The sequence below is a fragment of the Rhineura floridana genome, chromosome 10, assembly GCF_030035675.1.
Source record: "Rhineura floridana isolate rRhiFlo1 chromosome 10, rRhiFlo1.hap2, whole genome shotgun sequence".
NCBI classification, from domain to species: Eukaryota; Metazoa; Chordata; class Lepidosauria; order Squamata; family Rhineuridae; genus Rhineura; species Rhineura floridana.
The window spans coordinates 20,441,024-20,513,112 of NC_084489.1; positions in this window are offsets into that span (position 1 = coordinate 20,441,024).

Below are 72,089 nucleotides of genomic sequence, written 5' to 3' on the forward strand. Positions count from 1 at the left end.
TCTTGCTCTACTCACTAGAACAACTGCAGAATAAACTAATTCTTACTTCTTACTGCAGACAATCAAATTTGTTTATTTATTGCTGGCTGGGTAGAGGATGCAACTGAAACTGAAAAGCAGAGCAAAGGAAAGTCCAAGGGGTGGAATCTTAACTCTAGCCCATAAAACAAAGTTATAATATGTAACTCTTTAAGGATTGTGGTCAGGCCCGGTTCTAAAGGGCAGCCAGGTGGGGCACTGGCCCGAGGGCCCCAGAGCTACAGGAGCCCCTGAGGGGCCCAAGGGGCCCTCTGCTCCCCTTCCACGATCTGCAGCACCATCTGCAGATTGCAGGGCAGGAGCTTCTGCCTACCCACCATTCCCTTGCCCCACCTACCTGTCTCCTGCCTTTTAGCATTGCCCTATATGAAGATGGCGGCCGCGGCTTCCCTAAGGTACTGAAGCTGCTGCCACCATCTTAGTTGATGGCAGAAATGTGCGTGTGTAGCACACACGTGTGCCATCAACAAAGATGGCGGTGGAGGCTTCATCCCCTTAGGGAAACCGTGGCCGCCATCTTCATTAAGGGCAATGGTAAAAGACAGGAGACAGGTAGGTGAGGGGGCGTGGGGGGCCATGCGTGTGCACACGCCAGGGCCCAGGGCAAGCTGATGCTCAAGGGCTCCGGCATGCCTGGAGCCGGCCCTGATTGTGGTACTATACTGGTTTTCTCAGGATCACTTAAGTAATTATAGGGTGATTGTGATAACGAAAAATCCACAGTCAGGGAAAGTCTTGAGTGAGCAGACTTTTGGGGGCTCTTCCATATGAGGCTTTTGTTGTGCGCTTGCCCTGCCTTATTCACTGAATTTTCAGACAGTCCTATTCTTAAGTTGCTCCTGTTCTTAAAATAAGCTATCATTCTTTATATGGAGGTTGTCATTGTCTGTCATGTCACAAATTAAAAAGAAGACGATTTTCCTCAAAACTTGGGGTGGAAAGCACAGCTGTAGGAGGAGCACTGTCCCCATCCCCCCCAGCTACAGAGCTGATCTAGATGGTGTGTGGACTATGTAGAAAAAAACAAGTACTTAATCACAATTGATTCTAGACTAAAATGTGTGTATGCAGCCTTAGTCTAACCTCTACATAGGCTTTGTGAAAGCAAATCGGGGTGAATGCTTAATAAAGAAGTCCTCTGGAAGGGCCCTACATTTCAAATACATTAGGCAGGTGTGGTAGTGCAAGGGCCTGCCCAAAGACATCAAATTCTGAGCTGCCTTAGATTGTCATGTATTTACTTCTAGATTTCCACAACACATAAAGCAACTCATATATATACAAATAGTATCTATATTATACTAAAAATAAAAGATCAACATGTGAACATTTGACAAATGCATACAAAATCCTACATATCAATGAATACTGTGAGCCACCAACTATAAATCACCAGTAAATGAGCCTTTCTCAAGTTTATGCAAAATGATTAATGGTCTCTCATTCCTTGGGGAAAGTGCTTTATCAGATTCCCAGCTTTACTTCACGATAACCGCTAATCCTCCAAAGATGGTTGTAGCATAGGTACAATTATTCAGACTTGTTGTGTCATCCTTTATAATTAAACAAACAAACCAACCCAAGTACTTGCCCAAAGCATAGGAGGGTGAAAATCTACATTGTACTGTAATTCGAACTGTATGTGTCAGTAAAGGAGTGAAGGCATGGGGAAGCAGAACTTGCCCCACAGCAGACAAACCCACGAGCTCCTATAGTATTGTATTATGCATCTTTTAAATAGCAGACTATATTTGATCCAGATGCTGATTTCTGCCAACAATTTCTGGATTCACTAGCTGTGAATCTTTCCTCGATTGTGTGGATCCTTCTTTCTCCCTTTCCATTGCCTCAACAATTCCCCAGCTGGGCAGGGCATGAGAGATGTCACTATAAGTCTAAGAGAAGATGCAGCATTTGAGAGATGAAAGAGAGTTGGCCGCAATAGTGCAGTGGAGTAGGGATGAGCAGGGATGAAGTGCCATCACTTATTTCACAGCAGGGGCAATGATGTCATCTGCTGGGGTGGCTAATTGCCAGCACTCAGCATGCCAAATTCATTGGTTTTTCTTAGAAGGAAACCCACCAAATAAGTTAGGCTGATGAAGATGTAGATTACATTATTATGATCAGCCAAAAATGGCACAAAATAGTAAGCCATCTTTTGAGTCTACCAGATCTCCGCAACATGTTGGATGTTAAGCAAAGTGGAAGAGGGCAAAGAGAAAAATGCTGGTTTGGTGTTGAAGCCAGAGTGTCTGCATTGGTCAAAAATTTGACTATGGGTCATGAGGGTTGTCATAAAGAGTCCCTGAACTTCAGAATTTGCTTACAACAGTACTGGCTGCCCCAGAGTACGCTCACCAGGCATGAACTCAGTGGGAAGGTAAAGAAAATAGTTACCATCTGAAACCCTTGAGGTTAGTCACTCATTACTTAAAACCCTTTGTAGTCACGCTGTAGTTAAAAGATTTTCTAATCCAGAAAGGTATGGGTATTCCAAATGAAGGTATTAACCTGTGCCCATGGTGTTGTTTACTCTTGATTCCTTTTCAGGTCCATTGTGGTGTCTTTTGTTAGTGGATTAGCAGAAAGCAATTGGTACGTGAGTCCTCACCCATGTCCGGTTGAAGAAAACCACCAGCACTTGGGAGAAACAAACTCTGATCATTCTGTCATCTCTTGTGTCAGTTCAGGATATGTAAGGTCTCCTGTATTTTTAAATCCAGGAAGTGAGACTATGGGACTCCTATTGAAGCCCACAGTAATTCTGGCAGGGACTTTAATGACATTGTAATAGAGCCTCCTATTAGTAGGTTGTTTTGTCATTGTGATTTTAATGACCCTAATTTAGTATACTTAGCATCACATATTCACACATAACAATCTGCATATAGTCTAGGCCTACTGGATGAATCTAATTTCTAAGGAGAAGCTCACTGGTGTCAGCAGGAGTTACATCAGGGGTGAACATAGCTCTTATATACTTTTATTTTAAAGAAAGAGTGTTGAAAAGGAGATAATCAGTTATTCCCATCTATGCTCTCAAAAGTATGCACTTTGATCAATAAGCTGCAATAATGGATTCCATCAGGAAGGAAGAGTTGCATACCAGCTTAGGCTCTATTAATAGGTCAGCATTTTCAGATTCTCTTCTTTTCTCTCTAGTATTTTTCCATTGGAATTGTTCTGTGGCTTAAACACCTTGGACACTGTGCAGCTTCATCCCAATTGCATGTATTTTGGGGCTGCAATGCTATGCCCACTCACCTGGGCATAAGTCATAGGAGGCAGTGATGGCCACCATCTTGGATGGCTTTAAAATGGGATTAGACTATCAGTGGCTTCTAGCCTTGATTATTATACTCTTCCTCCACAGTCGGAGGCAGCATGCTTCTGAATTCCAGTTGCTGGAAATTGCAGGAGGGGCAGATCCTGCTTGTGGGCTTCCCATAGGCATCTGGTTGGCTACTGTGAGAACACGATGCTGCACCAGATGGGCCTTTGGCCTGATCCAGCTGGTTTTTCTTCTATCCCACTGAATTCAGTGAGACCTACTTTTGAGCAGACAGATATAGAACTGCAATGTCAGTCTCAGTGCTAATAGATGTGTCTTGAATAGCAAAGCCCCATAATGGAGGAGGTTTACTTTAAAAGATTTAGTATAAGTGTCCCTTATTTTTTAAACTAGCAAAATATTTATTTGTGGCAGATGAGGTATGTTTGGTGTCAGGACATATACATGACAAAAGCTGCATATTCTGCACACAGAGAAACATCTGTCCTCTTGTAGCATCTCGGTCATAAAGAGCTGGGTCACAGTGACCATGTGTCCCCAAGTGGAGTATTTTACTCCCCTCTAGAGCTAAGAAACCAGAGGAGACCTCTGGGAAGAAACTATTTTTTCTCTCTGCCACTACTAACCCCAGAGCTCCACTCTGGGTTCTGTTTCATCACCTTAGACAAGGAAGTGGCGGAGCACATGTTTTGCACACAAAATGAATCCCTGATAGGACTGGGAAATGCTCCTGCCTAAAATCCTGGGGAGCTACAACCAGTCAGTGTAGACAGTATTGAGCTAGATGGACTAGTAGTCTAACTTGGCAAAAGGTCACTTCCCTGTGTTCCTATTAGCATGGTGTATTACACAAATATAGATATATTCTTTTAAAATACTACATAATTATTAAAAAACATTCAAATATATAAAATACAAGTGGAACCTGAAACAAACTGTTGCAATGTAGAGTGCTCTTCTGAACCCAAGCTTGCCAGTCATAAACTCTTCCAGGACACTCCATTCCATTCCCCACCTTACTTTAGTCAGCATTCTGTGGCCCCAAAGCATCCTTAATCCTCATTGGGATGTTTATGCTTCCCTCTTAGAGTCTCCCCCCTCTAAATACTTTTTACTTCTGCAGACTTTGGGGTTCTCCCAAGCTTGCTGAGATCTCCCTCTTGTGAATGGATGGTGCCATTTTGGCTACATAAGGATGCACACTTGGTGAACAAGTTTGTTATTCGTATATACTATGTAAGGTAGGGAGAAATTTACCCTCTCCTCACAAAACTTAGTAATATTGGACACAAGCCGCATTCAAATTAATGAAAGCTACATAACAGAACACATTCTTTTCAATCAAACTTCAACAGTATTGTCAAATGGATTACGTCCATTACAACTAATGCACCTATTCACAGACACTAACACACCATGCTTTTTATTCTTAAGGGGGTGAGTGGGTGCACGACTGCATGTGCATTTGTGTATCTGTTCTAGTCAAGGCTACAGAACAAATTAAAACCCAAATATGTTTGAGGATATTGTATTTCCGAGCTGCAACTTGTAAATTTCTCCAGCTCCTGAAAATGATTTTTTGCAAAATATGTGATAAAATTCAGTTTCTCATAGTAGTTGCCGTCATATATGCAAATCTATCTTGAGACAGGAGAAATAAATCATGGCTCACCAGCAAATGCATTAATCATTCAGACCCATATTATTCAATGAAAGGGACACCATTCATTGACCAGGAAGTTGTCAGGTACTTGGATTTTGAAATTATGCCTTGTTCCTGCATTTCTGAGAAGACCTTGCAACAGAAGCATCTCATTATGAAATCAGAGGGCAAGAAGGATTGTTTCAGTTTGACTAATTGTTGCAAGCAGTGGCTGTTGAGAAGATTGAGGATCAAAAGCCAAAGAAACAATATTGTTAAGCCAAATTTACAGACCCAATTGTTCTGGGACAGATCCCCAAACCACACTGAGATCAGAGCACAATTGAAAAGTCTGCCTAAGGAGGAATAGGGTTTTCAATTCTGTTAGAATATACAAAAAGCTGAGAACATGGGCCTGGGTGCAGAGCTCAAAATCTTGAGACCCTTTCAGGGACAGGGGCAGCCAAAGACATTTTGCTACCTGAGGTGGAGCAGCAAATGGTGACCCCTCTCCAAGTCAAGAAACATAGTACCCAAAGCTGGTCAGATTTTGAGGAGCTGAGGTAGAAAATCCCTCAAGTACTTCCAAACGGACCATGATCAGAAATATTTGCTGTTCTTTCATGACACCTCAAACCAACTGCCTGAAATGGCTGCCTCAGGCTGCAATTCTCTTGTACCCACTTCCTGGGAGCAAGTCTCCTTGACCACAGTAGGACTTACTGCTACGAAAGCAAGTACAGGAGTGCACTGTTACTTTCCCTAATAGTGGGGCTGGCCCTGGGTCAGGTTCCTAGCTACAGCTCCCAAACCAATGCCCTTTTCTTCTACAATAATATGTGTGTGAGAGAGACCGAGACCCAGTGGACTGACTGTCTGGGGCCCAGCTTTTGTGCTGCCATGCTGAGCACTGACGCTGAGCCTACTGTTTTGGGTTTTTTTAAAAAAAGCAGTGTGCACACAGCCTTGGATATAAAATACCAGATTAAAACCCATATTTTTTGCAGGACAAAGGGAGTAGTATGTTTTCAGATGCTACAGGTTGGTCTAAATAAGCAATACCCTGCCTAGTATTATCTTAAAGGAGATGGTGGCTCTGTGCTGAACCTCAAGAATTCTACAGCAGGCTTCAGGTCCTCTCTTGATCCTCACAGGTCAGGGAACACAGTCAGGACCCCAGAAATGATTTCAGCAGAAAGAGGTGTTCAAAGTGGTCCAATATTAAATTTAAAATTAAGTTTTAAAAAGCACCCCAATTGTACTAAAAAAAGACATACTTCATGAATGTTATGGTAGAAGAACTTTATTAGAAGTCGACTCTTCAACCTTTCCCTCTGAGCCTTCACTTCTGCTCTTCTGCTCTTCACACTTTTAGTTCTCAACTCAGTTTGGACTGTTTGGCTAGCCTGAAACATTTTGCTGCCTGAGGCTAGGGTTGCCATATTGCCCGGTTAGCCAGGTTTTACCCAGATTCTATGCATGCCACCCGGCGCCCGGATTCTCAGCTTTAATTAAAAAAAAATTAAGTTTCTAGGTGGTCCGGTTTTCAAGATATACATAAAAACGTCAGCCGCCCCCCCGACTGTTAAATCTTTCTTTAAACAGTAGTACTATAGCACTTCGTAGCCTTAACCCCGCCCATTCAGCATTGCAGCCAATCAGGGGTTGTGTTTCAGTTTCATTCACCTGAGGCAGTGTCTAGAAAACAAAATGGTGGTTTCCCTCCCTGTTTATCTGAAATCTCATAAATTGGGTAAGTATATACATTTCAGTTTCTTTTCCTCTTGTGTGCAGGAGTCAGATCCTGGGCAGTGTTTTCAAAACCTTCCCAATACTTGCTTTTGTGGGGGTAAAAGCATGCTAATCCCATATGCCCAGAGTAAATCCCATTGAATTCAATAGGACTTACTTTTGAGTAGACATGATTATGAATGTGCTCAAAATCAATGGGACTTTGGAGTGAATGTAAAAAAGAATTGTGTTTGTGTTCTAACTCTTTCTGCCCCCCTTCTCCAGTCCTATTTTAAAGCAAGTAGGCAGGGCTTACTTAGGTATTACAGTTTTTATTCTGTAGGAAAGTAATACTGATTTTTTAAAAAACTAATACTGATCTTTCTGCAATGACCAACTGGTTTGACAATAAACTATTATATGGGCTGTATGTATTTATACATCTGCAGTGTGTGCGTGTGCGTGTATGGAGTCTTTCCAACACCCCTGTGAGATAGGGTTGGAAACCAAGGCAGCTCACAACAAGAAATAAAGCCATTTAAAATCCAATAACCATAAAAACAAGTATAAACAGTTGCAAAACAGCGTAAAGTGGCATGATTCGGAATTTTGGGTTGCGTGAATGAAGTTGCTTATCACTTGAGGTTGCATTTCTGTCCCTGTTTGAGTAAGCCCCACTGAATATGCTGGGACTTGCTTCTGAATAAATAAACCTAGGATTGCACTATAAATATCTTTACAGTTTGTGTAAATAATAAATATATTTGATAGTCATGCTTATATAAATATTTCTTCATTTATCATATTTTTGGTTTTTGGTTAGGAATCCTGACTGGTTGTGAGATGCTTAGTTTTTTGCCTTACTCATAGGAATCTTCTTGTGGTTGGTATGGTATTACATTTAGGAAAGTGTTACTGCCTTCTGTGTTTTTTTTTCCTATTTGCATTTCACTTATCTTTAACCTCACTCTGTTACAGCCATAGAAGCAACAGCAGCATATGCAAGATAATTAACTCCCATTAGTGATAAGAACAAGAATTTATAATTATTATTTCAATTAAAACAAGAGGTTTATCAATACTTTGAAGAGGACCAGATATTTATTTTCTCTCTGAGCCCAGGACTGGGTCTTTCATGATGCCCGGGGGGGGAGCAGGAGAGTAGTCGATAAGACAGACATCCTGGCATTGGTAATCTAATTAGCAAGGTATGTGTGGAGTTGTTGCACACTTCCAGGCCCAGTTTCATTTTGACTATGGAGGTGGAACCTGTGTAGATGTGGTTGATCAAAGGGAGAAGAAATTTTGAGTTAAGCAAAGCTCTGCTTTTATAAAACCTAAGAAACATACAAATACTTTGAATGTCTGAGTGCCTGCACCAGTGGAATACTAGAGGAACTTGTAAAACTTGCTGCAACAGTATTTAGAACTGAGCATGTGGTGTGAAAGACTCCTTTTCCTAACATTTTGGCTTCTTGTTTTTCTCCACCCACCACATCTTTGAAATATATCGTATATGGTTAACTGTACTGCTGCCCTGACTTACTTACTTTGTTGCTATTTTGTGTTTTTATTGTTTTTATATTGATTGTGTATTTTTATTGTTTTTATTATATTTGTAAGCTGTGCTGAGCTCTGTTTTTAACAGCAAAAGGGCAGGATATAAATTCTCTTAATCAATCAATAAATACTCCCTAGTGTTGGAAACTAGAGTCTAGGCATTTAAGGCTGAAAATGTTGCTTTAAAAAAAAGATTTCTCACATCTTTCCCCAGTTTTGGTGGTAATTCCTAGGCACAAAAACAAAACAACTGGACAATCCAAATTTTAATATGCAAATAATATGCATAATATGCAAATACTTTACATAATATGCAAAATAACCTGCCCAGATTTGTGGAACTGGAATATGGCAACCCTACCTGAGGCAAATATCAAGATGCTGCCCCACAGTCTACATATACAGAGACCAACCAGACTAACAGCTGAACACTACTTCAGTAGTGGCTGCAGAATCCTCCTTCACCACACCTGAGGGCAACAGGCTAGCTTAGGCAACACAGGCTAGGCCTCATAGCACACACAGCTCTGCCCACCGATAAAGGGGGATGGTGGGAGGTCTTAGGAAGAGCAGCTGGGAGCTGTGACCACTTACCCCTCTCCTCCTCCACCCACAAACCAGCATCTGTCACTTGAGGCTCTTCCTAATGGAAGGCTGGCCCTGACTCCTCCATCCACAACAAGGTTCTGATCTCAAGGCACAGGAAACAAGACTGTACAGTCTTGAAAAATGGGCTGTGCTTTTCACTTTTTTAGAAGCTTGATTACAGCAACAGTGTTCACTGATCTTCCCTGGAGTGCTCAGCCCCCTGGCCAATCTTAGCAGGAACTCTAGCCCCCTCTTCTCCCCCTCTTCGAGGGTCCCTGCTTAGGGTGAAGCACTATTCATCTTCTTTTTCTTTTCTTGTTTTTTAAATGCCACCAATCTAAGCATTTCTACAATTTTAAAAGTTGTCTTGGTGACTTTTGTATAAGCTACCATGGCTTTTGAGAATGAATAATCTTTGGAGTCAATTCAAGCTGCAGAGGCATCTGCAGGGTGAGTCAGCTCAGCCTTGGATCATTAACAATAACACAAAAGAGGAGGGGAAAAAACAAATTACAGCTCAATGTTAATGACCAACCTGGCTCTCCCCTTTCTAAAACCTTTCAGAGGTGTTTAATTCAAGTATGAAACTGCTCTTTGGTGCCTCTGACAGCTTTCATAATACTTGAACAGCAATGAAACTCCTTGCTTTTATTAACCATTGAACATGCCCATTTCCAAGGTGTGCAACAATATGAAAAACAAAAATCCAATAAAACCAGAAACTATGATACCCAGTACAATACTATATAGATTTAGTACTCTGTCAGTTGAAAGGCAATCTAAAACCTGAGGTTGTTGTAACAACTTCCAAGAAAGTAGTGCTGTAGCCCTCCAGGCCTCTCTGTCTGGCCCTTGGACTCTCCCCAGGCCATTATGTCCTTCACAGCCACATCCCCCTTCTCCAGGCCAGATCACGCACTGGCCCTGCTTTGCACCCTCCTTTTGCCTGGTTGGAATATGTCTTTGAACGCTGATGATGCTTCTTGCTTGCCTGGATGGGGGATAGAGAGGTGTGTGGGTGTAGAAACTAGCTTTCTATGCAAAGGTAAAATTCACATTTGTTGCTTTGCTCACTTTTGCCTCTGGTCCTGTCTACCTCAGTCTAGCATGTGGTCCCCCGAAGGGAATGTGACCCTCGAGTTGAAAAAGATTCCCAGGCCCTCCTCTAGTCCAGCCTTTCCCAACCTCTGGGTCCATGTGGCTGGTCTACAATTCCCATCATTCCTGACTATTGGCCATGCTGGCTAGGGCTGATGGGAGTTGTAGTCCAATAGCATCTGGGGACCCAAAGATTAGGAAAAGCTGCTCTAGTCATTGACAGTTTTGCCAGAATAGATCTAAAATCCACATTAGGGCAATCCTTCATTAGGCCAATCAAAATGTCACAAAACAATGTGCAAGCTTTCAGAGTTCTCCAGAACTCTCCATCAGTAGCCAGGGGAGGGGAAGAGGAAGGAAAAATTGTTGGCTGATAGTAAAGCTATGGGGTGTACATATGGTCACGGACTTAGGATGGAATGTGAGAGGAGGTGGCAGACATTCAAATGAGGCTTTAAGTCCTATGCAGGTTTCAAGTTGCACCCAGGGCTCCTGGGAAGAAGGAGTTCACAGTGGTATATATCCCCATATAAACCTGTTAATCTTTAAGGAGTTGCAAGCCTCTTTGATTTTGAAGCTTTCACAGCACTTTTGGAAAATATCCAAAATATCCAAACAGAGATTTTGGTGAACGTCCATTACAGATGAGAAGCAACTCAGTGGCCACTTAGAGCAGCCATATAAGTGAATTAATGGATTGTAAAGAAGGTGCTCTTAAATATTACAAAACAACACAAAGGAAAGAAGGGAACTTTAAGGCTGTTAGGAAATATTTTATTTCTAGGCCCCAAGAGTTGTTCAGAGATGCTAAATTGTAGCCAGAACTAGTGCCGCAATGAATGATGGAACTAAGAGAGGGTGGGGAACATAACACTCTAAGTTTAGTTTCTTCTCTCATGAGAGATAACACCCAGAGGCGCCTCTCAGGCTGTAGCATCTTGGAAAAGAGATAAAGTGTATCCCTTCTGGATTGTTGTTAGTTCTCTTGCCTTGTTTCAGTTTTACACATCCTGTGCATTGTAGCAAACTCATCACAAAGGAAGAAGTGTTCCCAAAATACTTTGCTAGAATTGTATCCATAGATTTACGTCATACTGCTGAGTGGATAACTTTCACAGGCATACTAGCCCTATCTTTATCTTTTACTGGTGTCAATCTAACTCTCTTCCTCGCTTTCCTCAGTTCTTATCTCAAAATGAGTTTTCTTAGATTGACAAGTGTATAAATTCTTTATCAATTTCTTGCTTTTTAAGAATTATAAGAAATGTAACAAGGATAAGAAAATGTGCTTGCTTTATCTCTGTAATACTGTATTCCCTGTCTGTTATGATTTTTGTAATATTATATCTTGTTTTGCTTATGAAACCTATATAATGATGCTTCAATTAATAAACCATGCTCTCTTCCCTGTCAGACTGCTGTCTGTACAGTTTAGAGACCCCTCTTGATCAAGCAGTATTGTGTGTCTACTTTCTGTTTATGTTTGGTATCTGGCTGAACCACTGAGACAGGTAAATTACATTGCCAAGCTTGCACTCCCGTCCAGGGCGGAGGGGTGCGTTAGCTCACCCCTTCAGGAGAAAGGGGGGCGCTTAGATTTGGACCCAACAAGGCATATAAGCCTAGGCAAAGTTGGAGCTCTGTCAGTCAAAAACTGCATTTGAAAAACAAACAAATGCTTCTTGCATCTTACCAGTTTGGGGGGGGCATGGTTAGTTGACCAACCAGCTTATATTTATGAAAATTTATATTTGTTCACCACTTCCCACCACCACCACTCAACATTTGGGCTTCTGGACCCAAGGTTACTTGCCTGCTCTTTGAACACTTTAAAAATCATCAGTAATTTATAAACTTCTCATACTATTCAGGTAGATTTCCCACATGTGTTTCACTGCTTTGCAAAGGGCTCCAAAGTGACTTCTCCAGAACTGAGTGAATGGATGGTAAAGTGAAACATGCAATTCAGTGTAAACAAATGTAAAGTGACTCATGTCAGGGCAAAAACCTTAATTTCACATATACACTCATGGGATCTGAACTGGCAGGGATGAGATTTTGGGGTTGTCAAGGATAGCTCGATGAGGATGTCAACCCAATGTGTGGCAGCTCTGAAAAAGGAAAATTTCATGCTAGGGATCATTAGGAAAAGTATTGAAAATGAAGCTGCCACTATCATAATGCCATTATACAAATCTATGGTGCAGCTGCATTTGGTATACAGTTACTATGCACAGTTCTGGTCACCTCACCTCAAAATAAATACTGTAGAGTTGGAAAAGGTTCAGAAAAGGGCAACAAAAATGATCAAGGGGATGAAGCTCTTCAAAAAGGGCAAAAAGGAGGAACCTGGGAACTACAGACCAGTCAGCCTTACATCAATCCCTGGGGAAATTCTGGAGCAGATTATAAAGTGGTCAGTCTATAAGCACTTTGAAAACAATGCAGTGTGAATACTAGAAGGCAACTTGGAAGAACAAATCCTGCCAGACTAATCTTATCTTATTTTCCCCTCGCTGGATAGTCACCTTGTAGCGGTGAGTGGGCTTGTGTGTTCCAATGAACCCTGTGAGCGATACCATCGGGAGTCTTGTACTCCCAGCAGGGTCACCCATGACGTTAAGGTCAAGGGAGAGGAACCAGACAAAGAACGATCCAATAGAAGACTTCCAATCATCGTGGTATCCCATGCCATTGGATCAAAGCCTTTTTCTGTCAAGATTGTGTGCTGATCGTCATGCGCCGATCTCCCCACATAAAACAAATTCAAGCACAGGAGTCTTTCAAGCAAACCAAACCAAACCAGAAGTCCCATGGCGATTGGCGAATGGCGACAGGGGCAGGACTGTGAAATCCGGAAGCCACTAGTCATGGACTGGCACATGGGCGGTGGATACAGACTCATTTGTCCTGGGTCAAGAACTGAGGCAGTTGAGTAGTTCGGCAGCTATATCCATGACTAAGCAGTCCTATTCAGGATCCACTCTGCTCACCCTGTATGGGGAGGGGGCTAGAAAGGTGCCCTAAACATAGTCTGCCTCATCTCTCTCCCTGACTGCATTACCGCCTCCAGTGGGGTCACCACTTAGCGGTTGCAAAAGACAATTGAACTTTGGAACGTGGAATATATAGACATTGCTGGACAATACAGATAGTGAATGTCCTGAACGCAGGACTGCCATCATTGCAAGAGAGTTGATATGTTTTAATATTGACATAGCAGCACTCAAAGAAACTCAAAAAGCAGGAGGACAACTGAAGGAAGAAAAGGAGGTTATACCTTCTTCTGGAAAGGACTGTCTGAACAAGAACAATGAATACATGGAGTAGGCTTTGCTATTAAAAATTATCTTGTGAAGCTCTTGTCAGAAGTTCCTATTGGCATTAATAAACGACTCTCAACTCTCCGGTTAAAACTTGCCAAAAACCAGCAGGCAACTATTGTAAGTGCTTATGCACCAACATTAGATGCTGATGAAGACACCAAGGAAAGTTTTTATAACCAGCTGGACTCCATCTTATCAGAGATACTAAGGAGGATAAAATTATCCTCTTGGGTGATTTCAATGAAAGAGTTGGGTGTGATTTCAATTTATGGCCAGAAACCATTGGGAAAGAAGGAGTTGGCAATAGCAACCTGAATGGCATTCTACTTCTGACTAAATGTGCAGAGCATAATCTTGTTATTACAAACACACTCTTTCGCCAGAAAGATAAATTTAAAACATCATGGAAGCACCCTCGGTCGAAGCACTGGCATCTCCTGGATTACGTAATTGTCCATGCCAGAGATCGTCGTGATGTACTTCTCACCAGGGCCATGACGAGTGCTGATGACTTCTGGACAGATCACTGACTAATTCGATCCACTATGGCCATTAATATTGTTCCTCAACGTAGACTCCAAGGAAGAAAACCAAGATGTAAAGTGAACATCCACGCCCTTCAAGATCCTATTAAGTGAGCTTGCTTTCAAACAACTCTCAAGAAACATCTACCGATGGAACTCCCTGAAAATGTTGAGGAACACTGGATTAAACTGAAGACTTCCATTATTGCAGCATGTGAACAAACTATTGGATACCAAACTAAGAAACATCAGGATTGGTTTGATGAGAATGATAGTGAGATTGAACATATCATCAACAAGAAAAGGAAAGCCTTCCAGATATGGCAGAAAGACATTAACTGTGCTGCTAAGAAAAAAATCTATGCCAGTGCAAAGGCTGAGGTTCAAAGAAGAACTAGAGAACAAAATAATGCCTGGTGCATAAAGAAAGCTCAAGAAATCCAGCACTTTGCAGATGCTCACAATGCACAGGGCTTTTTTAATGCCACAAAGGCCATCTATGGACCAACAAATTACAGTACAAATCCCTTACATTCAATGGATGGTAGCAAACTTCTTAAGGATAAAGGGTCTATTGCACTGTGCTGGAAAGAGCATTACCATGACTTCCTTAATCATAATTCTGTTGTGGCTGATGAGGTCTTCTTGCAAATTCCACAACAGCAAACTAGAGATGACCTTGCAGTATCCCCTAATTTGGATGAAGTCAGTAAAGCCATCAATCAAATGAAGAACAACAAAGCTAGTGGACCTGATGGGATTCCTGCTGAAGTCTTTAAAGAAAGTGGGCCTGAACTTACACAACAACTTCATAAGCTCATTGAAAAAATCTGGATGAGGAAGGAGATCCCAGAAGACTTAGGGATGCTATAATTATCACCCTTTTTAAGAAGGGTGATAGAACAGATTGCAGGAACTATCGAGGCACCTCTTTTCTTGCTACCGCAGGTAAAATCCTTGTAAGGATCCTTGCAAATCACCTCCTGCCGATCTCAGATGTCCTCCCCGAATCTCAAAATGGTTTCCGCCCTTGCAGGGGGACAGTGGACATTATCTTCACTGCACGACAGCTTCAAGAAAAATGCCGGGAGCAGAATCAACGTTTATATATGGCGTTTATTGATCTGACTAAGGCCTTTGACACTGTGAATTGAACCGCTCTCTGGACCATCCTTCTGAAAACTGGATGCCCTGATAAATTTGTGAATATTTTGTGACTCCTTCATGACAACATGACAGCGACAATTTTGGACAACAATGGCTTTCAGAGTGATCCATTCAGAGTCGGCTCAGGCGTAAAACAGGGATCCGTCATTGCTCCTACCTTATTTGCTATCTTCATTGCTATGATTCTACACCTTATTGAGGGGAAACTTCCTACTAGTGTAGAAATCATATATCAAACAGATGGAAAGCTTTTTAATCTCAGTAGGCTGAAAGCAAAATGTAAGGTAATGTCAACCTAGAATTTCAATATGCTGATGATAATGTAGTCTCTGCACATTCAGAGAAATCTTCAAACTATCCTAAATGTCTTCACAAAAGCATATGGAAAGCTTGGGCTCTCATGTAATATTAAAAAAATCAAAGTGCTTCATCAACAGGTGCGAACTAGTCCCTCTGTAGCACCATCAATCCAGCTTAATGGTGTGACGTTGGAGAACATTGATCACTTCCCCTATTTCGGCAGCCATCTCTCTGTAAAAGCTGACATTGATGCTGAAATTCAACATCCACTGAGCTCTCCGAGTGCCCCATTCTCCCAAATGAAGCATAGAGTGTTCGAGGATCGGGATATTCGCAGGGAGACCAAAATGCTTATTTACAAAGCCATTGTACTACTGACATTACTGTATGCCTGTGAAACATGGGCCATTTATAAACGCCACTCCCAACTTCTTGAAAGATTCCACCAATCCTGCCTCTGGAAAATTCTGCAAATTACTTCGGAAGACAGACGGACTAATGTTAGCATTTTGGAAGAAGCAAAGACTACCAGTGTTGAAACAATGATCCTTCAACATCAACTTCACTGGACCCGCCATGTTGTTCAAATGCCTAATCACCGTCTTCCAAAACAGTTACTTTACTCCCAACTTAAAGATGGAAAATGGAATATCGGTGGTCAGCAAAAGAGGTTTAAAGATGTTCTTAAAGCGAATCTAAAAAAATGTAACATGAACATCAACAACTGGGAAGTCTTGGCCCATGAACGTCCCAAATGGAGGTCGGCTATTATCAAAGGTGCTGTGGACTTTGAAGAAGCACGAATACAGGGCGAACAGGACAAACGAGCTAAGCGGAAGGCACGTCAAACAAATCCTCATCGCGACCATCTTCCATCTGGAAACCTATGTCCTCACTGTGGGAGGCTGTGTGGATCCAGAATTGGCCTCCACAGTCACTTACGGACCCACTGTTAAAGACCTTATCTTGGAAGACAATCTTACTCGGCCACGAGTGATCATCAGTGAATGATGATATGATCTTATTTTTTTATCTGGTAACTACCCCAGTAGACTGTGGGAATGGTGTGGACATAATATATCTCAAGTTCAGCAAAGCTTTTGACAAAGTCTCCCATGATATTCTGATTAGCAAGCTAGCTAAATGTGGGCTGGATGGAACTGTGGATCCACAGTTGACTACAGAATCATACTCAAAGAGTGCTTATCAATGGTTCCTTCTCAAAGGAGGGGGTAATGAGCAGGGTACCACAGGGCTAGGTCCTGGGCCCAGTGTTCTTCAACATTTTTATTAATGACTTTCATGAGGAGATGCAGGGAATATTTATCAAAGTTGCAGATGATACAAAATTGGAGGGATAGCTAATACCCTGGAGGACAGGAAAAAATTCAAAGTGATCTTGATAGGCTGGAGCATTGGGCTGAAAACAACAGAATGAAATTTAACAGGGATAAGTGCGAAGTTCTACACCTAGGAAAAAGAAACCAAGTGCTCAGTTATAAGTTGTGGGATACTTGGCTTAGCAATACTACTTGCGAGAAGGATATTGGAATTGTTATTGATCACAATCTGAATACAAGCCAACTATGTGATGTGACTGCAAAAAAGGCAAATACTATTTTAGGCTGTATTAACAGACTTATAGTTTCCAAATTGCATAAAGTACTAGTTCCCTTCTATTCAGATTGGTTAGGGCTCATCTTAAACATTGCATCCAGTTCTGGACACAACGCTTTAAGAAGGATTCAGACAAACTGGAACAGGGTCCGAGGAGGGCAACAAGGATAATAAGGAGACTGGAAACAAAGCCCTATGAGGAGAGACTGAAAGAACTGGGCATGTTTAGCCTGGAGAAGAGAAGACTGAGGGGAGATATGATAGCACTCTTCAGTACTTGAAAGGGTGTCACACAGAGGAGGGCCAGGATCTCGTCTCAATCATCCCAGAGTACAGGAGACAGGACATGGAATAATGGGCTCAAGGTACAGGAAGCCAGATTTCATTTGAACATCAGGAAAAACTTCCTAACTGTTAGAGCGGTAAGACAATGGAACCAATTACCAAGGGAGGTGGTAGGCTCTCCACTCTGGAGGCATTGAAGAGGCAGCTGGACAGTCACCTGTCAGGTGTGCTTTAAGTTGGATTCCTGCATTGAACAGGGAGTTGGGCTTGATGGCCTAGGCCCCTTCCAACTCTACTGTTCTATGATTCTTTGAAGCAACTCCCTTATGAAGAAAGGTTGCAGCATTCAGGGCTCTTTAGTTTAGAGCAGCGTTACCCAACCTTTTTTGACGCAATGCCCCTTTGCAAAATCTTTTTGTGCCCAACACCCCCCCTCAGATTAAGTATATGCCAATGCTTCCTATTATACTTAATATACTTAACAACAAACTCATTCAGTTTACCGGCATTGTTTCATTAAACAAGTTCATTTAAACATCACAGAAACAACGGGTTGCGAGGGTGTCCCATTCCTGAAGAAAACCAGCGAATAACTGACTGTCTGCGTCACCCGTTTGCACACGGCACTCATCCATTGGAAGAATGCGCCCTCCACCAATACACCCAGCTTATCAAACACTCTCTCGTGATTGGTTCCAACATCCCTCAAGACAGCATTGGAACATTACCTAGTGCCGGGGCGTGGCTAATATCCCCATTCCTTGATATGACAGTGGCCACTATTCAGAATTTCTTTACTAAAGAGCACACACTATTTATAGTGTTATTTCCATGAACTGAGACTATTAAATACATTCTAACTGGGGACAAAACAGTTTAAAAATTAATGATTTGTGTATTAAATAAAATTAAACTTAAATGCTTCAACTGTTGCATCAGACCGCCAAATGTCAACGCCCCCCTAATGAACCCAAATGCCCCCCTAAAGTTTGTAGTCATGCCAATGCCCCCCTAAAAGGCTGTAATGCCCCCCAAGGGGGTGCTACCACTCACATTGGGAATCGCTGGTTTAGAGAAAAGGCAAGTAAGAGGTGACATGATAGAAGTGTATAAAATTGTGCATGGCATAGAAAAAGTGGATTGAGAAAAGTTTTTCCATCTCTCAGTACTAGAACTCATGCATATCCAGTGAAACTGAATGTTTGAAGATTCAGAACAGACAAAAGAAAGTACTTCACACAGCACTGTTAAATTATGGAACTCACTCCCACAAGAGGCAGTGATGCCTACCAACTTGGATAGCTTTAAAAGAGGATTAGACAAATTCATGGAGGATAAGGCTATCAGTGGCTATTGGTCATGATGGCTATGCTCTGCCTTCATGGTCGAAGGAAGCATGCTTCTGAATTCCAGTTGCTGGAGACCGCAGGAGGGGCAGGTCCTGCTTGTTGTCTTTCGATAGGCTTCTGGTTGGCCACTATGAGAACAGGATGCTGGACTAGATGGGCTTTTGGCCTGATCCATTTGTCATTCAATCCTCCCCTCTCTGAGCACAGGCAGATAATTATCTGTCTCTGTGTAATACTGCAGAAGGGAATTGTAGCACACAGATATGGGCCATGTACTGTAGGTGTCTGCATGACCCAAAGTGTGGTCATGCAGACACCTTCATGACCCATATAAGTTGGAAGTGTGAAATGGAGAGTGACTTCTCATGTGTTTAAGTGACTGCTTTATGTACCCAGTAGGCCATTGCATTCTGCAGGAGAGTTTCTCTTTTAAAGTCCCCAAAATATCAGAATCCTGCTCCACACTTACTAAGAGCAGGCTTTTAGAGTGACTGTCCCTGCTCTCTGGAAGAGAATTGCTGATGAGATACAACAGCCGCCTGCCCACTATTCGTACTTTCAAAAAACAATCCAAGACATTATTGTTCTAACAAGCTTTTCCAGCTGGATGAAATGGTCTCTGCTTTAGGTGATCATATCTTTAGTTGTTTGGTTTTTTTATATTATTTTGAAAACCATTTTAAATGTTTTTATGATATGTCTGTAAATCACCTTGAAACATATATGGAAGAAGAAGGAGGAGGTGGAAGAGGAGGAGATTCCTAAAGTATGCCCAGGAGAGTTCACAGTGCTGACAGACCAACCCTTAATGGGCCACTTTAATTCTCCATTCCCATGCCATCAGCTGCTGTGAATGCTCCTTTCTCCATATCTTCTCATCAGTTTTCCCTTTTCAAAGGGACCAACTTGTTTATTTTCCTTCACTAGCCACTGTTCAGGTGACCTATGAGCATTGGCTTATTCCTTTCTGCCTAAAAGCATCCATGTGTGGTGTAGTTACTGCCCTGCCAGGGCCTGCTTCAGTGAAAGAGTACCTTGTAACCTGTTGTTCTTACTGCAAATACCAAAGTTATCATTTCCTCTCTTTCTAATGTTCAGCTTATGTGTATCATGTGTATCATGTAGTCAAAATGACATCACTCACACAGGTTTCCAGAAGTAGAAAAAATACTTAGGAACATCCTCCCCCGGAGGTAGGAGAAATCCTCCAAAGGAGCCTCATGTGGTCTGAGCATACCCAATGGCCATGAAATGCTGACTGGCTGTTGGGAGGGAAAACAGAAAAGTAGGAGGGAGGCAGAATGGAATGGTGTGGTTGGAATCTTTGCACAGGGAGCACTCCACACTGTAACATTTTGCTGCAGATCCCACTTCTCAAATATGGCTCAAGAAAGATTTAATCAGCACAGCCAAAGTTTTTGAGCTATGTCTGGCACAGTACAATATCTATATAGTTGCGTACATGTGTGTGCGTGTGTGTATGTATTGACATTCAAATTCTCCTTTGGAAACAATATTTAATGGAGTCACATTCGTTGCATCATTTTGCATGAGAGAATCCTTTTGGAATGACAGACTCATTATTGGTATGAATATTATCTACAACTATGATGGTTAGGTGACTTATTTCAGCATTATTGACACATACTGTTGCGAGACAGGAAGAAAGAAAGAAAAATACCCAAAAGTAATTGTTTGTCTTTGAAAAGACAGAAAAAAAGGTCAAGTCTTCTATGAGATTGAGGAGAGAGCAGTTTTTAAGTCAGGTGATGAATAACAATAATCCCAGATTATGGCAATTGTGGCTTCCTGAGAGCTCGATGGGGAAAATCAAGTAAAATTACTTATATTTAGTTCATCACTCTCCTTGGTGGAAGGATATATTTTTCTCCTGATCTCTGACTCATTACATTGCTCAGATATCGCTCTCAGCACCATTAGCTCCTTGCTGCTGGTTAAAATACATAGTACTGTATGGTTTAGCACAGCCTTTCTCAACCAGTGTGCCTCCAGATGTTGTTGGACCACAATTCCCATCTTTCCTGTCCATTGGCAATGCTGGCTGAGGCTGATGGGAGTTGTGGTCCAACAACATCTGGAAGCACACTGGTTGGGAAAGGCTGGTTTAGCAAGAAAGGAATACTGGTGAACTTTTTAAAAAAAACTATTAAATAATTTACGTCAAAAAGTGGTTAAATGGTGTGAAAAATTGAGGATCTTATTGTAAGGTCAGACACCACTACATGATAATGCATGCCTTCACATGTAACACTAAGCTATGATTAAGGTCAGTAAGCCAATGTCAACAAACAACAACAAAACATTGCTTATTTTTGTGACCACAGTATAGATTGATTAATTTTATTACGGTCAAAGACCAGTCCATACAGAATTGTACAAGTGCAAACTAGGAAAAAAGTAAAATAATATAACTCTTGTATATAATAAAAGCAAGCAGACCCCAATAAAAGATTTCCTTGTAAAACATAAAAATATTAGAGATTAAAATTACAAAAATATTATTTAATCCTTACTCTCCAACACACAATAGACACTATAGTTAACAAACCATAGTTAAGGCACTGTGCTGCATTAAAATGTATCACTAAGCCATAGTTTATTAACTAAATTTTATTTAAATTATGGTTTAACATGATGTGTGAGCAAGGTTATTGCCAACACAGAGACAGAAAAGGAAGTGCATGTGATCTACCATGTATATAAAATACCCTCAACCAAAGGTACATTTTATAGCCCTGTCAGCTCTGCAGTTTAAATGAATATCATTCAAATAATAGCCAAAACAAAATTGGTAATTTAAGTTATAATATTTAATATATTGGTCAAGGAAGGACAAGATGTTCTTAAAGATGACCAGAACTTCTTAATAGTAATTCTGAGAAGTCCAGAGGATTTTCAAAACTAAATATACACGCCAAACAAGTAAAGTTCACTACTGTAAAGATCCCCCTCCCTCAAAAAAGAAGGGAAGGGAAATGTAAGCATAAATGTAAGGAGTTATACATTTGCAGGAACTTAGAGCTAGCGCAGATCAGAATATCAATCCAAGCATGCCCCAGTGGCATTTTATCGGTTGCATGATAGCCTTGCAGTTCCTGATAAAAAGGTAATAACTCAATTTTCAGTTTTTACATAATTTTGAAGGTGTGGTAAGTTTTCTGCATAGGGCCAGGGAATAGTCTTATTGTGGAGGTGATCATGTTCTGCCACTTTTTGTCCCAGATCAAGAAACATACAACTATCCCAGAACAAACAAAAATGAAGGGGTGGAGGTGGAGAAGGATAATGAAATAGCCAAGTTTCTGCATATACTTAGAGGATTGCACTGAGCAGGGCTGGGGAATGCATGCTGCTGGACTACGGACCATCGGCTGTGCTGGTTGAGGCTGATGGGATCTGTAGTCCAACAACTTCTGGAGGGCCACAGGTTCCCCACCCTGGCACAGAGCTTCCTGCTGAAACCAGAAATATGGCCTCTATCTTGTGGATGAACAGGATTGAGGGTTCTTACGTTCTCCCCTTTCCCTGTTGGCTGTATAGAGCCTTATATGTCAGATGTGCTCACCTAAGCTTGCACAGTTTCCAACAGCAGTCGTCTATATATGCAGGCTAATGGTTGGAGATCCCCCCCCAGAATTCTTGGAACTTGGGAGATATCAGGAAAATAAATGGAAGTTCAACAGTGCAGTGTCTTTATAGCATTTTATTTCTTAAACATTTTAACACTTCTTAAACATCCTAACACTTAATGTTTTACATGAACTCATATAGTTGGCCTTAGCCAATCAGTCAGAATCAAACAAGTTACATTACAATGTATCTTAAAGCTTCTATTCTATTACCTTTATCAGTACCTATTATCCATAAAGTGAATGTATAATTGTCTCACCCAGATGTGGGAGTCAAATCTCAGACTGTGAAAAGCAGCTGCAGCATCTTCGACAAGGCTAATAAGTACTGGTAGGTACTGGTGCAAATTCCTCTCCTTTTATAGCCTTTATTATCAGCGACCCAACCTTGCTGATCAGAGTCATCAGCCCAACTGCCTTCTCTGGGAGACAGCATTTCATCTATGGTCTGTGTGAGACAGCAAGAGAGAACCAACTAATTAACCAACTAACCAATTCAATTTCCAGAGTCTCCATATAAGGCTGTTCTTCCTAGAAGCTCTCAGACAATGTTGAGCCTGATCTTTTCTTTGTTTACCTAAAAGCAGGAAGGCTGGCAGATTGCCCAGAACTTGACTTCAGACTGAGGAACCTAGGTGGGAGAAAATGTCCAAGTATTTTAATACCAGACAGCACTCTAATGATTATACATAATACATAATAGTATTTATCCTTACATTTGAGGATTTCCATGAAAAGTAATGGGGAGAGCCCATAACACTCCTCCGTGAACTAATGAGGTCTTTGCCAGTGAGATTGCTCCATGTGCTGTCAGAGACCCCAAGAGAAAATTTGATTACGGTGACTGGTACTATTAGCATTATTCATATTCTATCTGAAAATGGTGGCACCCATCCCACTGTGTATAATATGGCTTTATACCCCTACATTCACTTCTCTCCATGGCCCTGTTCAGGCGGAGAGATAGTGGAGCCATGTATGCTAGTCCCACCTCTCCATCACAATCCCTGTTGGCTGCCCGTGTGTCGGGAATGTTAAGGAAGGGAGAATACAACATAACATGCATAGGCTGTCCCTAAGCTGCAACCTTGATAGCACAGGGATGCAGCACAGAGCAGCCTATGTGCTTTCAGCAAATGCCTTTCCTTCAGGCCTTCCAGCAACACATAGACAGTGTTGGGGCAGAACTGGCAGGGGATGCAATGGCGGAACAGGGTTGGCATGCATAGTCTCACTTTCTCTCAATACAGTGTTATTCATGTGGAAGAAAAATGCCTCAATAGAGGTTCTGTTTATTTACATTCCATCACTTTCTTTGGACATAGCAGCATTCCATGTATGTATTCTTTTCATATTCCTTCTCACAGCCTTCATCTATGGCCTGGTTCACACATCACATAAAACTATAATTTATGGTTTAATGTGAATGAGCAATGTGCTTGTGCCCACTGCTCAAAAGTTCCTGCAGGGCTCTTCACTTGTCCTGCTGCTGCTGCCCAGAGGATGACACAAGCTAGAGTCTGAACCTGGGTTTGTGGTTGATTTCCTCTAAACAAACCTAGGATTGTTCTTGGCTTACCACTGTGTTTTGTTTGGGGGGAAACCGACCACACACACAAACACAAAGACACACAAAAAATGGAGGGTAGAAGAAAACTCCAGCTGCTATAAAATTGCATTTATTGTGAGTCCAACATGTTTCCTCTTGGAAGGAAACAAATCACATTTGAGTTTGGATAACATGACAACCCAGGCTTTGACTTGTTTCATCTGCAGAGTGGAAGCAACAGGAATGCAGGAGGACTGTCCTGGGAACTTCTGAGCAGTGTGCACCAACATGCTGCTCATTCACATTAAACAATAGTTTGTTTTAAAGTATGCTTGAATGTGACATATGAACTGGGCCAAAGCATTCTACCCCATTTCCCCAAACAGATACTTGTCTCTATGACCTGATTTATGGATGAAGAGACTCACAGGGGTAGCCGTTCATGGTGCATTCTCACTTGGCAGAGCTCTACATGGTAAGCCATTTGTGTGTGCAGCTTTCCACAGGTGTCAGGTAAATAATCTCTTTCACTTATTGTTAGAATTCCCTCATGCTGTTCTAATATGCCTAATCACTTATGTAGAATGAAGCAGGTATGAATCAGACCTATCACTAGATTTCATCCCTCTCTCCCCACATTATACTAAATGTTAGAGTTGTTTTAGTTTCCCAAGTTATATCCCTAAACCAAAATATTCCCCATGCATTATTGCTTACAAACTCTGTGGGTGCTATTGCTGTTGATAGTTCTGCTGGAGCCAACACACACATACACATGTACACACCTAAGGTTAAACACAGAGGTGAACTATTCAGGTAGTACTGTGCCTAACCTAATTAATGAACATAATCAGTCTTACAATGGACTCTTTGGAGTTTTGAAAATATATCACCATAAGGCATGTGAAAGGCTCAGGATATATAAGTAGCTACAGATGAACAAAATTTTCTTGGCACCACTGAACATAAGGGTAGTCATGGAAACTTATCTCTCAAAGCCCTCATACTGACTGTAACAGCCGCAAGTGACACTATTTGTGTCCAGCAAGAAAAATTTGAGTGGAAAAGGTCAGCTGTGATGACAATTTGTGAACTGTCTACAGGTGAGAGAAAGAGGAGTGAGGTATGGTGAAGGAGAAGTTATTTTGTAGAAGGGAAGGGAGACAGACCTAAAATTGACTATCTGGAAAAGCCAAAGAGTCACTGTGTTCGTATAAAAGGGACTTTATAGTGGGAGTGGGGTGTAGAAAATCAAACAATGGGCCAATCCAGACTACTTTTGCAAAGTTAAATACCATCAATAGTCTCCCCCTTTTTTTGTTGGTTGGGAAAAACATATACAACAATAGCTATCTGCATAAAAGTGTATTTATAACAATTACTTTGGACTTTACAAACAGCTGTTGTGCCATTGGAGTAGTAATCCTTATAGTAATATTACTAATGGTGATGATTATTATTACTATTATTATTAATTACCTACCTTTCACCCAAAGGTCCCAGGGCAGGTTATAACCATTTTATAATACAGCATTAAAAACAATTAAAAATAACTTAAGATCACAAAATATTATTGTTGGCATGTGACCATCTTTTATGACACGGTATGTTCTATAGTGCATGGATGCCATTGTTGAGCCTTGACATAACATTCTTAAAAAGCAGGGGTCTGGAACGTAACCCACCATATGAGTGGGGCCCTACTGTATGTTTTTTAAAATTTTCAGCATGCATTCTATTTATTTACATGTTTATCTTCCACCTTCTAATAAAACAATGTTTAAGGTTGCTTATGTTAATTCAAACGTTAAACCAATGTCCAAAAAGTGTGAAACTCAACAGCTAACAATTAAAAGTCAACAATATTTCATTGAGTACAATTTAGTGTTGAATTGAAGTATTATGCTCAGATTTTTTTGGCATTTGGGGGGCTGAGTTGAAAGCATACTCTGAAAGATGGCTTAATCTTCCGAAAGAAAGCAAGTGAAACTGAAAAACTGTCCACTGGGGTAATTATAAATATGAATGTCCCATTTTTAAATTTCATATGAAACTATAATTGTGAGCAGCACTGTAGCCTTAAGTTTTCTTTTTTTCAGCAAATAGACAGAAAGCCCTTGGGATCCATATTACTACCAATAAATTCCTTCCTAGAAAATGCTTTAACAGCCTTTCAGACATATGAAAAATCTGGGTTTTTTGCAAATATATTTGCAGGATACTATTATTTGGTTTTGAAAATCCACTTTTTAACAAGTGATGTGGCAGCAGCTACTTTGTACCAATTCATCCGTGTGGATTACAAAACTGAAGCAAGTACTCATAACAGTCATGATTTTTTCCAATAGAATTTCTTCTTGTGTGGCTAGATGACTTCTAAAGTAGCAAGGGTTGGCATTAACAGAAATACTGCTGTAGCTCATCATGAATCCTTTTTTCTTCTACAGGCACTCTTATCTTCAGATAGAGGTAGCCAATGTGGTGCCATCCAAATGCTTGGACATGCTGGCTGAGGCTGATGGCAGCTAGAGTCCAACAACATTGGGCACCACATCAGGCCCCTACCTTAAGATGACCTGGGCAGATAAGGCAGCACGTTGTAAGAGTAAGTAGGACACAGAAAGGCTATATTGTTTCATAATACTGTCAAGGAACAAAAACACATGTTTTTCAACAAAATATGTTTTTGAAAGCATATATTTAAAGAAAACATAGTCTGAAACACAGTCCAAAATACATTAAATATATATTTTGGACCATATATAAGTCCAAATTTTCCATGTAGTTTAAAACCAAAACCAGCAACGCTGTTCAATATGAAAATGGGACAGAATGGAACAATGAATGAAAAATATATGCAACTGAATGGAATGGGAATAGACGGACTCATCCATCCCAGCTGCCCCTGGCTCCTGCTGGCAGGAAGGGTGGGATTAAAATCAAATCAAATAAATAAATCCCTAGAAGGTACAGGCACTGATTTACAGTGTGTGTGTGTGTATTTTTTTGATGCCTGGACACTTAATGTTGTTGCAAACTGTGTGCTTACAGCTCCATCTCTATCATATTTGCTCAAGCTATACCTGTGTGACTGTGCAACCCTATGCATATCTACTCAGCAGTAAGTCTCACTGAGTTTAACACATCTTACTCCCAAGTAGATCCTCTTGGTGCTGAGAATCACAGGTAAGAAGAGTGCTGTTGTGTTCAGGTTCTGCTTGCAGGTTTCCCATGGGCATCTGGTTGACCATTGTGAGAAAAGAGTGCTGGACTAGATGGGTGTTTGACCTGAGGTATCAGGATCTTTTTATGTTCTTCGATAAGTATAGAAATTATTTATTTATTTATTATTTCAATTTATTTTATTATTTCAATTTATATACCACCCTTAGCAGAATAGCTCTCAGGGCGGTGAACAAACAAGATAAAATACAATATATCATAGTAAAAAAAACAAAAACATGTACAAACAAACAACAGAAAGCACAACAAAAACGAAATACAACACAAATTAAGAAGGATACATGTCAAAAGTAGAAAGATTAAGAAAATTAAAAGATTAAAATGCCTGGGAGCATAAAAAGGTCTTTACCTGGCGCCGGAAAGATACAAGTGTAGGCGCCAAGCGTACCTCTTCGGGGAGGCTGTTCCACAACTCAGGGGCCACCACAGAAAAGGCCCTAGATCTAGTAACCACCCTCCGGGCTTCCCGATGAGCTGGTACCCGGAGGAGGGCCTTAGATTCTGAACGAAGTGAACGGGTAGGTTAAGAACATAAGAACATAAGAACATAAGAAGAGCCTGCTGGATCAGGCCAGTGGCCCATCTAGTCCAGCATCCTGTTCTCACAGTGGCCAACCAGGTGCCTGGGGGAAGCCCGCAAGCAGGACCCGAGTGCAAGAACACTCTCCCCTCCTGAGGCTTCCAGCAACTGGTTTTCAGAAGCATGCTGCCTCTGACTAGGGTGGCAGAGCACAGCCATCATGCAAAGAATTCATTTAGCTTCTCTGCAATCTCCTTATCGTTCTTTAGTACACCTTTGACTCCCTTATCATCCAAGGGTCCAATCGTCTCCCTAGATGGTCTCCTGCTTTGAATGTATTTATAGAATTTTTTGTTGTTGGTTTTTATGTTCTTAGCAATGTGCTCCTCAAATTCTTTTTTAGCATCCCTTATTGTCTTCTTGCATTTCTTTTGCCAGAGTTTGTGTTCTTTTTTATTTTCTTCATTCGGACAAGACTTCCATTTTTTGAAGGAAGACTTTTTGCCTCTAAGAGAGAGGCGTTCCACAAGGTATTGAGGTCCCACACCGTATAAGGCTTTATAGGTCAAAACCAGCACCTTGAATCTCGCCCGGAAGCAAATAGGGAGCCAGTGCAGACGCGCCAGAATAGGTGTTATATGCGAAGACCGACTGGTCCTTGTCAATAGTCTGGCAGCCGCGTTCTGCACCAGCTGAAGCTTCCGAACTGTCTTCAAGGGCAGCCCTACGTAGAGCGCATTACAGTAATCCAATCTTGAAGTTACCAGAGCATGAACAACGGAGGTGAGGTCGTCCCTGTCCAGATAGGGGCGTAGTTGGGCTACCAGAGGAAGATGGTAAAATGCATTCCGTGCCACCAAGGCCACTTGGGCCTCGAGAGACAAGGAAGAATCGAAAAGAACCCCCGAACTACATACCTGTTCTTTCAGGGGGAGTGTAACCCCATCCAGAACAGGGTGAACATCCACCATCTGAGCAGGGAAGGCATTCACCAGCAGTGTCTCGGTCTTGTCTGGATTGAGTCTCAGTTTATTAGCTCTCATCCAGTCCATTATCGCGGTCAGGCAACGGTTCAGCACATCAACAGCCTCACCTAAAGAAGATGAAAAGGAGAAATAGAGCTGCGTGTCATCAGCATATTGATGGCAACGCACTCCAAAACTCCTGATGACCGCACCCAGCGGCTGCATGTAGATGTTGAAAAGCATGGGGGACAAGACCGACCCCTGAGGGACTCCACAATGGAGAGTCCATGGTGTCGAGTGATGTTCCCCAAGCACTACCTTCTGGTGACGGTCCGCGAAGTAGGAGTGGAACCACTGCCAAGCAGTGCCCCCGACACCCAACTCCGCGAGTCTCCCCAGAAGGATACCATGGTCGATGGTATCAAACGCCGCTGAGAGATCAAGGAGAATCAACAGAGTCACACTCCCCCTGTCCCTCTCCCGACAAAGGTCATCATACAGGGCGACCAAGGCTGTTTCGGTGCCAAAACCGGGCCTAAAACCGGATTGAAATGGATCTAGATAATCAGTTTCATCCAAGAGCGCCTGGAGCTGTCCGGCAACCACCCGTTCCAAAACCTTGCCCAAAAAAGGGACATTCGCCACCGGTCTATAGTTGTTCAAGTTATCTGGGTCCAAGGAGGGTTTCTTTAAAAGAGGTCTCACTACTGCCTCCTTGAGGCTACCAGGGACTACTCCCTCCCTCAAGGAGGCATTAACCACTTCCTTGGCCCAACCGATGGTCCCAGCCCTGCTAGCTTTCACTAGCCAAGATGGGCAAGGATCCAGAACAGACGTGGTTGCCCAAACCATTCCAAGCACCTTGTCCACTTCCTCGAGCTGCACCAACTGAAACTCATCCAATAATGAAGGACAAGGCCGTGCTCCAGACACTTCAATGGATTCATCTGTCACAACATCGGAGTTAAGATCCCTGCGGATACATGCGATCTTATCTTGAAAGTGTCCAGCAATTTCGTTGCCGCGGGCTTCCGATGTTTCCGTAGTATCGTGGGGGCCAGAGTGTAAGAGCCCACGCACGACTTTAAAAAGCTCCGCTGGGTGGCATAGGGATGATCTAATAGAGGCAGCAAAATAAAGCTTCTTTGCTGTCCTTACCGCTTTTGTATACAACTTATTGGTGGCACTTACCAAGGCATGATTGTATCCACTGGGAGTTTTCCTCCATCTGCACTCCAGCCTCCTCCTCTCATGTTTCATCGCTCTCAGCTCCGGGGTATACCGCGGAGCTGTATGAGCTCTACAGCGGAGGGGGCGCGCGGGAGCGATCGTGTCAATAGCCCGGGTCAGTTCCGTATTCCACAGTGCGACCAGGGCCTCGACAGGAGCACCAGTCCTATCAGCCGGAAAATCTCCCAGAGCCCTCTGAAAACCTGCAGGATCCATCCGGCTCCGGAAGCGGATCAACTTAATAGATCCTCCACCTTTGCAGAGGGAAAGAGCCGCTGTAAGTCTAAATCTCAGCAAGCGGTGATCTGTCCATAACAATGGGGTAGATGAAAAACACCCCACCGCCAGATCACCATCTCCATGTCCAGTGGCGAAGATCAAATCAAGAGTATGTCCCGACACATGCGTTGGGCCGGTAGAAAATTGAGACAGCCCCATTGTTGTCATGGAGGCAATGAAGTCCTGAGCTGCGCCAGATAAGACAGCCTCGGCATGGACGTTGAAATCCCCCAGTACCAAAAGTCTAGGGGATCTCAAGAGCACCTCCGAGACTATCTCTGTCAGCTCAGCTAAGGAAGCTGTTGGGCAGCAAGGTGGACGGTACACCAACAGTATTCCTAGTCTGTCTCCCTGGCCCAATACAAGGTGGAGACATTCCAGACCAGTCGCCATCTGGACAGGGTGCTTGGTGAGAGGGAAAGAACTCCTATAGACCACAGCAACCCCCCCTCCCCGGCCCTCAGATCTACCACAGTGCTGAACCAAATACCCGGGTGGACAAAGCTGGGAAAGAGCAACTCCTCCCTGATCAGCCACCCAGGTTTCGGTTATACATGCCAGGTCGGCACCATCCTCCAGAATTAAATCATGGACAAGTGAGGTTTTATTATGTACCGACCTGGCATTCAAAAGCAGCACTTGGAGATCTGAGAGCTGGCTGATAGGACAACCAACAAACCTGTGGGTATGAGGTGAACTGGAACAAGGCACAGACACAATTTGTCTGGGACGAGTTCCCCTTACCTGGCCTGTTCTCCTCCTAACACCATACCTCCCATTACCCGTCACTATGTTAATTGGGCCCCCCGAAAGCCCCCCCATGAAGGATGGAATCTTTTCTCCCAGGCACATGTTAAAAATACACAAACTCACACAGACAAGCAATCATACAATCATTCACCCAACAGTAACACACACACACACCGAACAAACAACGTTAAAATTAATTAGTCCTCTTCAAACAACAATGGCAGTCTCGGGCCCCCCAGCCAAGAACGAGCCACCAGCGATGGCACCAGGACAGCAACACAGCCCCAAGCAGCGACAACAGCGCCCACACACGAGCAGAGAAGCGGTGAAGGCAGCGGAGCCGCAGTGGTAATATCCTGGGTAGCGGCACGGTCCTCGGCGACGATGAAAATGCCCGCAACCAGCGGTGGCGATGGCGGCAACACGAGCCGCAGCGACGAAGTCCCCGGCAGCAACACGGTCCCAGCAGCTGCGAAAACACCCTGCGTGCAAGCGGGCAAGCGGCGACAACGGCGGCGCGGGCCGCGGCGCAGAGTCCCCCGCAGCGGCACGCCCCACGGCAGCAGCGACAACGCCCGCATGCAAGCGGGCCGACAGCAGCAACGGCGGCGGCGCAGGCATGACAGATGAGACATGTTTTGACCAATATCAGGTCTTCTTCAGTGGTCACCTTTTTATGAACCTTTTTAATTGAATCATTTCCTTATGGAAAGATTGTTGCTGTGCTAGAAGTGCTCTGATGATAAGGCAGCCAAATGCCAATGTAGCATTAAAAAAATTACACAGACAGCAAACTTTACAAAGAGTATGATCTAGTTCTTCAAAAGCTGTTCTGAACTTTCCCCTTCTTCAGGAAGGGTGGGAGGAAACAAAGAATTAAAAATTATTGTTGAATTTTAATTACAACTTTAGGAAACCTGATGTGGTGGTGGTGATTTGTTCAATTTTTATACCACCCTTTCTCCCAAAGAACAGCTGGTATAGCACAGTGAGGAGGAGAGCCTGGCTGGAAGTCCAGAGTCTGTGAGTTCAAATCCCCACTCATGCCTCCTGGGTGTCAAGGGCAAGCTAAATAGCACCCCCACAGTGAGTGGCTCAGGGGTTACATGTCCTGCCACTTGTGCAGCCGTGGGCAAACTGCATACTCCCAAGGAGCCCAGTTGCCCCCCAGCTGGCAGTTGTGGACAAGGAAGGCTGGCTTGTGCAGCTGTGGCAAGCTGAGCAGGCCCTAGCCAGCTGGGGAGGACTAGCCTCAGAGGGAGGCAAAGGTAAACCCCCTCTGAATACCGCTTACCATGAAAACTCTATTCATAGGGTCACCATAAGTCGGGATTGACTTGAAGGCAGTCCAGTTCCATTTTTTTCTCCCAAAGAAGCCCAGGATCCATCTGTAGTTTTTATAATCAGTGGAATCACTGACTCAATTGTCATTACAACTGGAGGAAAGTGCTAGATTTCCTGAATACCTAAGCAAACCAGTCACACATCTTTGCACAAATGAAATTTCAAAGGCAATTTTGTTGTCAGGAGCATGTTACACCTCCAGGCCCAAGGCCAAACATCATATTAAATATTCTGCGCTTTCAATACATTTAATAACTGATTTTGTTCAGCAGAGCTGAATCCTTAGTAACTGATATAGTGCTTTCCTGATGTGTTTATGTTATGAATGTCCCATGATGCTGAAGATAATAAAGGAACAGGAGAAGCTCTTTTGCTTATCTGCACAGCTGGGATTACAGTAAATACACAGATGAAATACCCCTAAAAGACCATGATGCAGGGAAGGTAGGACAAGTGAATATCTGTTGTTGCACCAAGAGAAGAAATAATGTGCTTCTTAAATGAAATAATATTATATGTAAAAGGAAAGAACCAAAGGCTGAAAGACTAAGACTTCAAGACCTCAAACAAATATGTATTCATTTAGTGAAATCCCCATTTATTTCAATAAAACGTCTTCTGAATAAATATCTTCATATTGACTGACAAGACTGTGCCCACTCTAAATTACTTGAAGAAAAGGTAGAGCACAAACATACCTAATCACTATGCAATTTTAAAAAACAAAAACAAGCCTAATTAATCCATGTTGAGATAGCAACCATCCTCAAGTTCATGGAAATTAATGGGAATAGGATGAAGAAGAAGCCTATTCCTGTGGAATGCCCAGCCTCAAGGGTCTCAGGTAGATCTCCAATAATAATCTACAGAAATTACAATAATGTACATGGCACTCCCTTGCATTAAAATTTGGTAGTGAGTGGGGATCAGTAGGCAGGCATGTGTGGCACAATGGGGAAACATGGCAGCACAATGGGGAAACGACGAGAAGGCAATCTTCAGGTGCATTATTAGCAGCAGTCTCGATGTCTGCTGGCAGATACTGCAGTAGCTGCTGAACTGGAAGCAAAAATGGGTAAAGATGGTCAGGAAACACTGAGCGAACTACGCAAGACTTCCACAAGGGTCACTCATTGTCCACAGGTTGCCCAAATGTACTCTAGACCAGGGGTTCTCAAATGGTGGTCCATGGACCACCAGTGATCCCCAAGCTTCATTCATGTGGCCCCTGACATGTCTGTATCAAATATTCATATGAATTTTAATCGCATTTTTATTGCTTCTTTTAGTTGAATTCATTGTAATACAATAAAATATAAGAAATAAAAGAAACAATACAACACAATTAAAAACCATACAGCATCTAGCATGGCATATTACAATTGCTACAACAGGCAGAAAAATCATTAAGTGGTCCACCAAGACCATTGGCAATTTTCAAGTGGTTGGGGGGGGGGAAGGTTTGAGAACCATTTGCTAGACCATGGTGCTGTCCCTAGGTGTACCTCCACTGCTGGCTGTCAGGGTTCAGCCTTGCTTAGACCTCAAACTTACCAGAGGAGCAGCAAAGGGGACAGGACCCTCCAGCAGATCTGCACACTGCCAGTGGCTCTGACAAGCCAATGGATTCAGATATCTTCAAGAGAGATTGCTTTGTCAGGCAAAGCGGGGCAGCGCCCTCCCAAGATTCTAAACCCCCCAAAACCTCCAAAGCCATAGGCCAGTCTTTCTTTGACACCCACAGTAACATTAATACATTTCCATTGACTGAGAGGCTTCCTTGATGCACTTAGCCTCTGTCTCCTGGGAAGGAAACTTTAAAAAACCAAGTATGGTTACAGAAGGCTTCCAGCCAAACCAAATGACTGGCAGCCGGCGGAAGGGGTGCTGGCAGAGGAGGAGCCGGCGGGAAGGTCCACGGGATGCACTTCCTCCTTGGAAGCCACTGGTCCGGCTCAACGCCGACTCCATTGGGAGCTGTGCACATGAGCAGGAATGAAGAAGACAGTTCCCACTAATCAGCCTCTTGGGGAGTAAGCACTTCCCATAGATGCCCATTATAATTATTTTACTCCACCGGCCTTTTGCCAGGTGGAGATTTCAGCTGGATTGAGACCTGAGGGAGGACTCTGAACGCAAGGAGGATCTTGCGTAAGTCCCCTCTGCAGCTCCTCCCCTGCCACACCCCAAGAATGTCCCATTTTGGGGCTACCACCAGCTTCTGCCAGCTCTCCTTCTGCTGGGCTAGCCATCCCAGCGCTGTGATAGGGGCTTCTGCTGGTGGAGCCCAGCAGAGCCTGGCAGTGCCAGGAGCATGCCAGATTACCTGGGGGTCTGCTGCATCCAACTCTGCCCAGCCCGGCAGTAATATTTTATTTTTATTTATTTATTTATTAAATTTATATACCGCCCGACTAGCAATAGCTCTCTGGGCGGTGAACATAAAATAGCATAAAAATACAATGAATAACAAAATAATACTAAAATACAATCAACAATCCAATACAATAAACATTTTTAAAAGTAAATCAGTGTAACTTAAAATGCTTCAGAGAATAGGAAGGTTTTGACCTGGCGCCGGAAGGAGAGCAGAGTTGGCGCCAGGCGTACTTCCTCGGGGAGACTGTTCCATAGTTCGGGGGCCACCACTGAGAAGGCCCTAGATCTTGTCATCACCCTCTGGGCCTCCCTGTGAGTTGGAACCCGGAGGAGGGCCTTCGTAGCAGAACGTAGTGCACGGGCCGGTTCATATCGGAAGAGGCGTTCCGCAAGGTATCGTGGTCCCGCACCGTATAAGGCTTTATAGGTTAATACCAACACTTTGAATCTAGCCCAGAAACATATTGGCAACCAGTGCAAGCTGGCCAGAACAGGTGTTATATGCTCGGACCGCTTGGTCCTTGTCAGCAATCTGGCCGCCGCATTTTGCACTAGTTGTAGCTTCCGAACTGTCTTCAAAGGTAGCCCTACGTAAAGCGCATTACAGTAATCCAAACGTGAGGTTACCAGAGCATGTACCACTGATGTAAGGTCCTCTTTACTCAAATAGGGACGTAGCTGGGCTACCAACCGAAGTTGGTAAAACGCATTCCTAACCACCGAGGCTACTTGAGCCTCAAGTGAGAGGGAAGAGTCTAAAAAGACTCCCAGACTACGAACCTGGTCCTTTAGGGGGAGTGTAACCCCGTCCAGGACAGGGTATATATCCACCATCCGATCAGAGAACCCGTCCACCAACAGCATCTCAGTCTTGTCTGGATTGAGCTTCAGTTTGTTAACTCTCATCCAGTCCATTGTCGCAGCCAGGCAACGGTTCAGCAAATCGACAGCCTCACCTGAAGAAGATGAAAAGAAGTAGAGCTGCGTGTCAGCAGCATACTGATGACAATGCACTCCAAAACTCCTGATGACCTCTCCCAACGGCTTCATGTAGATATTAAAAAGCAGGGGGGACAAAACTGACCCCTGCGGGACCCCATATTGGATGTGGCTGTTCTCTTTCCAAGTCTTCATCCTGGATAATTCCCTTCCCTCACTCACTTTGACCACACAGTTGTAGATGGGTTAAAAAATTGTGTGTAGTAGCTGCTATCAAGACCAGCTAAGGTTGGCCAAAGTAAAATGGCTTAGCCTGGGGAGATTGTGGAGAATATCTTGAATAGGTTTCTGGGATGCTTTAAGCTGGGAAAAATTAGGGTATCCCATACAGTCCAGCTTCAGCTTGTTGGTCTAAAAGGGAGACAGTTTTATCTTATCTGTACTGCCTGGTACCAAGGTCAGAAGGCCTTAATAGCTGTGCATTAGTAGGCCTGCCCTTGCAGTGAACTTTTAGACTATTCCGTCATCAACAGGTGTCATGATTGGCTAATTGGCTCTCTCGCTGTTGCTGGACAAATTTCCATAAAAGAGGCTAATGTGGGGCTAGTGGCCCCATTTCATCTAGACTTACCTGTGTGATGTTTATTGGTATAAGGAGCCAAGGGGACTAGCTGTTATACTTTTCTGTATATAATTATTTAGTGTAGAGGCTCATCCAGATGACTGTAAAATGTGTGACATGATCGCTTTGTGTTTTCATTATTTTTCGGTCGTCCATATGATGCCACGCTCTTCTGTGCATTTTCACGCGGTTAAATCCGCTCCTGCAATACCGCAAATCATGTGATTTGCTTTTTTAAACCGGGAATCATCCGCTGTACCTTCAGGCGCTTGGATGCAATACCGCAGACTTTACAGCTGTGGGCGTTTGATGGGTGGTTCTTGGGAGGTTCACCATATCCCTTCCCTCATTCTCAGCCAATCACGTATTTCCACTGTTGCGCATGTTAGCGAATGTCCGGGGAAAGCCTGGGAAAAAAGGAACGTATCAGAGCAATGGTGTGGTGTTGGGGGGCCCCCCTGCAACTTCTACTGCGCAGATGCAAAAAAGTGTATTTGCACAGAAGCAGCTACAGCAGTTAATTTTTAGCCAGCCTGCAAACTGGGCAGCCGCTCAGGGTGAGATCTGCAATTGTGGTTGTTTGTAAACTTTTTCAAGGGAAAAAATATTTATCTTTGCCTAACCTCCACCTCCCCCCCTCCCCCATCAAATGCCCTTCTTGAACGTATTGGTCTTTGCTTTCAGGCATCCAGAGTCAAGGGAGGGGGGGGAAGAAGAGAAATAGAGGCTTTCCTCTTGGATTACAGACACTCGCGCACTGTTAGTCAATTTCGCTTTCCTGTCCACAAGGCTACTCTCTTTGAGTCGTGTCAATTTCAACCACAGCCTGCAGGTTCTCCGCGGCCCAGCTGAGCTGAAAAGCATACAGTCGCTTTTGCGAAATATCGCAAATACAAGCAAAAAACCCACAGGAATTATTGGCATATAAGTGGTTTGCATGTTTCTTTTATCAGAGGGAACACCGCAAAGCCTGTGCTGGTCACTGCAGGGCAGATTGACACAGCAGTATGCGGGGCTGTTTGCCTGCATTCCTTGCCCGAGCCAAGAGCGGCCACCCATGGGGGGGGTGTTTGCTTCCCTCAGGGGCAGCATTCCTGCCACCAAGCTGCATAACGGTCCGGGGCTGAACCCTGCAGTGAATGAGCCCAAGGGTTAGGGGGGGATTTGCCCGGCGATTACAAGCGCTCATCCCTTGCACTGCCCACAATCCCCCTGGATGGTCAGGGGCACCTGGAGACACACACCCCGGCTGGCGCTGCTCCAGAGTGGTGAGCGACAAGGAACTCCATTACAGCCATTACTACCAAACCATCAGGAAATTCAAACTTTCACGCTCGTACGTTCAAGCGCATGTGCCTTGTTGTACTTTGTTGCAAAGGGGGAGAGGAGCATACGTCATATTTTTGCAGACCAATTGGCTGATAGGGGGAAGTGTTATGGGCAGAGCTGGGAAAAAGCGAGAAGAAGTACGGGTCCTCTCGCTGCGTGTGTGGGCGCAAAAAAAAATGGGTTTTTTATTGGGAAAGAGTGAACAAACAGGCAAAGTGAGGACTGTCAGATGACAAACCGGATATGGAAAACGTGGATTATCCCACTCCGTTTGGATGAGCCCTCAGTTACATAAATTTGGTTATTTTATGCCTGTGTGGAACTTTGTCTCTGTATTTTTGTATAGATGTTGACTATGCCTAACTGATTAAGAGTGTTTGGCTTAAAGGAACTGTATGCTGCTCTTTTATATGTACTTATATTTTACTACCTCATATTAACTGGTGTGTGTTACTTGGGAGCTGCGGCTCTGAAGCCAGTATCTTGACCACTAAGCTAATTACTAAATTGGGCTGGGTTGAGGCTCTAGAGCAGCGAGTATATGGTTTGGCCCTTACTCTTGGGAATCTCTGCCAGTCCCTTAGAACTGAGTTCCCCTTGACTCAGAGTGGAAACCAAGTTAAGGGGTGATGGCAATCTACCTACTTTACAGGGTTGGTGTTTGGTCTAATGCAACCCTGGTAAGGGAGGCACAGGGTGTGCCTGGCTGGGGTCAACTGGGCTGGGGTTAGGGGATTGGATGCTGGGTTCTTGATAGCTGCCATTGTTTTTACTTATTTTGTATGAATAGAGGAGAGGAATTGATTGAGACAACTCAGGTTTCCTTGGAAAGAGGTAAGCCCTTATTTTTATTGCAGTGGGGGAGAGAATGGTGGTTACTGAATTTATGCAGCAGCAGCAGCAGCAGCACATCTTTACCCCTTGGCTAAGTTGGGTTTTGAGAGAGAGGCTGTTTGCTTGCATTGATTTAGGAAAGCGCTTGCCTTCCTTCTTAGCTTTTTCTTGAGGTCTGGGGGCTGTAAGGGGAGGTGGGGGAGAGTAGGGGTGTGTGTGTGTGTTTCATTAATTGCTTTGTTGGGTGGGAAGAAGAGGGCATTCTGGAGGCTTCTGTGTTGACATGCAAGTGGAGATACTGCTTAAAGAGAGGGGTGTGTGTGTTCATTGCTTGGTGATGCTGGGGTGGAGAGAAGTTTGGTGAGTGGGGGGGCTGCCTGAAGGAGAAGGTATATGTGTGTGTTTTGAAGCCAAAAGCCCTTTCTGTTTAACAGAAAGTGCTTTTAGCCTCAAAAGCAAACATACACAAATCCCCCCTTCAAGCAGCCCCCACTCACCAAACTTCAGCATATTCTCCCCAATTTCAGCATATTCAAAGGTAGACTGCCTCTGAAGTTGGTGGTTCCATATAACAATACATTGACAGAATTATTTCCTTCTGCCCTTTTCTTCTCCAGTTTAGAGGCAGTCTACAGCTGAATATACTGAAGGAGGCAAACAACAGAAAAACATTATTGACATCAAACCCTGCTTGGGGGCTTCATCTAGCTTCCATTGTAGGAAGCAAAATGTTGGACTAGATTCAACTTTGGCTTGATCCAGCACAGCAGTAGGAGGATGCTGTGCTCTGGCAACCCCAGAAATAGTTCCCGTCCGACCAGTCCGACCAGTGCCACAGGGCCTGTGCACATAACAACATCAATCATTATCATTATTATTCTTAATATAAATGTACATAGGACAAAACCTTCACAGTTAGGAACTGTGTTTTGCATTGGGAATCAGCTGGTTAAACCAGCTGCAGCCCTTGATAATCTTACTGGTAAGGGAGGTGTGAAGGGAGGCAGAGGCCACTGCTCAGAGCTGCACATCTGAAAGGAATTTATTACTTTGTCACTCAAAAGTAATCACTACAATTACAGTTAAGTTACTTTTAAAAAACTAGAGAGCCTACAAGGTGCTGGCCTTGGCTGCTGCACACCTAAGTAGGCGAAAACACACGCACACGCTCTCGCTCTTGCTCTCAATCCATAAGATAGCAGTGGTGGTCTCTTCACTCCACCCTGTGGAAGGAAGAGCAACACTGTGCAGAAGCCCAGTTTGAAGCACATGATTTTCATCCACAAATCAGAGGAGCAGATGACTTCCCCTGCTCCCCCCCCCCAGTAATGCTGGAAACATTACAATTATACCTCACAAAGTAATAGAATTACTCCTTATTCTATTACAATCAAGATGTAAATAAATTATTCGCTTATTCCTCAAAAAAGTAACAAATTGCAAGTAATTTGTTTTTCCCAATTAATTATTTAATTCCAAGCTCTGGTCACGTTAATGTAGTGTAGTGGTTAACACGTTGGACTAGTCCAGCCTTTCCCAACTAGTGGGCCACCAGGTGTTGTTGGACCACAACTCCCATCAGCCTCAGCCAGCATTGCCAATGGTCAGGAAAGACCATTGGGAATTGTGGTCCAACAACATCTGGTGGCCCACTAGTTGGGAAAGGCTGGACTAGGACATGAGAGACTAGGGTTCAATCCCCATTCAGCTATGAAGCTCATTGTATGACATTGGGGTAACTGCTATAATTTTAATCTTGGTGAATGATGTATGCTTGCTGAATGATGTATCAAGGTAAGACATGTTTTGGTGCTATGTGTTTATACAACAGTATTGCTTAAGTGTTTACTGGGTTTTTTTGCAAGGGGGGAGGATGGGCACCTCGCAGGGAGTGTCCTCATAGGCTCCACCTGTGTGACCTCATAGGTGCCCCACCAGGTCTAGGTTCCACCAGCCTTCACTGGATATCCCTGCCTCAGGACTAAAGAGTCTCAAACCAGTATCTGGGCACTGGCTCTCAGATTCTTCATACCCCAGAGCCACAGGGGTAGAGGAAACAGTAAGCCAAGCAGGAGCTTCAGAGCTCCCACTGAAGTGCATGTGAGGTCACTTGGGAGGAAAAGAGGAGGGAGTGCCTATTCCGATCAGGGGCTGCCTGAAGACCGGGAAGATGTAGATCCTCCATCTCTTATACAAGCTCCCAGTCTGAGCTGCTCCAAGCTCCAGCCTCCTGACCCAGGGAAATGGACACTCGCTAATGTAGAAAACTTGGAGCATTGTGTAAATTTCATGTTTTGGAAAGCCTTAAGCCTTAAATTGGAACCAGTGTTTCAGAGTAGCTGAAGTAGCAGCAGCAAACATACAGCCAACTGAAATGTGCTGCCCAGTGTATTCCTAGAGTTAGAATTGTGGTAACCTATGGCTCTGAGCAATAAAAATTCTCTATCCTAGAGTTAGACTGATTCAGAGGTTGTATAATAGACTCATTAGTTCATTCTCTTTTGAAGAGGAAATGTGCTAATTGCTGGCCTCCCCCATTTTTACTGCAAAGCATGAGGTGCCGTCTTGAGTCCATATGTGTCGGATCATGAATATTCATATATTGCGTTTGATGCAGGCTCTTGTTAATGCTCTATGATGGGATAGGCTGAGTTTGTATATGGTTTCAGAACTGCATTATAGAGTACAGTGCAAGAACATTGAAAATGACTTGGGACATGGTGGACACATGGTGAGAAATTTCACTGAGCAAAAACGGCCTCCCAAAATTCTCCATGCTGTTTGCAAATGGTGAAACAGGGCAGAAGGATTTTGCCAAATATTCTTGAGGGGGAGGGGAGAGAGTTGAAATTCTCCAGCAGTATGCTCAGAAAATTCTCTTTAGAGAAATTTGGGGTCACCAACCCATGTCGAATGAAACTCTACTGGTGGATGGAGGAAGAGGGAGGAAGAAAAGAAGCCTGGAAGAAGTAGGAGCCATGCCAATTGCTTCCTCTGTTCACAACATTAATATAATATTAAACAATATTAAAACTGGATCTACAGTTGTGCTCAAAATTCATGAGTGACAAAACTGGGGAGGCAATTTCACCAAATATTTTCCAAGGGAGGACTGAAATTCTCCAACAGTTTAGGAGCAGCTTGAAAAAGAATATTTTCAAAACATTTCCAGAAAGTTCTTTTCTGAGAAATTTCAGCTGAGCCCTATAGATAATTACAGTGTTATACTATTACTCATATATTTATGGAAAGATCTGTATAACACTTTTCACATAACATACCAACAATTGTGTACAGCATTATTTAAATGTTATAATAATCTTCATTAAACCACATCAAAGTATTCCAGGCATAAATCAGAGGATAAACACAGTAAACAGAAAGCAAATAAGCCAGCAGTCAACAATCCACAAATGCCTGAGTGAACAGAAATGTTTTTAATTGCCAGCAGAAATGCATTACTGAAGGTGCCTGCCAGCTCTGACTTATATGGGCATATTCTCCATTTTTTTTTAAAAAAAAGCTCAAGTATAGGAGGCTTTGGCTTTTCCTTTCTCACTGTCAACACAATATAGCTACAAACTTTGGGGAAGTTGGATAAGTGGGGGAAGATTTGTTTATTGTCTCTACTTAAAAGCTGCTCTGTTACAAAAGTTATCAAGCTGGCTTACACAATAACAACAATTGGATTAACAAACCTCCAACAATAATTTTTAAAAAATAATACAATAAAACATGGAGCGGCATTAAGACAAACTCCAAATTTTGATCATACAGCAGAGAAGAACACATAAGAGGTAAAAGTGATTTAAAAGATACAGCAAGATTTAAAACAGAGAAAATAAAGACGTCTTCACCTGGTGCCAAAAGCACATTAAAGCAGGTGCCAGGCAATTCTCCTAGGGGAAGGCATTCCACAACAGGAGTGTCACTACCCACTTCCATTTGTAGTCACCTGCCACACCTCACCTGGACATTATCAGAGATCAAGAATACATTCCAGGTGAGGAACATGGTGTGGGAAGAGTCCCAAGGGTCAAAAAGAGAGGCTTGGAGGGCCACATTTGCCCCCCAAGACCAGAAGTTCCCCATCTCTGCCCTACATGGAAGGCTGTTGCAAATGGAGTTACCATAACACAGGGAAAGAAAAGAAACAGCTCATCCTGAAGTTGAGCTGTTTCCAAAACTACCATCTTCTGTACACCATAAGGAAGCAGGCTTGTCCTAGAAGGAAAATACTCTTTTGGTCTGGGGATATCAGGTACAACAGCTGGGAACAAACATTAACTGCATGCCACCTCAGCTTTTGTAATGAAAGAGTACTAGGAGAGTATTACTCGGCCCTGTGGCTTTGGAGCTGTGGGGTTCCACAAGGGTCTATTCTATCTCCTGTGCTATTTAATATTGATATGAAAGCATTGGGAACTGTCATCCAGGGATGTGGAGCACAGTGTCATCAGTATGCTGACAACACATAGCCCTATCTCTCCATTCCATCTAAATCAGGAGAAGATGCGAAGGTGTTGTAGCGGTGTCTGAAAGCAGTGAAGGACTAGATGGAAGCTAATAAACTGAAGCTGAATCCTTATAAGATGGAGGTGCTGGGGGGGGTTCCCACACCCAGGAATTAGGTGTATGACCTGTTATGGCAGGAATTGCACTCCCCTTCAAGGTACTGGTTGTAGTCTGGGACTATTCCTGGATTCCAACTTGTCATTGGAGTCTCAAGTTGCTTCTGTGGCTAGGAGTACTTTTGGCTAGCTTAAGCTGTCTATTCCTGGAACAGGATAGCCTGGCCTCAGTTGTCCATGCTCTAGTGACCTCCCGCTTGAACTGCTGAAATGAACTCTATGTGGGGCTGCCCTTGAAGACAGTGTGGAGACGGCAGCTAGTGCAGAATGCAACATTTTAAGTGGGGTAGCCCAATGGTACCATGTGCCACTAGTACTGAAAGCTCTGGAAAGCTGCCAGATAGCTACCAAACGCAATTCAGTGTGTTAGTACTAGTGTACAAACCCGAAATGGCTTGGAATTCAAGTACCTAAACAAGTCAATCAATCATCTTGGGCCCTACAATCGGTGAGGCCCTGTTGGTGGTTTCGCCTCTGGCTGCTGCCTGGTTGGCATGACATGGCCTTCTCAGTGGTGGTTCCCCATTTGTAGAATACCCTCCCTGGTGAGGTATGTGATGTTCCTGTATGTGAATGTAATGTAAATATGGTAAGTGCAGGTTTATTATAGGAAATATGGTAAGTGGAGTGAGTGAGAAGGGGGAGTACATGGGCTGTAGAATGCTGGATGATGATTGGCTGTGTGTTTGAATGGCTGAAGGTATAAATGAGAGGATGACAGTTGAGTCGTGGGGGGTTGGACAGGGTGGTTGATGTGGAGAGTAAGAGGTGGCTGTTGAAATATTGGATTGGGAGTTCTGAGGCAAATAGTAGGAATTAGGAACATAAGAGAAACATATATGAAACCATATGCTTGTCAATGAAATCTATAAGTAATCTTGTTATTCTTAGTGTTATCAATAAATATTTTCTTGGTTTACTTAAAGCCTGATTCCTCAGCTGGGGGGGCACAGACCAGGGGGGAGGCAGAGTAACTAAGGCTGAAGAAGAAATAGTATCGAATGGTGGCAGCGATGGTAACATCCAGTACCACAGAGCAACCCAGAGCTGTGAGCTTCATAGGCAAGAGGCTTCAGGGGGGTTGCGAATTACCTATACACACAGACACAAGGTATCAAAATAACCAGGAAGAGACTAAGGCACAGTCTACAGGTTATATTGGATACACAGAGTGTTGGGTAGTGTGGTCTAGCAGGAGGATCTTTTGAGATCTGTGCTAGAGCGGAGAGAGGTAAAAATAAACACAATGATCCTGACTGCTGGTAGCCACTAGTGACAGCGATACAGGTGGTGCCAGGGAAGGACGTCACAAGGTGCACTTGTCTCTCTCATTACTAATTTTCAGGAGAAATTGAAAAACATTCCTGTTTACTCAGCCATTTGATGGCTGAGAGATGCAGGCCATGGCAACCATGGAATTAATAACTGTGATTGCTTTTAAATGTTTTTAGATGGTATTTAAAAATGTTTTAAATATGTTCTTATTAGAACGGTTCTAACATTTTGATGTTTGCACCCTTGGCTTCTTTGGGAGGAAGGGACGGATACAAATTTAATTAATAAATATGCACAGAATTTAACAGATGATTATATTTAACTCAAGCTATGTGACACAGTAAACAGCTATTCAACACAACAAAAGTGTTTTCATGCTTATATATATTTCTTCTGAGCCCTTATTGTGTAATATAGATAATTACACAGGGCCCTTCCACATGGCCTGCCCCTCTGGGATTAGAGCCACTTATTGTGTTCACACAGTGCATAATTAAACTATGGAATATGCTACCACAAGATGTGTTGATGGCCACCAACTTGGATGGCTTTAAAAGGGGATTAGACACATTAAAGGAGGATAATGCTATCAGTGGCTATTAGACATGATGGCTAAAGATTAGCTCCATTTTCAGTACACCTCTGAAAGTCAGTTGCTGGGGAGCACAAGTGGGGAGAGTGCTGTTCCACTCATGTCCTGCCTGTGAGCTTCCCTTTGGCATCTGGTCATCCAGTGTGGGTCACAGGATGCTGGACTAGATAAGCCTTTGGATGGATTCAACAGAGTTCTTATGTTGTTACAAAGCCCTTTAAGTTACTTAATATTAATAGACACTTATGGCAGTGGGTTAGCCTTGGTGATCTTCTGGGATTCTGTCTTTCAGACTACAGAAATAATGATAATATACATTGAATTGTTGACTAAGAATGACGAGTGGGTTATATTCCTTCCAGAAATGCGTCCTCCTCATCAGGCACATGGCATTTTCAGTTTCCCACTCTGCTACCATCTCTGGAGAATAACAAAAAAAAAGTCCTTGCTTTTATGAGAACAACTGTTATTTTCCAGCACAGTTTCATGATATGTGCTCAGCAAATTTTCCGTAATGCCTGAAAGGATTGTTTATTTATTTTGCTTTATTTCATTTTTGTAGCACTTAGAGATTATAGGCGGGTGAATGTTTCAGCTCCCCTTGACCCTGTGTGTGACTCCAATTCTAAAGCTCGTAGAAAGGTGATGTTTGTTCTCCACCCTGCCTGAGAAACAGATGCTATGAATAACTCACCCTGTATCCCTGCCCACCTCTTTCTTAGACACAACACAATACAATGCAGGGTTTTCTCTTTTTTTAATAGTATATTTTGTGCAAACTGCAACTCTGTATCCCCTCCGGAGCCAAATAATCGAGAATAGTAGACAATATACACTGTAAATCCCTAAGAGCAGCAGTGTAAAGGCCACTGCATAAGGAATACATTAAAGCGTTCACTCATATAAAGTCAACCAGAGAGAAGAAAATATTTTTTAAAAAGAAAAGAGCGGCAGAGGCAAGAGAAAAGAACCACAAGATTTCAAGAGATGGGAAATCAGTGAGGCACATTATATACAATTCCCTCACCCCCATTCCACAAAAGGTCTGTGCCAGCACACTGATAAGAGCACTATAAAGTCTAGTAAACTGTAGATATACGTGATGGGATTCTATGCTCCATGGGAGCATAGGATGAGACACATTGCAATGGAGTTCTACACCACAATTTTGAGGGGTGTAATTATGTCTTAGGGCCAGGGTTATAGCTGATGGAGCTGAGATTGCACAGAGGCACAAACCATTTCGTCTGCAAGTCAAATGAACATGAGCTACCTGGGATAAATGAATGTAGTGCTAGTTTCATGTACTTTTTCTAGATGCTTATATATAAACAATTGTAGGGTTGCTTCCCCCCGCCCTTCTTACTGCTGAAAATAACTCCTGTGTAGTTGTAGGAATTAACACCATGGATGACATATAATCAGGAGTAATAAAGGATGTCTTGTTTTGTGCAAATGCTTATCTTCCAGTGCAGGCATAAGTATCTCATTCTAGCAAGCAGGGCATTGTTAAACAGTATCTGGGCACCTAAATTCTCTTTCAACCTGGGTGAGGATTAAGTGAGGGTACATATTGTTGGTGTGTCACCTTTAAAATAAATATTTCCCTCCAAGAATACTTTGAAAGAGAGTTCTTGAGCACATGCTGTTTGTAAAAACAAAACAAAAAACAGAAAAGAGGTTACATACAATCACAAGTTGTCAACCCAGACCTTAGTCTTTTGACTCCAGTGTGTTAACTGCAAACAGCACCTTCAGGATCAAACAGCAGCTGGGCAAGGAAACAGATTGTGATTTTCAATGGGAAATCAGCACAGGGTTCCAGTCCAGAGAGAGAGCATGGCACCAGATTTGGGTCCTCTGCAGCTGCTTTACCTTTAAAATAAAAGTGTCAGCATTACACACCTTTTTAAAACAGCATTATTTATGTAATATGTAGTGTGGCCCTTGGCAGCAGGTGTCAAAATCCAATATAATACTCTGGGCTTATCCACATGGGAGCATAGCTTCATGCTAAAGACACTGTTTTTACCTCCATTTTCTGTTTGCACCATCCACAGCAAGGACTCAATGCGAGCTGCAAACACAGTGTTTTTTAGTCAAACTTGAGGGGACACATTAATCACACAATTTCCTAAAGACCATGCCCTCTAATTTAACATTTCCACTCCCTCTGGTTACCTGGCAACCAAGCATGCTCAGTTTGTTCTACCAGTAAGTTTCATTTAAAAAACAACAACCTGGAAGTGCGATTATTTGTATTTTCACCGGTACAGTACACCTAAAATACAAATCTTTGTTTGAGCAGTGTTATGCTTTTGCGCACAAGTTGGGGGAAAAAGAAAATAAAGGCACTGTTTGCAGCAACATAAAAAAGGCTTGCAGAATGGGAGAGCAGTGGAAGTTTCTCTTCAGCCCACAGGAAATGAAATGAAAGAAGGGAGGAGGAGGGAGTGGGCATGGAGAGAGGAATGATTGAACACACTCACCTAAAAGCATCAGAGCAAAGTGTCTGCAAGCCCTAGAGATACAGAGTGAAGATATTTTTTCCTTCCCTTTTTGGATTCTCAGAGGATTGGGTTAGTTACAGGGGGGAAACTGTGTAATAGTTTCTGTTTGCCAGTAACGTCATGTGAACCATGCGAATTAAAGGGGGATGCAAGTAGCACCAGACACACAGTAAACCACCGTGTAGATGAGCCCTCAGACACTACACCTAAGCTTAGCAGTCCACAAGCAACCTTCAGATGTGTATGAAACAAGAGTGTCCACAGTTGATAAAGGATGTCCATTTGTCGTCTATGATACAGGAAATATCCTGAGACCTTAAATAATGAAGTAACTCCATGTTAGAATGTCTGCTTCACTATTTCTTCAGGATTCCTTTCTTGTAGTTGCTGCTTCTGAGGCCTTAGCTTTCATTGTAAATAAAATATCTGTGACCCAGGCATAGGGTTGCCAGCCTGCAACCCAGAGGACCTTCCTGTATCTCTAACATATAAACTATGAAAAAAACTGTTCAAAACATAACACTAACCATGGGCGTGAAATATCAAAGTCTTGTCTGAGACTGTAATGGAAAAGGAGGTCCATGAAAGATGGTGGTATCCAACCTAAACCTATACATCTGGGGGGGGGCAACTCTGTTGCCTAAGAATAGCTTGAGTGAGTGAGGGCAATGATACTCTTTAAAAATGTGGTATCTCTGCCATTGAAGTAGTTCCCAGGAGGAAAACATCTGGATCCCCTGTAGCAGCTAGCAGCTGTGTATTTATAGTGCAATAAAATTATCCTCTGCAAAACCTTTTGGTGGAAAAAAAAGTTAGTTTTATATGGAGCCATAGTTTTTTTTTCTTCTTTTTTGGCATGTGGGAGTGCAAATGGGTTAAGTCTTGTAAAGAGGAGGCCACCAGTCATAAACTGTATTGTGAACCAATACTGCATCAAACTCAAACAAGTTCTCCCACAAAGCGACATGGGCATTGTCACTCGCATGGAAATGGTTTTTCTTCTTCATCAATACACAGTCATGTACAATTATGCCAGACCTGTCTACATCAACAGGGTTTTTAAAATGAAATCCTTCATAGTTTCATTCTCAAACATCACATATACATTGTTTAATTGTGAGACAGCCACATCCAATCTCACACCCTTCCCTGGGACGCCTAGGGAAGGAAGACCCGCCCTCAACAGTGTTGCCGGAATCCAACTCCCACCATCACTGGCCATGCTGGCTTGAGCTGATGGCACTTGAAGCCCGACAACATCTGGGGATCACAGGTACCCCTTCCCTGGTTTACACTGACAAGCAGTGACTCTCCAAGGGTTCAGACAGAAGTCTTTCCCATCTCTACACCTGGAGATGCCATGGATTCAACCTGGGACCATTGACATGGAAAGCATGTGGTATACCACTGAGCTACAGCCCTTTCCAAGAGTTACTGACTTTTCTCTGGAACGTAAGAAGCTTTCTTATACTGAGCCAGACCAAAGGCCCATCTGCAGTAACAGAACTATTATTTCCAAATCATGTGAAGTACTAGCTCCCTGTCAGGCCCAGGATGTGACTCAGGAACCAGACCAACGGCTGTAGTTAATTCGTGTTTTATTAGGGTAATGTCCAAACAAAGACTGCGTTTTCTCATGAAGCAATACAGGGATACAGGTCCTGCGGCATTGGGAGAAAGTTGACAGAGCAAGGGACTTCTTCCCGCCTGTTCTTTAAGAAGGGGCCAAACGGGCGCGCAATCTTTCGCTCCTCCTTAACTGCCCCTCAGGTACTACCCGCCTTCCCCCCCTTCTCTCCTGTCTTTTCAGCTGTCTGCGTGTGCGCGGTGAGGGGGGAAGCATCACCCCCTCCTCTTCTGAAGTTTCCGATTTCAGGATGGGGATAGGGGAGGGGCTGATGGTAAACTGCCTCCCCGCTTTTCGGCTGTGAGCAGCCCTCCCTCTTTCCCCTCTTGCTCTGAGCCTGAAAGAGGGGGAGGCGTGAGAATGTCCAGGGAGGGCTCAGGCTCCCCGTTGCTAAGCGACCTTATCACTGGCAGTTCCTCTGTTTCATCTTCGCTCCAAAGGGGGGAAGTTCCTCCCACTTCCCTCTGCCATCCATCCGAATACTCTTCTCCCAACTCTCCGGGATCCAGCTCCCCGGGATTGGGACCCCAGCTCTGCCTTCCGACACCATCCCCCCTCCCAGGCTGTGCCCCCCTCCCCTTGTCTGGCTTGGGACGGTGGGGAAAACGTTGATGGAAAAGTTTTACCAATTCTGGAGCATGCACATCAGCTGCATCTTCCCATGATCTGTCAGCCACTCCATAGCCTTTCCAGTGAATCAAGTACTGCAGCTTGTGGCGTCTGATCCTGGAATCTAAGATCTCCTCAACTTCAAACTCAAGCTGCTCATTTACCAGGAGTGGAGCTCCGGGAGGTTCCTCCGGCTGTAACTCACTGGGAGGGGCGGCTTTCGTTAAGAGGGATCGATGGAACACAGGATGTATTTTAAACGTGTCAGGCAGCTTCAGTCGGTACGCCACGGGATTGATTTGAGTTTCTATTTCGAAAGGACCCACTTGTCTTGTAATTTTCTACATTTGCCCGGCATCTGGAGAAAGCGGGTGGACAGCCATACCTGGTCTCCCGGTTGAAGGGGGGGGCTCTCCTTCCTGTGCAGGTCAGCAACTCGCTTGTACTCCGTTTTGGCTTCGTTTAACTGCTGTTTCAGTGTCTGTTGCGCCGCTTGCAATTCCTTAAGGAAGTTCTCAGCTGCCGGTACCAGCATTCCTTCTGAGCTGCTTGGAAAGACTTTAGGATGGAATCCATAATTAGCGAAGAACGGGGTTTGTTGAGTGCTGGAGTGCAGAGAATTGTTGTAGGCGAACTCTGCAAAATGCAAATATGATACCCAGTCAGTCTGTTGACAGGACACATAACTTCGTAAATATCTTTCCAAAACGGCGTTCAAGCATTCCGTCTGCCCATCTGTCTGGGGGTGATGGGCGGAGGAGAGTTTTAATTCCGTCTGCAACTGTTTCCACATTGCTCTCCAAAATTTGGCTGTGAACTGAGTTCCTCGGTCTGAGACTACGCTGTTTGGCAATCCATGCAGCCGGTAGACTTCTTTTATGAATAACTTGGCCGTTTCTTTAGCCTCTAAGGCCCCTGCACAAGGAAGAAAGTGTGCCATTTTGGTAAGTAGATCCACCACTACTAAGATGGCTGTCATTCCTTGGGACTTGGGTAGATCAGTTATAAAATCCATGGAGAGGTCCTTCCAGGGTTCGTGTGGGACAGGCAACGGTTGTAACAGTCCTGCTGGTGTCCCTGTTTGTGTTTTTGTCCGCAGACAGACAGAGCAGGACTTTACATAACTCTCAATATCCCGACGCATTTTAGGCCACCAGAAGTCCTTGGCCACGTTCTGAATGGTCTTGTAAATCCCAAAGTGTCCCGCTGTGATGGAATCATGACACTGGCGTAGGATTCTGAGCCTTAATTCCCCTTCTGGCACATATCTGGCGGTTTTGAACCATAACAGTCCATTTCTCCAGTGAAAGGTTACTTCTGAGTCTTGATCTTGTCCCATCTCCTGCTGATATTTTAGCATGTCTGCATCTTCTTGTTGTGCCTTTTTGAGTTCCTCTTCCCATGAAGGCTGGCATACTCCCAACGTTAATTTCTCTGGCGGGATTACGTACTGAGGCTGGTCCTCGGATTCACTTTCTTTGTATTGTGGCTGTCTGGATAAGGTATCCGCTCTCTGGTTTTTGGCTTGGGCATGGTAAGTAATCTGGAAGTTAAACCTAGTGAAGAACTGGGACCATCTTATCTGTCTCTGGTTCAGCTTTCTGGCGGTTTGGAGGCTTTCAAGATTCTTGTGGTCGGAGCGCACTTCAATTCGATGAGAGGTCCCCTCTAGGTATTGTCTCCAGTTTTCAAAAGAGTCCTTGATGGCCAGCAGCTCCTTCTCCCAAACTGTGTAGTTCTTCTCTGCAGGCTTTAACTTCCGAGAGAAGTACGCACAGGGGTGCAGCTCCTTCCCTTCTTGGTCTAATTGTAGCAGGACCCCCCCGATGGCAAAATCTGAAGCATCTGCTTCCACTACAAAAGGGCGGTTCGGATCAGCAAAGCGCAGAATGGGCTCAGTAGCAAACCTTCTCTTCAGCTCCTCAAAGGCCTCGGTGGCATTCTCTGTCCATTGAAACTTCTTCTTCCCCCTTAAACAGTCAGTCAGAGGAGCTGTTAATTTGGAAAACCCTGGAATGAACTTTCTGTAATAATTGGCAGACCCCAAAAACCGTTGTACATCCTTTTTGGTGACAGGTTGGCCCCAGTCCAATATGCAGCTTACTTTCCCTGGGTCCATCTCCACGCCTTCCGCTGAGATTCGATATCCAAGGAAGTCTAGAGACTTGAGGTCAAATCCACATTTCTCTAATTTAGCATACAGGTGATTTTCTCTCAGTCTCTTCAACACCGTCTTCACATGCTGGTCGTGGTCTTCCTGGTTCTTTGAGAACACCAGGATATCATCTAAGTAACAGATTACATACGTGTCCAACAAGTCTCTAAACACGTTCATGAATTTTTGAAAAATTCCTGGACTTCCACAAAGCCCCAATGGCATGACCAGGTATTCAGACTGTCCGTAAGTGGTCAAGAATCCTGTTTTCCATTCATCTCCCTCCTTCATTCTGATCAGATTGTACGCTCCTCTCAAATCCAACTTCGTGAAGATTTTTGCAGAGCGCAGTCGGTCCAGCAACTCTGAGATCAGGGGCAGCGGGTAGCTGTTGGGGATGGTGATCTGGTTCAATGCGCGATAGTCGTTACAGGGTCTGAGTTCCCCCCCTTCTTTTTCACAAACAATAGTGGCGCTCCAGCAGGGGATTGTGAGGGGCGTATGAATCCTCGCCTCAGGTTTTTATCCAGGAATTCCTTCAGGGCCTCCCTCTCATTCTCTGTGAGAGAGTAGATTCTCCCTGATGGGATGCTGGCTCCTGGCACTAGGTCAATTGCACAGTCGTAAGGGCGGTGGGGGGGTAAAGTCTCTGCCTCTTTTTCATCAAACACATCTTTGAATTCTTCATACTTTGGCGGCAGGGTCACTTGCTCGATCTCTTGCACTGCCCCCGCTAAGGTGTTCTTGATTCCTTCAGGTTGACAGTTCTCCTGGCAATACTGTGAGGTGAACCACACCACCGCCTCCTTCCAACTTATTTTGGGTTCATGCTTTGCTAGCCAGGGCATTCCCAGAATCACCTCAAAGTTCGAGAGATCTGACACGTATAGCGAAATGAACTCTTCGTGCCCAGGGATTTGAAGTTTCACTTCCTCCGTGGCTTGTGTCACCCCTCCTGACTTCAGGGGTCTCTCATCGATAGTCTCCACAGCTAGGGGAGCGTCCAGTTTCCACCGGGAAATTCCATGATGCTTGACTAACTTTGCATCAATAAAATTTGTGGAGGCTCCACTGTCAATTAAGGCAGTGGAATTAAACACCACTCCTCTGGAAGTTGTAATCCGAATAGGCAAGACCAGCACCCCCTTTGAGGGAGGTTGGATCGTTGGGGGGCCTTTATACAACGCTGCCCCCAGTTCACCAGCCTGCACGTGGACTGGGTGTTCTAGTTTCCCGATGGCTCGGCTTTCCCCCCTTTCAGTCCACAGTCTCTGGCCACATGGCCCGGCTTTGAACAATAAAAGCATAAACGTTCCTGGCGTCGTCTTTCCTTTTCTTCTTCCGACAGTCTTGGCCTAGCCCCTCCCTGTCCCTCAGTTGCATTACCTGCCATCCCTGCAGTGGGAAGGGTCTTGTTGCGGGATGCCGAGGCTGAGTATCTCGGGACCTCCTGCTTCCTTTCCAGGCGCCTTCCTTCCATCCGGTGATCTATCTGTAGGCATAGCCGGATGAGCCCTGGTAGGTAAGCGGGGGGGGGAGGTCCTGGCCAACTCATCCAGGATTTCAGCATTTAATCCACTCCGGTACATAAACATCAGGGCGGCGTCATTGTAACCAGTTTCCTGGGACAGAATTTTAAAAGCGTTAGTGTACTCGGAAACAGTCCCTTTAGCTTGCTTCAGAGCGCCTAGTTGCCGCGCTACTGTTTCAGCCCTTTGCGGGTCTTGAAACATCTTGGTCATCTCCTGTATAAATCCTCTGTACCTTCCTAAGACAGTATCCTTTCTCACGAGATACGGAGTCACCCATTTTGCAGCTTCTCCCTCCAGGAGGCTAATCACGAAAGCTACTTTAGCCCCATCGTCTGGAAATTCCGTGTGCCTGACATCCAGATATAACTCACATTGAGCCACGAAGGTTGCCAACTGATCACTTTGTCCCACGTATTTTGGGGGCAATCCAATGGGAACCTTTACTACGACAGCTGGAGGGGCTGTTCGCATCTGGTCTATCGTGGCCTTCAAGGTTTGATTATCCGTCTTCAGCGCCTTGACTGCTGCTAGCAGGGCTTGAACATCCATCTGCAAATCAGCTACCTTAGTCCTCAAGAGTTCCACTTCTTCCGTCTCAGAAGTGGGGTTCGTCCCCCCCGCTGCTCCCTTTGACATCTTGTCCCAGTCAAATGAAGAGAGCGTTGAGGGTGATTTAGGTGGCTCTGTCAAGCTGTCAGGCCCAGGATGTGACTCAGGAACCAGACCAACGGCTGTAGTTAATTCGTGTTTTATTAGGGTAATGTCCAAACAAAGACTGCGTTTTCTCATGAAGCAATACAGGGATACAGGTCCTGCGGCATTGGGAGAAAGTTGACAGAGCAAGGGACTTCTTCCCGCCTGTTCTTTAAGAAGGGGCCAAACGGGCGTGCAATCTTTCGCTCCTCCTTAACTGCCCCTCAGGTACTGCCCACCTTCCCCCCCTTCTCTCCTGTCTTTTCAGCTGTCTGCGTGTGCGCGGTGAGGGGGGAAGCATCACCCCCTCCTCTTCTGAAGTTTCCGATTCCAGGATGGGGGATAGGGGAGGGGCTGATGGTAAACTGCCTCCCCGCTTTTCGGCTGTGAGCAGCCCTCCCTCTTTCCCCTCTTGCTCTGAGCCTGAAAGAGGGGGAGGCGTGAGAATGTCCAGGGAGGGCTCAGGCTCCCCGTTGCTAAGCGACCTTATCACTGGCAGTTCCTCTGTTTCGTCTTCGCTCCAAAGGGGGGAAGTTCCTCCCCCTTCCCTCTGCCATCCATCCGAATACTCTTCTCCCAACTCTCCGGGATCCAGCTCCCCGGGATTGGGACCCCAACTCTGCCTTCCGACACTCCCCTCTATTCGGCACTGGTTAGGCCTCATCTTGAGTACTGCATCCAGTTCTGGACACCCCACTTTCAGAAGGATACAGACAAACTGGAACACTTCAGAGGAGGGCAACAATGATGATCAGGGGACTGGAAACAAAGGCCTATGAAGAGTGACAGAATGAACTGGGCATGTTTAGCCTTCAGAAGAGAAGACTGAGGGAAGACATGATAGCACTCTTCGAGTACTAGAAAAGTTGTCACATAGAGGAAGGTCAGGATCTCTTCTTGATCATCCCAGAGTGCCAGACACGAAATAATGGGCTCACACTACAGGAAGCCAAATTTTGGCTGAACATCAGGAAAAACCTCCTGACTGTTAGAGCAGTGTTACAATGGAACCAATTACCTAGGCAAGTCTGGAGGCATTCAAGAGGCAACTGGACAGCCACCTGTCAGGTATGCTTTAAGATGGATTCCTGCATTGAGCAGGAAGTTGGACTCGATGGCCTTAAAGGCCCCTTGCAACTCTACTATTCTATGATTTTAATCCAGTATTGTCTACAGTGACTAGAATTGGCTCTTGAGGGTTTCAGGTAGGAGTCTTTCCCAGCCCTATCTGGAGAAGCTGTGGCTTAATCCTGAGGCCCTTTGCATGCAAAGTATATGCTCTACCACAGAGTACTCCCAGATAGTTTTTCTTTCTTTATTTTAACATTTCTATACCACATTCTCTGTCACCTAAACAGCCTTAAACAACTCACATTGAAAGTGTTTTTTAATGGTTACTCCTTTTCTTTCCCGCTACCCATAAAGTGAAAAGGGAAAAGCAATGGCTCCACATAAAACCACTTTAACTGATTCATAAGGGTCTTTCCAGATGATTATCTCCATCCACAGTAAATCCACAGATGTTAACTTGGTTGTTGCAAGACAGACAGATACCTTTCCCCAAGACCTCATTATCCTTCCTGGGGAGCAGATGTCACATTTTCCCAGAGCTAATATTACCAAGACTTTGGGCAAACCTAGATGTCCCAGGGTAACTCACCATTCATTCACATGATGCCCATCCCATCCACATATAAAGCAGGAATGTGATACTGTATTAGTACTATAAAAGAAGCACACAGGAGAGAATGCCAAACCTTCCCTCCCTGTAGTCTCCCCCATCTTTTGCTTACTTCTAGGTTTAGAATGGGAAACAGAGAAGGGTGGCTGAGGCAACTGATCGGGGGAAATTAGAAGGAAAAAGTACGGAAAGAAAGGTTCAGTGTCCCACAGGCTCCTGCTTGCAGACTTTCTATAGGCATCTAGTTGGCCGCTGTGAGATACTGGACCAGATGAGCCTTTGGTGTGATTCAGCAGGGCTGTTCTTATGTTTTCCTTTCACTGTGAGAGACACACGCTTAACGGGTGAAATGAGCAGACACAGGAAAAGAAATACGTGTTCATCATTACCTTGCTTGCTTTGGTCTTTCATTGCTGGAAATTCATGTATCTGTTGCAGTTTAGAGTACTACATGGAATGCAATTGTTTTGAGTGTCATGGACACCAATTTGCTGGTGTCTGTGGCATCATCATTGATGTGTGACACCTTCTCTGCCTCTATGCCTCTCTCACTTTGTGAGCTAATTTTCAGGGTTTTAATACCCCACCTTCCTGACATTTTTTTGCACAGGAAGTAAGAAGGAACATCTTTCCAGGTTACTGTAACTCTTGCACCTCACTAACGTTAGATATTAGCAAGGGAGGGAGGGAGGAGGTGATAGCAAAAGTGGCAGCAAAAAGTGGAGACAGGGAGGGGAGATGCAGAGTGAGGGGGCACTGCAGCAGTTGTCAAAGGGTGCAATGTCTTACATTGGCCCTGGCTAACAGGAGGTCCATACAGAGCTGTGGGAATATCATATATGGGTTTGGGTAAACATGTATTTTCTGCTGGGATCAATAAACTTGTCCATTGTGCAGGACCATCTATGTGCTTGATTTCAGAGTCACTGGGCCTGATCAGATGCCGGCATAATGTGGATCTGATTTTTTTGCAGATCCTTTTAATTTGGACCTTTTGCATGACGTTTTTGCCAACGCAATTACATTCAGCTGCTTTTGCCTTTAACTCCGGATTAAATCGATGCAACAAAAAACCAAAATTGCTTTTAAAATCCACACCTGCTTCGGTTTACTTCTACCATGTATTACCTTTTAAGTGCCTTTTTTTGGCTGCACAGTTTCTTCACCATTAGATCCTCCCTTTTCTCTGCCCCTTTAACTGTCTCTGGGCGTCATTTTGTTTCCTGCCGTTGACAAAGCAACTTCCAGTCGCTCTTGCCTTCCTTTCTCCCACTTTCTCCCGCTTCCCCCCCAATACATTTCCTCCCCCGCTCCTTTAAACAAAATCACATTCATCCAAATTATTCACCCTAGAATATCTAATTCTGTGAAAGCTCTCTGCAGGTTTTTTCCTCACCCCTTTATTCTCTCTCTTCTACAGCAAGACCAACAACTCCCCGAGGGTAGCGGGGAAGAGCTGGAGCTCAGGAAATTCCTTCCTGGCCACCAGAGAGGGAGACTCCCCTTCAGCCTTGGCCGGCTCTCTCACTTGAGCTGCGGGGGGGGTCCACAAGCCGCTCACTGGAGCTACACCCAGGCTTGGAGCACGCACAGCCATGGTGAGAGGAGGCTGGAGAAGGTGCCACTGGGGTAATTTATAAGCGCTCAAAAGTGCAGGGGAAAGGGAAGCTGCCTTGGCGTCTCATCCCAGAATCTGCTCCACTCATCCCACTCATGGAGAGCGATAACATTAAACGGTCAATGCTTCCTTTAGTAGCTGCTTTTAATCTCTCTCTAAAGATCATTGTTTGGGGTTCTTTTATGTTTCCCAGAATGCATGCGGAGGCTTGTCCTGGGGTGCCAAAGGCACACCATCTCACACGGGGACAGCCTAACAGCCATGGGTGGGAGCAGGGGGGGACGAGAGAAAGCCTGCACCGCAGGGAAGGGGGGCAGCTGTAGGTGATTCCCTTTCTCTCAAGCGCCTATTCCTCCCTTCATTTAGGGAAACACCGCCCTTCCCCGCCTCCGCATTTAACATTCTAATGTGTGGGCGCAGCAACAAGGAAACACTGATAGCAATAAACACGCATGTGAATGCTAAAAAGAAAAACAGCCAATTTATTCGTAGCGAGGGCAGAAGTATGTGAATTGTCAAAATCAATTGGACTGCTGGACTGCTGCTATTAACAGCTGCCACGCCCTGCAGGACCAGGTCCCAGGTACTCAGCCAGCTGTGGCTAACCTTTTCCACCTGTCCCTCCTTGAAGGGATATATAGGCTGGCTGGCTGAGAGGCCTGGGAGACCTTCTGCCTGCAGGAAGAGGAACATTGCGCTGCCAGGGAGGGAGAGCCCCTTGTCATCTGCTGCTGCTGTGCTGCTTCCCCTGGCGGTCACCACCACCACCCTTCCTGCTGGACTGCTGCTATTAACAGCTGCCACGCCCTGCAGGACCAGGTCCCAGGTACTCAGCCAGCTGTGGCTAACCTTTTCCACCTGTCCCTCCTTGAAGGGATATATAGGCTGGCTGGCTGAGAGGCCTGGGAGACCTTCTGCCTGCAGGAAGAGGAACATTGCGCTGCCAGGGAGGGAGAGCCCCTTGTCATCTGCTGCTGCTGTGCTGCTTCCCCTGGCGGTCACCACCACCACCCTTCCTGCTGGACTGCTGCTATTGTATTCTATTGTATTTTAATGCTATTTAATTACTTGTTCTGTTGAGTTTGCTATTTATTTCTATGTTTTTGTATTTTATGCTGTTTTACTCTTATGTACACCGCCCAGAGAGCCTTTTGGCTTTGGGCGGTATAGAAATTAAATTAAATAAATAAAATAAATAAAATAAATCGTGATGGGAAAAGCCGCATTTTTAATGTGGATCTTGACTCATATGTGAACCAGCCCACTGTGTGTGTGGATTTTTCCTGTATGGGTCTATGGAGCTCTTGTGGTACTTTTGGGATGGGTGGAATACGGATTTTGTATCTATGTTTCTATTGATCTGGACACCACAGATAATGATGATGATGATGGTGAGTACAACTGGTAGTTAATCTTAGTCCAGGTTCAAATGTTACATAACGTTTGTGGCATGGTTGCTACTTTTCCATAACCAGCTCCCTTGTTGCATTGATAGTGTTTGAAGTGCCATATCTGCTGGTTTCTTCCCATGCTAGCATCTGATGGAGGAGTGTTGTTGCAGAAAGTATTCGTGTGGTGCAGGACAGATGTGACTGATGAACCTTCAATGTGCGTGGGAAGGAACTAGCACAGGGAACAGCAACCCTGCCTCAAAGGTAACATTTGATCTAAGCTTTTCTAGTGCAAAAAGCTGTGTTCATGTGGGAAAAGGTGTGTTATGTATATACACAATTTGGTTGTGTATTTTTTCCCCAGGGAGTTTATTTTCCAGGTGCCTGTTTATGCAAAGCAGCAGAGATGTATGTTTATGTGTTCACCATTTGTCTGGTGAATTAATACAATGAAATGGCTCTGTCTGAAATAGTACTGTTGCCACAGGTTGGATCTGTTGTTTTTCAGTCCTTTATCTTCTGCAACATTCCCTGAGATAAGTAGGAGCCCATGAATGTTACTGATCCTCAGGGCCCCACAGAGAGCATCACTAAGAAGAAAATGCTGGGGTTTCTCACCTCTCAGATTTTGCAGATGCTAGCCACTAAAGAGAGGAAATATAGTGTCATTTCAGTCTCTTGCTTCAGGTGCTGGAACTTCTAAAACCAACCCAGGAGGTCTGGGACCATTAAAGCTGAGTTTTCCAGAGGAAAACATTTGAAAAAAATCTGTTTATGCAGATGACATAAACAGTGTTTGTATAATAAACGTCTGCTCATTATGTCACTATGACAAGTATTACTTGGTAGCAGAAACGCCACAACCACCAGTGTGCAAGAATATTAGATAAGGAACGTCAGGATAGTCAAGGGCAAAAAAAGTATGATATGATTTTGGACTCATCCAGACGACTGCAAAATGTGTGACACGCCCGCTATGTGTGTTCATTATTTTTTGGTCGTCCAAATGACGTCTTGCGCTGTTACGCATTTTCGTGGGTTAAATCCGCTCCTTGCAATACCGGCAAAAATGCGATTTGCTGTTTAAAATCGTGAATCATCCGCTGCGCCTTCAGGAGTTAGGATGCAATACCACAGACTTTACAGCTGATGGGTGGTTCTTGGGCGTTTCCCCTTGCCCCTTCTCCTCATTCCAGCCAACCACGTATCTGCACTTTTGTGCATGTGCAAGAATAAGCCCGGGAAAATTGAACCAATCATCGCAATGGTGGGGTGTTGGGGGGGTGTCTGCAACTACTGCACAGATGCATTTTATTTTTTGCCAGCCTGCAAACTGGGCGGCCACTCTGGGTGAGATCTGCAATGCACAGCAAGCGAGAAAGGGGGGGTCGGTTTCAGCCTGCCTCTGGAAAGCTTTGTCAATTTCATTCTACTTGCTGGGGATTTTGCTTCAAATCAGAAAAGCATACATTTGTTTAAGTGTAATATCGCAAATACAAACAAGAAAAGGGCTGCTGGTCGGTTTCATGCCTGCTCTGGAAAGCTTTGTCAATTTCATTCTCCATGGGAAGGAAAGGGAGAAGGAGGGGTGTGTGACACGTTTCTTGCTTTTTTGGAGAAATAAGTGCAATTGCCAGTGTGTGTATCTCCTTAAATATCAATAAAGGCAGAAAAGCATACATTCGTTTAAGTGTAATATCGCAAATACAAACAAGGAAAGGGCTGCTGGTCGGTTTCAAGCCTGCTCCAGAAAGCTTTGTCAATTTAATTCTCCGTCGGAAGGAAAGGGAGAAGGAGGGGGGGTTGACACGTTTCTTGCTTTTTTGGAGAAATAAGTGCAATTGCCAGCGTGTGTATCTCCTTAAATATCAATAAAGGCAGAAAAGCATACATTCATTTAAGCATAATATCGCAAATACAAACAAGGCAGGCATGAAACCGACCAGCAGCCTTTCCTTCCGAGGCGAGAACTCCTTTACAGCCATATTGTGCTTTGTTGCAAAGGGGGAGAGGAGCATACGTAATTTTTTTGCTGACCAATTGGTTGATAGGGGGAGGTTTTAGAGGTGGAGCTTGGAAAAAGTGAAAAAAATGTAGGGGTCTTACCGCTGCGGGTGTGGGTGCAAAAAAGCGTTTTTTTAAATTGGGAAAGAGCAAACTAAAAGGCAAAGTGAGGACTATCAGATGACAAACCGAATATGGAAACCGTGGATTATCCCGCTCTGTTTGGATAAGCCCTTTGTTATTGGTTTTGCTCCTTTTCCATTTTGTCAGTTAATAATTGTCAGTTAATTATATCATTTTCCTGTGAAATAGGCCTGGGTAGGGTGGTGCATGTCTTGGCATGGCATGGCATAACATGGCATGGCAGGACAAATCATGCATCTGAATTTTTTTGAATTAGTGATATATAACAATAATACTTTGTATCACATTGAGTATGCCATATTTTTCAGGGAGTCACCTGGACATTACATGTATGCCTGGTTCAAAATGTGTTTAAGAAAAGTATATATAGTAAGCTGTGAAATTCATTGGAGGAGGGCTGGTGGAGAACCTTTTTAACCATTTTCCCTGAAGCCATCTTTTGGTTAAAAATCACACATACATACATACAGACTGTCTATAGGCATGAAAGGCACCAGCTTTTCCCCGACAGGTAGAAAATCAGCTTTGAGGTGATTTTGAGTAGGTAAATGGCCAGAGGATAAAAGGGGTAAAACCCGTCTCGCTGTCATTCCTTTGCTCCTGATGACAGCCTCCCATGGCAGCCTTTCGTTTAAAAACACTTAGAGATGCACATAAAGCTCAGTTTGTCCTCAGACACATGTCAGATGATTCTAACACATCAGTTCTAAGATCCACACTAATGACACATTTAATTCTCAGAATTTTCAAGGATTATCCAGTAACGATTATGTTGGTCAGTCAATAAGCTTCAGTTTTAAAAGAGCACATAGAGGAATTTAAGGGGGAAAACCACTCTTTGCAAAATTATTCATGACAGGACAGAAAAAGTAGAACACATGTATTTCTTTAACTATTGAAGCAGCAATCATTTCGCAAGGATATTAAATCTGACTCATTTTATTCATTTGCATGTGGATCTGAGCCATGTAAAATCTTTACCACCTGCTGCATGTGCAGGGCTGAATTTGAACCAGATGTGAAGCAATAACAAAGAGTAATGTACATTTGCACATGAGCAAAGTGCTTTTTATTCATCATCAAATAACCACAACCAATCTCAAACATCTGGAATCGAGGGAAGACTCTTCAGGACAGGGGTCATGTCCCTGATGCCCATTTTAGGAATTTGTTGTGTATATGCACTAATGTTGTTGATCAAATATCTGAAGTAAGAAGCAGTTGGTTGGCTGTATGCTGCTTTAAAATGCATGGGTTTTTTCTTCAGGCTAGGGTTGTCACTTATGCACCACCAAAAGAGAGGTCAAAAGACGGTGTATATTTGCATAAAATTTGCATATGGTAATACATATGCCTAGATGCAAATTTAGAAATAATTACTAAAGTTTAAATAGAAATGTAACACATCTCACCACAGTTGGGAAAATTGTGACCAGTAATCTCCTACCAGTTCTAAATAATCATAAAGACATTGATGCCATTCACAGCAAAAGTGAGATAGAAAACTCTATTGAATAAAGCACTTTAACAACTTAAATGTAAGTATCTTTTAAATATTACAAATAAATGCTATATATGAATTTACTTACCTATATTATGTACAGAAACATAAGAAGGAAAATTCTTTAGAAGCTACTGTAACAAAAAATCATTTCTGCATTTGCATATATGAAATGTCTGAGAATATACAAAATGAAGAATGTTTTTATATAAAAAAGTTTTATACAAAGAAAGGACAGATTTAATGAAAAAAAACCCATCTTAGAGAATATATTATAATCTTACAACTATGTATTAAACAAATTACAAGGTAGTATCAAAAAGCTACTGTAATAAAAATCATTTCTGAATTTGCATATATGAAATGTCTGAGAATATACAAAATGAATGTTTTTATATAAAAATTGTTTTAATAGAGATTGAAATGTGTATATGTCTGTCAAAATGATGTTTTTCTATTTGTTCATAGCCCCTGATGAAAGCCCTTGTGTAGGGCTGAAACGCGTTGGGTATTTGAAAGAAATTTATTCTCTTTTATAGAAATCAATAAAGAAAAAAATATAAATTTGGAATTTCCCTTTTTTGACATTCTGGGGTTTCCCCTCTTTTTTTCTTAAAATCAGTAATCTGTGTGCCTGCCTACTCAATCTGTCGTCCAGGTGCTAATTGTTGATGAGCAACTTCAGGGTCCCTGCTTTCCCTTCTTGTGGTTATCTTTAAACTGGACTTGGAATGGACAGTCCTTCAAACAGATGACAATCCTTTGTAAAGGGCACATGACCACCCTAACTCAGGGTGCAGTGAAGCCCAAATACTAGCAAGAAAGAGAAGGGGAAGTGAAGGATGAAATCAATTGTAGCTTGTTACAATGGTAGTTAATCAAACCCTGTTTAATAATCTCTTCCTACAAAGCCAAGCTGAATAGCCCAGCTTGCTTCAGATCAGCTCTCTTAAAGATAGTTTCGTAAGAACATTTGTCTACACATATCAGGGAAAGTGGGTCATCAGGGTTGGTTTCATTCTTCAGAACAATTGAGCTTTCTCAAACCCCCTTCTGAATTTAGACTTTTAAAATTTAACAGGTCGGGAATCTGAGAGAACTTGAGCTTTAAAACAAAAACAAAATGGCACCCTTTGTCCAATTTGGAAAATGCAAGTTGTCCAAATCTAGTTTTTCACATCTTCCATCCTCCTTTAAACTTTTAGATTTTGAATCTCTGTGTCTAATATAGAGCTGGCTCCAACTTTGCCAGGGTTCTCAGCAGTGGCTGATGAAATAGTGGTGGCAGGTATTCTACGGTTGTTGCTGCAGCAATGGTGGCCATTATAACTCCCCCACTATACTCCTGTGCCTGGATTTAGCATTGCTCTAGCATAATGCCATGTCAGGGCCCAGCGGCATTGTTGAGGAATTTAAATGGTGGTGCCAGCAACCATCCAGACGTCAACATTGGTTAGCTACTTTTTTTCTTTCTTGGTGTTGAGGTACACTGGACCCGTCACTGTAGTTAACATTTGAGGCAGCATTGATGGTGGGTCCTCAGCAGCTGCTTGGCAATGCTGATCCTTGATGCAGGCCCTGGTCTGATATTATACCTTCCGTATTGTTTCTAGATTCAGACCTCAGGGTGAGGGACAGGTAATAAACTAAAACAACAACAACAATAATAATTTTGTAACCATATCATCATCTTGATACAGGTACATATCACCCTGTGATCCACTTATTGGTAGTTTTGGCCCTGGATTTTCTTCACATAAACTTCAACATTTTGTTAACTTTCTACCATACTTTAGCTAGACAGTCTAAATACTGCTCACATCATTTTTATTGCTCCCAAATTGTTAAACAATGTACATATTGCTTAAAGAAACTTAGCAGACCAGAACAGTAATATTTGGGCAAGGAAGCATGAGTAGCATTGTGTGAGATATCACAGCAAAATTCATAGCTCAGAAGGTGTACAGACTGCTCCAGGCTATCTCTTAAAACTGTGACCATCAGTTCTCATTACAGTAACAAGTCAGATTCTGGTAAAATCTTCTTTGGAGCAGAGTATATTTTCACTCAAGAATAAAAATGAGAGATTCTCTCAATAATACACATGTCAATGTATATGACATCTCCATCCAAAGAGACTTTTCAAATTGCAGTAAGAAGGAGGATCTGGCAAAATTTAGGCAGTGAATAAAAAGATTCCATTAACATGTACAGAAAGTGGCTCCAGGTATCATTTCTATTGCAAGGCAAGGGTCGCAGCAAGCTTAGCCAATAAAATGCCAGCTTAGGGGTTGCAGACCCACCGAGAGTGCTGTAGTAGCATGGGGCTGGGCCAAGTTCCCTAAGCCTACCCTTCACTGCTTTCACTCACCAAAGGTGAGTGTTTCATTGGCTGGGCTCACTGCTATTCTCACCCTGGGCTCAGAAATATTAGAAGTTACCTATGGGGTCCCTCAGGGTTCCGTTTTGTCCCCCATGTTATTCAACATCTACAGGAAACCGCTGGGAGAGGTTGTCTGGGGTTTTGGGGTTCGGTGCCATCAGTATGCTGATGACACTCAACTCTATTTCTCTTTTCCACCTGAAGCCAAGGAAGCTGTACAGGTCCTAAACCAGTGTCTGGCATCAGTGATGGACTGGATGAGGGCAAACAAGTTGAGATTAAATCCTGACAAAACAGAGGTACTCCTGGTCAGTTGGAGGGCAGATCAGGGAATAGGGATTCAACCGGTGCTGGATGGGGTCGCACTCCCCCTGAAGTCTCAGGTTCGCAGTTTGGGTGTACTCCTGGACTCAGCTTTGAATTTGGAGGCCCAGATTGCTGCTGTATCCAGGAGTGCATTTGCCCAATTAAAACTGGTGCACCAGCTGCGCCCGTTCCTGGAGCTACCTGATCTGACTAGGGTGATGCATGCCTTGGTTACATCCCGCTTAGACTACTGTAACGCGCTCTACGTGGGGCTGCCTTTGAAGACTGTTCGGAAACTTAAATTGGTACAAAGAGCTGCAGCCGTAGTGCTAACCAGGGCTGGTTACAGGGACCATACAACTCCCCTGTTGCAACAGCTCCACTGGCTGCCAATTTGTTTCCGGTCACAATTCAAAGTGCTGGTTTTGACCTACAAAGCACTATACGGCTCAGGTCCAGACTATTTGACAGATCGTATCTCCCTACATGAATCTGTCCGGGATTTGAGATCTTCAGGTGAGGCCCTTCTTGTGTTCCCCACACCTTCGCAAGCACATATGATGCGGACACGAGATAGGGCCTTTTCGGTGGCCGCCCCTAGGCTGTGGAACTCCCTTCTGAGTGAGGTGCGATCAGCTCCCTCCTTGCCATCTTTCGGGTGACAAGTAAAGACTGTTTTATTTCAACGGGCATTTGGGATAGAGAACGACCAGGATTAAGTGTCATAGGTTTGGTGATTACATTATATGATTTTATTATTTTAAATTGTCCGCTGTTTTTAACCTATATTTTATGGTTTTAATTTTTCTCATAGTTTAATTCTTTTTTAATAATATACTCTGTATGTTTTAATGGTGTTGTTTTTAGTTGTAAGCCGCTCTGAGTCCTATTGGGAAAAGGGCGGGGTAGAAATAAAGTTTATTATTATTATTTATAAGTTAAAATGGCAGGCAGCTACAGCCTCAGTTGCCAATGCAGCCATTCATATGCTGCTGCAGCTTATTGCCATGCCATGGTGCTACTGGGGCAACTTGGGGGTCATTTAGGGGCCCTCTAGACTGTATGGGGCCCTTGAGGCTATGAGAGGGACCCTGAATGCACCCCCTAGTCTGACGCTACTGTGAGTAACAAACCATCAGTTCACAAAAATGAAGATCTGGAAGCCCCTCTAAGCCACAGATAGTCACATTCAGCTAGTATGCAAAAAGGAGAGAAGATCCTTCAACTATGAGGAAAAAATACTATATGAATAATGGGACAAATGTATCTGCACAAGTGGATTTCTAGTTACTGAAGCAAAAGGTATTTTTAGTAGCTGAGTACTATACAATTTTACTCCCCATAGGCATCTGGTTAGCCATTGTGAGAACAGAAACTTTATTCCTAAAAATGTTGTAATTGATGTAGTATATCACAGAGATCCTCTGTATTCATTTTGAACAACTCTATCTATCTATCAATTGATTGATCGATCGATCGTATTAATTGCCGTATACAAAAAGTCTCAAGGCAACTAAGAAGTGATACAAATCAAATACAAAAAATAACGTAACATTTCAGTGAATATGCAAATAATTTCAATTTCATTAATCAGAATCACATCTCCTCCCAACAGCATAAGCATGATCACCATAAAACCAAACAGGCACCAACATCAGCTATAAGATATCAGCAACAGAGTTACCAAGTCTCTGGTTTTTGGCCGTAGTCTCCAGTTTTGGGGGGAACCCTCCGGCTCTCCGGCTAGCACCCCTTAATCTCCGGACTCTCAGCTTCAATTTAAAAAAAAAAAGTTTCTAGGTGGTCTGGTTCCCGAGATATACACCAAAACTTCAGCCGCCCCCCGCAACTGTTTAATCTATTTAACTGATACGACGCTGAAATTGGTTCCTAGTTCCCAGTTCCTTACTTGCTTGAAAGTTCAAAACACTAAAAAAGAAGAGTTGACAACTACAGCAACTTCAAACCAAACTTAACATGTCTCTGAACCCCAAAATATATGTTGGGATTCCCTGTATGATATATCACTGTGATCGGGGGACTCTCCCCGTCAAGAATAACAATACATATATGCAATCAAAATCATCAGGCTTCTGATATTATCATAAATACATAATGATGTCATAAAATCATAAAAAATAAGTAACTGGGGGCGCCCACCCCAAACTCTGCTCTGGGACAGGACAAATCATATACCCCAAGAAAGGGGAGGGTGTCCTCTATAAGATGTCACTGCATCCCACCTGGCCCAGAGCTTCTGCTGGGCGCAGGGCACAGAAAAGGGCATCTATACAAAATCAAAGCAGAAAAAGACATACAGGAAAAATAAGTAATTGGGGATGCCCACCCCAAAATCTGCTCTGGGCCAGGACAAATCATACACCCCATGAAAGGGGAGGGTGTCCTCTATGAGATGCCACTGCGTTCCATCTGGCCCAGAGCTTATGCTGGGTGCAGGGGAAGGATGAGGGCATCTATGCAGACAGAAAGGGTAGAGAATCTTCTTACTCTTACTCATCTCTCAGACCTCTTTCTGAAGTGAAGGGTCAAATCTGTAAAGAAGTTTGGAGCAGCCACATTAAAAGATAAGGGCAGGGCATTCCAGGCAGGGAGTTGCCAACCCTGCTTGGATATGGATGTCTTTGCAGAGGATCCCTAGTCAAGCTTTACCAACAGCACAATCCAAACTATATCTACTCAGAAATAAGTCCTGTTGAGTTCTATGGGGGCTTAGTCCCTTAGTACGTGTGTTTAGAATTGCAGCCTTCAGAGGCATCCATCTTTACTCCCAAATGCTCCATCTAACATCTCCACAACACTAGGCTCCTTTCTTCCTACAGTGACCTTCTGGTGACTGGCCTGGCCTGAAGGCACTTAAACCCTTCTTGCTGAAAGCAAGTAGGCTAGATTAAATGTTCCCTACCCAGGCTCCATCTTTTAGCTAAGATGTCTAGCTTAATTTCCAGTCAGATAATTTTTTTAATTGTATGCTCCAAGCAACTGTGATTGATGCTTAATGTATCATGCTTAATGACATCACTCGGGCCTGCCCCATGACATCACTCAGGCCTGCCCCATGACATCACTCGGGCCAGCCCCTAAAATCTCAGGTTTTGGGATGCTTTTGACCAGGCAACCCTAATCAGCAATCAAGTGTCTGGGTGAAGAAAAAAGTATTTGCCTGGTGCCCAAAATAGGATAATGTAGACACCTGATGAGTTTCTTTTTGAGGAGAGCATTCTATAAAAAGGGGGTTCACCACTCACTGACAAGGCTCTCTCTTGTCACTACCCTCCAAACTTCTACAGGAGGGTACCTTTGGAGGCCTTTATGTTTGGAGTCTGCATATGGACCAGGACCAGGAATGTTAAGTAGAATTGCTATACATGCCTTATTTCAGTGGTTCTCAGTTTTCCACCCACCTGAAAATTGCTGGGGATCTCAGAGGACCACTTAATAAACTCTTCTTGTTCAACAAATCAAAGCATATTTATAACTCATTTTTAATTAAAAAATTCTTCAGCACTGGCATAATTGTCAAAACCTGCAATGAATTTGAAAATCATGGGCCCAAGGCCAAGTTGCTTGAAGAAGCCCGTTAACTGGCCACTAACCTGGATAGCTTTAAAAGGATTAGATAAGTTCATGGAGGATAAGGCTATTAACCCTGATGACTATGTTCTACCTTCACTGTTGGAAGCAGTACGCTTCTATATAGCAGTTGCTGGAAACCACAGGATGGGAAAGTGTTGTGATCCTGCTTGTCTGCTTCCCCATAGGCATGTGGTTGGCCACTGTGAAAGCAGAATGCTGGACTAGATGGGCTGACACAGCAGGGCTGTTTGCTTATTCTTATGGACTGGTAAAGTGTCTTCCATCAGCTTACACTGGTGGCCCAACGGCAACCCTATCTGGACAGGAATAACCTAGCTACAGTCATCTGTGCTCTGGATTATTGCAATGCGCTTTATGTGGGGCTGCCTTTGAAAACAGTTTGGAAGCTTCAATTAGTGCAGAATGTGGCTGCCCGATGGTTGACTGGTTCAAGATGAAGAGAGCATATACAGTAGGGCCCCGCTTATATGGCGGGTTCTGTTCCGGACCCCCGCCATAAAGCAGAAATCGCCGTAAAGCGGAACCCCATTGACTTTAATGGGGCACATCGTGTGAAAATGCCGCAAAAAATGCCACAAAAGCGGCTTTAAAAGAGAGGAGGAAAGCCGCCGTATTAGCAGAATGCCGGGAAGCGGAGCGCCGGGAAGCGGGGCCCTACTGTAACACCAATCCTGTCCCAGTTACACTGGATGCCTGGATGCTTCTGAGCCCAGTTCAAAGTGCTGGTATTGACCTATAAAGCTCTTTATGGCTCAGGACCCCAATTCTTCTGGAATGCCTCTCCTGATATGAACCTACCCAGACCCTTAGATCTTCTGAGGCCCTTCTCCACGCCCCCCTTCTGAAGGAGGCTCAGAGGGGGTGGTAAGGGATAAGGCCTTTTCAGTTGTGGCTCCCCATCTGTGGAATGCCCTCTCCAGCACCTTCATTTACATCTTTTTGGGGCCAGGTAAAGACTTACTTTTTTCCCAGCCATTCGATAAACTGAGATGATGTCTGTTATTAATACGATGCCAACCTTCCTGGGGCTGTATGGGGTGTTGTTGTTTTGTTTTGTTTTGTATGACTACGAGCTGCTGCCGCTGCTCACTATGCTTGCCAACCCTGCCTACATCACACCCTGCAGCACCCCCAAGGCCTCCCCCACCCCTCTGCTCTCCAAACGTCCCCTTCCTCTTCCAAGGGTCTCCAAACATCGTCTCCCCCTCCGTGGGTCTCCAAACTTCCCCCCCACTCCCCACTTACCTTATGGTCTTGCTGCTGCTGCTGCTGCTGCTCCCTTGCCTGTCTGCTCAGCTCTGGCTATGCCCTGTCCATTAGGCCCCCCTGCTGCCCCTCTCGTCATTCTTGCCTCCTCCTCCTTGCTGTGCCATTGCAGCCAAGGTTTGCCTCTCCTTGCCCTCCTCACCTGTAAGCATCAGGCTATCTGTGAACACTTCAGTGCAGGCATGCACCTGCGCAGAAGCATTCACGAGTAGTGTGATGCTTACAAAAATATTATAAAATAATATATTTTTGTTTTTGTTTTTCACATTGTTGTAAGTAGCTTGGAGACCTTCAGGTGAATAATAATAATAATAATAATAATAATAATAATAATATTGTCTGTATATCCTACCTGGGTAAACGTACACACCTGGCAAGTGACCAACACATAGAAATCTATGTTGCTCATTTTCATGGATATGGAATGCTTAGGGGAGAGGTAAGAGCCTGAACAGAGAGGCCTGTAGAGCAGTTGCTAGTGTGGTCTATGACAGAGATGAATAAGAATGAGATGGAAGTAGAGAAATCTAAGGCAGGGTGCCCAAAAGTTCCCAAGAGTCTTCCCGCTGCAGTGGTTATCTGTACAGGACAGCAGCAGTGGAAACCAAGACTATCCTTTCTGCACAGATTAGGTATGTGATTCAGCCACCATCTTTGGAGTTAAGGTAGGTGAGCCAAGAGCCAAATTTCTACTGAAAATGATTTTGGACTATATAGATTGGATTGGCTGTAGATACATAGAGTGATGTTTAATTGGCACTTAGTTAGTAGTAAATTGTTCAGTTTTATTTATGCATTTCTGTTTCTCCTTTACCCTGTTTCAAGAATTTCAATAAACCATACTGGCATAAAACTAATGATTAAATCTTTTCCCCATGTCTCGAGTGCGATTGCTGTTCTAATATGCCTTTCTAATTCTGTTGTAAAGCTTTCCTTCCCCCCCCCCAAATATTTCCAGGATATTTGTCATATCATAAGAGGTCTTTACTCCCTGTATTCAAATGGCAATAGTATGAAGCATTAAAATTATTTTTGTTGGATCCATGCTTGCTGCATTGCACTTTTTCAGGGAAACTAAACACTATCTTCAATTTTACAAGTATTTTCTTCCCTCTTTTTTATGTATTAGATTTAAAGGGATTGCTAGATTCCTCACACTTATTTTTGACCAACAAAAATTTGGCAATGATGAATAAAAACAAACTTCTCATTGCAGTAACCCAGCCCAAATGATATAATTACAAATACATGGATGACTGGAGTGAGTGAGGTTCTCCTTTAAGAGGAATTAATGAATCAGTCAGATACAATAAGATACAATTAACTGGATCAGCCCTTTTTGAATGATTACTCAAGAAAATCCCATAACTGATTTCTTGATCTGCCAGTAATGATCTTATGCCTGGAAAATAAAGAACCAGTTTCACCCCACTACATCTTTACAGCTTTTCTTTCTGTTTGATAACATCATCACCTCCCTCTTGGGGCCTTAGCAAACAACCCTTAATTTAGAAATAGGCCGTTCTCAGTTACTCATCATAATGCATGGTCGTCTTACTTTTGTTGAAGATTATCAAGATATCTTCCTTGGTAAAATGTTGTGCTTCTGTTATGGAGACATCTCATTTTCCCTGAAGCTCTTTGAGGCAGAGGAAAAACAGAGAGCTGGGGCACAGGCTTCATGGTACTGGGCTGTATTTCTTCTGCATTGTTTGGGTACAGTTTTTCCGTCTTCTAAGTGACACATAAGGACCCAGTTACCTGAACCACTCCCTCCAGATCCAAGACAAGTAGGGCTTATCCACATGGGAGCCTAACTTCGTGTCACTGTTTCCTTGTGGCCCCGCCCCCAATTTTACATGTTTACTCCCTCCGGAGTATTTATATGGAAGGCAACAATTCCCTTAGTTGCAATCCCCATGACTGTTTGGGCTTCAAGGCTGAAGCCAGGAGATTGCCTTGGCATGCAATTGACAAGCAACAATGAAACTGACTAGACCCCCCCCCTTTCTCCATCAACCAAGCCTGAGTGAAAGGCTGACGGGGGAGTGGGGGGGAGTGAGTGAAAGGCAAAGTAGGCAGCAGCTACGGTAGCTTGGAACTGATGAAGCAGCGATTCACCTGCCCACTAAAAAAATTGAAGCAAAGCGCCTACAAGGAGGAGTGCAGCGCAGCTGAGATGGTGTTTCCTTCCCTTTTCACATTATTAGCTGTTTGGGTTAATACGGATTTAAAGGGGAAAACTGCATGATAACTTCTGGCTGCCTGCAACGTCATGTGAACCATGCAAATTAAAACGGGATGCAAGTAGCCGAAGACACACCGTTAAACGCCATGTGGATAAACCCATTGTCAAAGTGGAGAAGGCAGGAAATGCATCCCTGTGGCAGAGAATCTTATAC